Below are 72,089 nucleotides of genomic sequence, written 5' to 3' on the forward strand. Positions count from 1 at the left end.
GCGGTTGAGTTAACCAATGAGGACGGGACCAACACATTGAGAAACGACATGCTGTTGTGTGTGTGTAGCATGATTGCATAACTTGAACGCAATCTTAGGAAGTGTTAGCTAAATCCCTTCTCAACCTGTTCACCGCATACTCATTGTAACTCTCAATTTCATCAACTCTTTTCTCGAACCCATCACATAGGATTTATACTTAAACAAAACTTCAACCAATTTATTTGTTTTTGCCACCGCAAAGGAATCAATTTTACTGATGCATAGTAACTCAGTAGTCCTTGTGTTCGACCCTGGACTTACCAGGAAACTTAGTAAGATTTATACTTGGGTTTTACTAGGAAAACTTGCATATGCAACGCATAACTCAGCACCACAATTCCATACCATTATTGCATCTCATTTACAATGCATCAGGCACTACACACATTCTCATGGCTCGAGAGGTGTTCATACATAGTAGGACCATGTTGTATTGTTTATTAAAGGGATTAGTGGTACTTAAGAAGTGAAATGTAACTATAGGGGCAAAATGGTATATTGGCCTAGCTCTACTTATAAGCATCTGTGAAGGGTTATCATACTCATGATTGGTTATATCCGATGGACACAGAAATATACCTGTGGTAAGAAGAGTTCAGCTGTTGGTCTTTAATGGAATACCTGACAGTTAACGAATGGTTCATAAAGAGTTTAGTTAGTTATTCACATACCGTTGAAGCTTCGAGCCATAGGTTCATAAGGTCCCCTTGATAGCTTGAATACAAGTTGAGAATCAGTTTTTGGGTCAGTTGATGGGCGAAAATTGGAAGTCAATTTTTCTCGACAACCAACTTCCCTTGGACGCATTATTGTGATGCATGTTCCTAAAATATGCATTGATAGCCATGCGTCGATGGTCATGCGTTGGAATGAAAATTGCGTTAACGAATGTATGCGATGACCATGCGTCCTGCCACAAGTTTTCTTGTGTTCATGCCAAGTATAACATGAACGCAAGTTTCTCGGATAATCCGAGGTTGAACACAGGGACTTGTAACTATATGTTTGCGGTGATGTGCATGCGGCGGTATAAATAAAAGAATGAAGAGGATATTGCTACGTTAGTCCTACTCCTACTCCTATCTATCAGACAACACAATGAGAATATACATGAAAGGTAGAAATGCGACAAACCTTGACATGAAATAAATGAATGGGAAAATGGATAAAATGCGGAGATATTTTCATTGCAACCCTTAAGAGTGACCGCAAGGGAACCTTAGTCAACACAAACTAATGCTATCATGCAACACTCATACAATAGTAAACCTCCCCTCGGTGCAAATGCTACGGCTTCTAATGCTAGAACACATGTGATGTATGTGCAGAGGTGTCTATAGGGCCTACACATAAGCCTCTAATTCTTGTCTATGCGATGATACATAAACAAGGCGACCATATATCACCATTCCTATTCCTAGGGTGCATGCGATGCAGTGTTGACAAACAAAGCTTATCTCTAAGTCCCTATCTCTCGCTTATGTCGATCTAATCTCGCTCTCTCGAGTCTAGATTCTAACCTAACTCTCTCGAGTCATTAGGTTCTTTCTTTAGACTCTCTTCAAGTAGCTCTAAAGGGATGTTGGGCACAACATAAGACAAGACAAACGTATGAGCTTGGTTGATGCAAGGTTATTACTATCCTTAGTGAACAATGCATACATTGCTTAATGCGTCCAACCACTTACCCTCTTGGGCAGTTGATTGTTGCTGACTTCACTCATAGACAAGCAATGCATTAGCCCATAGACAGGTGTTGCAACAGCTTCACACTAAGCAAATAAGATTACTCACAAACTTGCACAACGCACACCTCTCGGTAGGTTGCTACATGCTTCATATCCCTAATCCACATAACTAAGTATGCAATACCCAAGCAATCTCACTAAGTGTTGCAATGAAAGTAAAGATGCTAAGCAAGAAGATGGAGATGAAGTCGAAGGAAAAGAGAAATGCATTGAAAACACATTGTATTAATTTCTTAGTTCCAAAATGTTATACGATACAATATGAGAAAAGAAAGGAAAAGAAATGGCCGGCTGAAAGCAAAGATTTGCTTCCAGCGGATGTGCGTTAAGGCTGCTGGTGGTGTCATGGATGGGTGGAGGAGCTGACTCTCTCGAGATCTATCTTCGATCGAAGGCTCTGGTCATCACTCGGAATGGATGAAGAAGATGAAAAACTCTCAGTGTCTTCTCATGCAGTTTGTCTGGATCACAAGGATCCGCTATAGGCGAACCTCAGGCAAAATCCTTGGATAAAATGAATTTGAGCTCATCGGCTTCTATTTATAGAGTTTGGATCATCGACAGCATTAATTGGACTGCTCTGAGTCTGACATTCGGCACGTTAGTCCTTTCTGAACCTCTGCCACCCACGGCGTGGTAGGTGAAATATCAGTATCCGCTTTGGATTTTCTCGAGGTAGATGCGTTAATGCGTTCATTCCACCAACTTTAAGTTGGTCCCATTAGAATGCGTTGTCGCATAGCCGCAGTCATTCAATGGCCGCATTCACTTAACATTGCAACTCTACATAATGACCACAATCGCTTGATGAGTGCAACTCCCATGCGATGGATGCATACGGCTAATTACCGCAACATCCATGCGTTGATCGATGCGTTTGCCTTGCGATGAAGTGTTTTTCTACACGCGGTCGTCTATGCGATGGTCCGATTTCTGCGTTTGCGTTCATTTCCTGCATTGGCTACAAAAATAGAACATTGAACGCATAATTAATGCAAAGTAATGGGTTAGCTGAGATTCGATATGCTGCTCGACACAAACTCTTTTTCTTATGAATTCCTAGCATGATCGACGCATATTCTGTCTAACAACCTTCATAATTCTAAGCAAAAGGCCTAAGATGACATGCATATCTACATGTCATCATCAGTTTAAAATGTTCAAATTGACAAGAGAGAGTTCGACTATATATGATATAATTGAACTGGTCAATTATATTTGATATGATTGACTAAATGTATGAGATATATTAATTTGGCAGAAATTGGATATAAATATGATTTATATCAAGTAGAGGAGAAAACACTATGGTTGATATATGATATCAAACTATAGGTTATGAATATAATATGATTATATTTATTAATTTATTAATTGGAAGGTTATGAGATAATTGCCCACCGTTTTCTCCGAATTCATGCGTTAGTGGGAAGTTTAATTTAGTTTTAGTAACTGAAGAATAAAATGAAAATTCTTTTCATTTTGCAAGAGACAAGCGTAATTGCTCACGGTGTTATAAGTATTCTATCGCTCAATGATTGCAGTGTTTATACGATAGCGTCAACTTACTAAACGATCACACACCCACGTGCCCTTTCTCTAAGAAATTGCGTACCATTTCGTATACGATCGCTTAGCACCTGAGCATAACTAAATGATCGTATAGACGATCACTTAGCTTTTACTACATGATCGTGTAATACACATTAAACGATCAAGCACCCAACTATACGATAATCTTTCCATTCTTCCACTTGCTTGATCTTAGTACACGATAAACTTTCCTCCTCACCTCTACCAATTCTATCAAAGCTCACCCTTTGGATTCTCACTCTAAGAATACTGAGGGACCCGAGTGGTGGTGTCGTCCCTGTTTCCTATTGTTCGAGTGAAGCTGTTCGTGTCAACGACCTGGGTGTTGCTAGATGATTACTTGCTAGTTTAGCGAGAGCGAGAGGTCGTTCGTGGAAAGAGCGAGATTTCAAGTGAAGAAAGTCTTTAACTGGTATGTTCTCTCGGCCTCTTGTTTATTTATCCTTTAAACATGCCAGTAATTTAGCGTTATCAATGCATATTTGTATGTGTGAATGTATATGTGAAAATTTTGTCACAATGAATTGGAAAGATCCGCTTCCGCTCATAAGTACTCTTGTATAAGAGTTCCTTCACATTCAACCATTGCTACCAGGGTAAAATCAAGCATAAATGAACTACGAGGAAACATGCAAGCTTGAATTTAACTAGCAGAGACATGCAATTATGATAGGGTCGTCAGTCCAACACACAAATGCAAATCTAAATTCATCAAGATTAAAAAAAACATAGAATTGAATAACATTACATTTAATTACAGAAAACCCATGAAATAGATATAGGGCTCTTGCTCAAAGAAATTAGATAGAAGTTACCTCTTAATTCATAGACAAATTCAAGATATACATATGATCCATCGATTACAATCCAAAATGAAAAAATAACTTAAAGACACTAAATTCTAAAGGGAAAGGAAGAAGAGTGAACGTTAACTTCAGCCTCGATCAATTTAGCCCCCAAAAATGAGCATATTTTGCCTAGAGATGAAAGGAGGTATTTATAGAAATCATTGGCGCGTTACAACGTTAGGAAGAGCGTTGCAAGCGTCATAATAGGAAACCATATTTTTCTTTTTAATATGGAAATTAAGCAAGGAAATATAACTCTTTTTTAGAGTTATCAACGATGCTTTAAAGGCTTGATGCGTGCTGATTCCCGTCAGTGTCGTGACACATAGCACCCTAACGTCGTGATACTGTTACACACACACACACGCGCGCGCGCACACACACACACACACATATATAGAAGGTTATTTCTTCTCCCTATATCCAATCTAGAATATTTACTCCCTATTTTCTTCTATTTTTCATCCTTTATGTATTCAAAGTCAACCTTATTGATCAACATGTCGAATATGGGCCAAGGTAACTTATTCTAGCTTGAGTTTTAGGATTTTTTTTCTAGTTTTATATAATTCTAAGTCTTTGGATTGAATTTTGTTGCATTTGCTTGATTCAATTCTGTTCTTATAGATTGTGATTATATTATTGGACGTGTTTGGATTTTATGATTGATGCTTTTGATTAACATTTGATACATGACATATGATCTTATGTTGATCACCAAGAAGCGGTAGGTTAGGTTAACTTACAAATCGTATTGTTCTAACCAATCTAGAATCAAATAGAATGAATATTTAATCATGGCGTTTCCTGTTGAATATTCCACCAAATGTTTCCCTAAATCTTAATACAACTAAGACAGATTTGAATTTGCATGCTTCTCATCAATTCTATTTGGACTAGTTAGTTGATTAAGACAAACTAATTGACTTTTCCAATTAGTTTGGTTAGCTGTGAGCAAATACTTAATTCAAGTAATGAGAATTCGATGTTTGAGTGTATTGAATAGGAAAAATTCTATAATAACCAAAGCTACGCTTTATTCACATATTTTTCTAAAACTTTTATTTTGTTGCATTTATTTTATACAATTTAATTTTCTCTTGCAATCAAACCAATTTCAAAACCCCCACCGGTTATCCTTGTCATGGAATAAACATACATAAAGCGGAAGTAAACAGAATCATTAAGCAATCTAATTACACTTAATTTGAGTTACAAGCATGCTTAAAACAGTTTTTCAAGGACAAGGGTTTCAAATGTATACCTTTGTAGAATTCCTCTCAATGCTCGTAAAACTCCACGAATTTGAGCTTTAATTTGAGTAGACCACCAAGAGAATTCTTCTCTACTATTCTCAACCTCGAATTTGAGTGGTGAAACTCTGGATTGAGATGGATTTGGAGTGGGAAGGAGAGGGTTTGAGAGAGTATAAAAAAATTTCAGTTTTTTCAAAAAATTCAGCATCCATCATCTTCAATTTCAAAAATTGAAGTATTTATTTAACATAAACATGCAAACACTAAGTCCTTCATTCAAATGGCATTAACATAGTGGGCTAGGTGTTGGTTTTGGGATTAATCTACTAAAAAGTCTAAAACTTGGAAAAATCCACTAAAACCTATTTTCAAAGTCAATTTAATTTAATTTTAAATTTTAATTAATTTAAACTAAAATTCAATTTCCTTAACTTGAAAAACATTTAATATAAATAAATAATTAATTAAATAATAATTTAATATCAAATATTAAATTAATAAAATACCTAATCCAAACATGAATACTATTCATGTAATCAATATCTAAATTAATATTTAAATATTTTAAACTCTCCAAATACGTTTAATTTTAATAAATTTAAACGTTAATTATATCGAATATAATTGTCCAAACCCTAAATTGAAATTGAACACTTCAATATTCAAATTTTAAATTGAATTTTGAACACTTCAAATTGAAACCCTAAACTGAATTTGAACACTTCAAATTCACTCAATATTCTAGTCCAAGGTTAATCTTTTATGAGCTAGTAGAGAGACCTTATGGACCTACAGATCATAAGCTCCAACGATCTGGGATTAATCGGTTAAACTTTTTAACCCGAATTAATCAATATTTATTAACCATCGAGACACACCACTATAGCTCAATGGTTGTACTCTCCTCACTGTAGATATATTTCTGTCCACTTGATTTAACCATAATTAGTAAGTCGACCCTTAACAGGTTGTTTGTAATAATGGTTGGGTCTTAAACTATTTTACCCCAAAATTACATCTTGCTCCTTAAGTTCCACTGATCCTTTAATGAACAACTGGTTTGTGATTCAATCACTAAACTGAGTCCCTCTCCGGCCTGTGAGAGGGTGGGGCCCCTTGTTCAAGACCTGGAATCAGTACTTAAGGGAACAACCTCTCTACTATCCCTAAATCGGGTAGGAGTGAATTCCATCTTGCACCCTATGTTCCCAACTATCTACCCAGTCTTACACCTGAAATGGGAGGCTTATTGAGCCAACCCTCACCTATACAAATCTAAGGATAATCCTGAATAAACAGGAGTTCATAGTTAGCTTAGAATTTAGGTCGAGTTACCTAGGTCATCAATTTGAAACAGTCAGTCTTAAACAGTAGGCAGAGTTAATAAAGTAAGAGTGACTTATTTTTTGGTCATGGTCTTTATACAAACTCATTGCATAGGACGTCTCCACTCGCATGTCTCTACATAAACAATTTAGGATCACGTCATTTGTACTATCTACAAAGTGGGCCGCGTCCAATAGTGTTACCAGAATAAGGTACCCAACCATATTCACATACTATAGACCGTTTTGGTTATTTACTTGAACTTGATCCATTTTTTATGTCTCCACATAAAGTTCAAGTGTCCATGTAATAGCTAAGGATCTTAGTTTATTGGATTTAGTCTATACAAGTACAATTTACCTTTTCAACAACAATTTTATTGAATAAATGTCAATAGCATCTTTATTGATAATAGAAAATGTTTAACATCACAAACTACGAGTTTTAGGACATACAACCCAATAAACTCCCACTTGGACTAAAACTTCAGTGGATTTACATATATATAGATATACACAATGTTGAGTACTGAGAGAATACAATAAACTAGGGCATCTATATACTCTTAACATTCTCCCACTTGTTCTAGATTTATGAAGCTTGCAGTCTCAATCCTATTAGGTGACCCTTGAACACTTTAGTCGTGAGGGCCTTTATAAAATGATCAGCATGATTATCTTCGAAGGAAATTTTCATGACTATCATGTCTCTTCTGTGTACTATCTCCCTGATGAGATGGTATTTTTGCTCAATGTGCTTTCCTTGTTTGTGGCTCCTAGGTTCCTTTGAGTTAGCAACTGCTCCACAGTTATCAAAATACAAGATGATCAGCAGGTGCATATTTGGAACAACTTTCAAATTAGACAGAAACTTTCTGAGCCATACTGCTTCTTTGGCTACTTCACATGCAGCTACATACTTAGCTCCCATGGTGGAGTCAACAATACAACTTTACTTTATGCTTCTCCACACTATAGCTCCTCCATTCAGAGTGAATATTGACCTTGAAGTTGATTTCCTTGAATCGATATTAGTTTGGAAATCACAATCAGTGTATCCAGTAAGGATTAGATCCTTCATACCATACACAAGCATATAGTCCCTCGTTCTCCAAAAATACTTAAGGATGTTTTTAACGGCAGTCCAATGATCATATCCACGATTGGACTGATATCTGCTGACAATTCCAGCTGTATAGCATATGTTGGGACATGTATATAACATAGCATACATCAAGCTCCCGACTGTTGATGCATAAGGAATTCTTTTTATTTCCTCAACTTCTTGAGGTGTCGTAGGAACTGCTCCTTAGACAAATGAATTCCATGCTTGAAAGGTAACATACCTTTCTTAGAATTTTGCATTTTATATCTAGACAATATCTTGTCAATATAAGATTTGAGACAATACCAATGTCCTGTTCTTGCGATTCCGAACAATTTGGATCCTAAGAACATACTGTACTTCTCCCAAATCCTTCATTTGAAATTCCGTAGCTAGCCATCTTTGAACGTCAATTAGAAATTCTACTTCATTACCTATGAGTTGAATATCACCAATATATAAACCAGAAAAGCTACAGTTTTGTTGACAATCTTCTTGTAAACACAAGGGTTGTCAATATTCTGTTCAAAGCCATAAGATTTGATCGTAGTGTCAAATCTCATATTTCAAGATCGAGATGCTTGTTTTAACCCATAAATGGATCTATTATCTTGCAAACCTTTTGCTCTTGACCCTGTTCAATAAACCCATGTGGTTGAGACATATAGATACTCTCATCAAGATAGCCATTCAAAAAATCTGTCTTGACATCCATTTGCCATATTTTATAATCATAAAAAGCAAACATGGAAATTGGAAAAACCTATAAAATTATGGACAAGAGTAAAAAATAAGTAATGGACAAGAGTATTCTAATAGACTTAATCATGGAAATTGGAGAGAAGGCTTCTTCACAGTCTACCCTCTCTTTTTAAGTAAACCCTTTTGCCACGAGTCTAGCTTTATAGGTTTGTACCTTACCAGCTTGATCTCGTTTTTTTTTCTTGTAGATCCACTTGCAACTAATAGGTTTTACCCCTTCTGGTTGATCTACAAGTTTTCAGACTGAATTGAAGTACATTGACTCCATTTTGAGGTCCATGACTTTTATCCATTGGTTTCTGTCTACATCTTCTATTGTCTGTTTAAAAGTCAATGGATCCTCTAATCCGTCATTAAGTATGATGACTTGAGTTTTTATTAAACCCATGTAACAGTCAAGCTGATAGACAACCCTTCCATTACGTCGAGGCATTCTCAACTCTTGAGAATGATGTGAAGTCCCAGTTTCATCAACAGCTCTTGTTGAAGGACCAACTTGATCAACAACTTTTGTTAATTTATCTGTAGTTTCTCTGGACATCTCACTTAATACTAGATTACTGCGAGGTTGATGATTTTTAATGTAGTATTCCTATAAGAATGTTGGGTTTGTCGATACAAAAACTTTATCTTCCTAAGGATCATAAAAATAACCATTATAGCCTATAAATAGACATATTTTTTTTTAACGACGTTCCAATTTCTTTGGGTTCTGCACCAATATATGTGTTGGGTGCTCCCAAATCCTGAAGTGACGTAAACTACCTTTATGTCCTCTGCATAACTTGTGAGGTGTTTCTAAAACACTTTTCGAGGAAACCATGTTCAAAAAATATACTATAGTCTCTACTGCATGTCCCCAAAAACAACTAGGCAACTGAGCATAACTCATCATAGTACGAACCATGTCCAATAGGGTTCTATTTCTTCTTTCTGCTACACCATTTTGTTTGATGTGCCAGGTGCTGTGAGTTGAGACTGAATTCCATGTTCTATCAAATAGTCCTGGAATTGTAAGTCCATAAACTCACCACCTTGATCTGATTGAAGTGTTTTAATCTTTCTACCTAATTGATTTTCATCCCCTGCCTTATATTCTTTGAACTTTTCAAGTGTTTTGGACTTAGAATGTATTAGGTAAATGTAGTCATATCTTGAATAGTCATTTATAAAGTTGATGAAATATTCATACCCTCTTCTAGCTTTAACATTCATTGGACCGCAAAGGTCTGAATGTACCAGCTCCAAGGATACTTTGGCTCTAAGACCTTTTCCTGTAAAAGATCTTTTGGTCATTTTACCCTTAAGATAAGATTCACATGGAGGTAAAGAGTTATCTTCTAACTGATTTAAAAGTCCACTCTTGACTAATCTCCCAATTCTATTGAGATTATTGTGCCCTAATCTTAAATGCCAAAGATAGGCATTTGGAGAAATCTTACGTTTCTTCTTTTGAGTTTCAACTGTTCTAAACATCTTTATATTTAAAACGACTTTTAACTCAGTTGGTTTAACATGTATAAGTTATTTTCTAAATTTTCAGAACATATTTTAATACCTTTCAAAATAATGAACACTTCATTATTTTCAAAAGAGTTTTTGTAATTTTGTTCAAGCAAACATAAGATAGATATTAATTTCCTTTTCATAGAAGGAATATAATAGACATTTTCAAGTAAAATGTGTTCATCTCTAATAAATAACTTCATATTTCCTACCATTTTAGTTGAAACAACTTTCTCGGTTCCTACCTTAAAAGTTGCTTCGCTTTCTGTAAGTTGTCTCCAGGAACTAATTTCCTGAGCGAAAGCACATATATGATTAGCGGCACTAGAATCTATTATCCAGATCTTTTTATCATGTTCCACTAAGCATGTCTCAATGACAAACAAATTGTATTTACTTTACCGTGCTTTCTTTCTTTCTTCGTCTATCACATTCATGATTTCTTTAGCATAAGCCATGTTCTTAATTTTCTTGGCTAATATATCAGATATATTTGCTAGAATAATGTTTCGGGCCTTTTTATTTGCCTTAATCCATCTGTCATATGCATTCCAACTATTTTGGTATGCAGAAGACTTGGGAGATCGAGGATATTCCTCTGTTAAAACAAGTTTTAAATCATCATTTGCTAGTATATTTGATTTCCATGTTGAATAATCATTACCGTTAAACATATTGGAAGTGAATAATTTAAACAAATTCTAATTAGTAAAATGTTTCTAAATCCAATTCAATTTTAGCAAAAAGAAATAATGTACCCAAAATTCATTATTTATTTGCTACGATACTATAATGAGTCAGAATAAATGCTACCAAGAGGTAGTCAAATACTCTTTCACTAAAGCAGGATATTCTTGACTAAAAACTATCTCCAGAATAACTCTTATTCCTATACTTATTTAGTTACCGTTTTTTGTTAAGAACTTACTAACACTTAGTAATTCTGTAAGTGTAACCTTCCATTTTCAGGCTTCAGAGGCTGACCCTAACGATGCTTCCAAATAGGATAGTCAAGGTTGGGTATTGACTTAAGAAATCTTATCCATTCCTGGAGTTTGAGTTATTCTGAACCCCATGTTACGACCCTCCGAGGGGATAGCTGTTTGTTAAATGACTAGCGTAGGTTGCCTAAAGTCAACAAGCGAACACAACATAGGAATCTCACGGTCCAAACTAATGGAAGAGACCATAGGACATGTTGACATATATCCTTCACCCACTTACTATAAACTATTTCCCTTATTCACCTTACTATTGACCCATGCAAACACTTTCTGAATGGAGGTCACTCCTAGGGTGACACGAATCCGAGCATGAATCTCACCGTGTGAACTCTTAGGGATATGAGAGCTAAGAACAACATATCGTATATGTTATTAATCTCTCACTGAAGTGTTCTAAATGTTTGGGTATATACTTTTACTTAGGCATAATCCGACTAGTAAACACCCTAAGTCTATGTGGTTTATCCAAGTATAATGTTTATATTTGGAACCCTACAATGTCTAGGTGATAAACTAGTTTTAAAACCTCATACCGCTCACGCATGCTCATAAAAACTGGTTAACAACGCTCAATATATCAGCTAAAATCCCCAGGTAGGAGGTATTACGTAAACCGTCAACTTAAGTACCTTCAGTCTTAGATAGGATTATAGACCGATTGAGTTTGTAATTGTGTTTTATAAGATAACGACCTATTTTAACTATTAAAACAAGTTGTTATTAAACCTAAGTGAGCATGCATCTTATCTTTATTATAGGTTTTAAATCTAACTCATTTTATAACCTTTATAAAACCATAGACATGCTATAACAAATTCTTAAGCATTCCATACATTAATATAACAACTATATTAATCTTATGAAACCCTAATCATGCATACTATATACATTATAACCAATTGATAACATATATTAATGCATGGAACATGCTTTCCTCTTGTGGGATTTAAAATCTACATAGCATACAATATTCTCATACATGTTTAATTTAAATATAGCATACATCACATGCATAAAATATTTAAACAACACTGATATGGATCAACTTTGGCATCCTAAGCAAGCAAAAACTAATTTATTACAAAACTAATCTAAAGAAATAGCTTCAAGTTGCCTCTAGACTGTTTGAAGTGACCCAAACCACCGAATCAGCCCTCCAAAGCTTTAAAAGAGGCTGAACCGGTCCAAATTAGGTCGAACAGGACCTCATGCCACCGAATCAGTCGAATTGGACTACTCATGCAAACCAATTCACGGATGCGCACATTTCTAGGTTGGGATGAGCAGTGTCGCAACGCTCCATCCTAGTGTTACAATGCCTCAGGTTCATGAAGAACAACATTGCAACGCTATCTAGGCAGCGTCGCAACGATGCCTGATAGTGGCTTATTCTCCAATTTTTCCAATTGAGCTTGCTTGCTTCAATCTTCAATTACAACCTAGTTTCAATTCTATTGGCTCTAATATAATTACAGACCCTTAATCGAACATTAAGGCTCATCATCCAAGAGCCAATTACAAATTTAACTACTGAATCAAAGAGAATTCTAATGCCAAAATTGAATTAAAAACCATATCAGTCATCAAACATGCAATGCTAGAAATTCACCCACCAAACTCTAATTAACGTTAATTGAGTGCATAATTCATGCTTTGGTACCAATTGATGGAATAAACATGAATAAAGTGGAAGTAAACATAATCATTAAGCACTCTAATTACACTTAATTTGAGTTACAAGCATGCTTAAAACAAGGGTTTCAGATGTATACCTTTGTAGAATTCCTCTCAATGCTTGTAAAACTCCACAAAATTGAGCTTCAAATCTTGAATAGACCACCAAAAGAATTGTTCTCTACTATTCTCGGCCTTGGATTTGAGTGGTGGAACTCTGAATTGAGATGGATTTGGAGTGGAAAGGAGAGGATACGAGAGAGTATAAAATTTTTTCAGATTTTTCAAAAAATTCAGCATCCATCATCTTCAATTTCAGAAATTGAAGTATTTATTTAACATAAACATGCAAGCACTAAGTCCTTCAACCATTTGACATTTCAAATAGCATTAACCTAGTGGCTAGATGTTGATTTTGGGATTAATCCACTAAAAAGTCTAAAACTTGGAAAAATCCACTAAAACCTATTTTCAAACTCAATTTTATTTAATCATCAATTTTAATTAATTTAAACTAAAATTAAATTTCCAAAATTGAATTTTTTTAATTGAAAAAGATTTAATTTAAATAATTAATTAAACAAATTTAATTAATGAAAGAGTAAACTGACATGCAGCAGAAAATTAGAATCAATAAGCACTCTAATTACACTTAATTTGAGTTCAAAACATGCTTTGTAAAAAATTTTTAAGGAAAAGGGTTTGATGAAGTACAACCTTTGATGAATTTCTTCAATTTCAGCTTCCCTCCACGAATTAGATCTTCAAATCAGCTATGGACCACTATAGAGACCTTATCTACTATTCTCTAACTCAGATTGAGAGGTGGAAGCTCTGAATTGAAGCTGAATTTGATTGAGAGTGAAGAGGGTTTGGACAATTTCTTTTTTAGCAGAGGTTCAACATGTAATCAACTTGCATGAATTGATAATTGAAGTCAAAACTTCAATTTAAACATAAAGACCATGCATTACTGATTAATGATGACGAGAAATTAGAAGTCAATTTTACTCGACAACTAAAATCCCTTGGATGCAATATGTGATGCATGTTCTTAAGATATGCGTTGATAGTCATGCGTCGATGGTCATGCGTTGGAATGAATATGTGCCAACAAATGTATGCGATGACCATGCGTCCTTTCACAAGTTTTCTTGCGCTCGTGCTAAGTATAACGCGAACACAAGTTTCTCGGGTGATCCGAGGTCGAACACAGGGACTTGTAGCAAAATGAATGCGGCGGTTTAAATAAAAGAATGGAAGGGATGTTGCTAAGTTAACCCTACTCCTACTCCTATTTAACAGATAACACAATGAGAATATGCATGAGAGATAGAGACACGTAAACTCTTGACATGAAATAACTGAATGGGAAAATAGATAAAATGCGGAGATGTTTTCATTGCAATACTTAAGAGTGACCGCAAGGGAAACCTTAGTCAACGCAAGCCATGCGATCATGCAACATACATACAATAGTAAACCACCTCTCGGTGCGAGTGCTACGGCTTCTAATGCTTGAACGCATGCAATATATGCGATAAGTCTACAGGGCCTACACATAAGCCTCTATTCCTATTTATGCGATGACAAAATGATATCCACACAAATATGTGACCACATAATATCATTCCTATTTCTAGGATGTATGCAATGCAGGTTGACAAACAGAGCTTATCTTTAAGTCCCTATCTCTTTTTTATGCATTCTAATGTCGCTCTCTCGAGTCTAGATTCTAACCTAGCTCTCTCAAGTCATTAGGCTCTTTCTTAGACTCTCTCTCAAGTAGCACTAAAGGGGTGCTATGCACAACATAAAACAAGACAATCGCATGAACTTAGTTGATGCAAGATTATTCCTATCTCTAGTGAACAATGCATACATTGCTTAATGCGACCAACCACTTACCTTCCGAGCAGTTGGTTGTTGCTGACTTTACTCATAGACAAGCAATACATTAGCCCATAGACAGGCATTGCTGCAGCTTCACACTAAGCAAATAAGGTTACTCACACACTCACGCAATGCACACCTGTCGATAGGTTGCTACATGCTTCATAACCCTAATCCACATGACTAAGTATGCAATACCCAAGCAATCTCACTAAGTGTTGCAATGAAAATAAAGGTGCTAAGTAGAGAAGATGGAGATAGAGTCAAAGGAAACAGAGACATGCATTGAAAACAAATTGTATTAATTCCTTAATCACAAAATGTCATACAATACAATATAAGAAAAGAAAGGAAAATGAAATGACCAGCTGGAAGCAAAGACTTGCTTCCAGCGGATATGCGTCAAGGCTGCCGGTGGTTCCATGGATGGGTGATGGAGCTGACTCTCTCGAGATCTAGCTCCGGTCGAAGGCTCCAATCTTCACTTGGATGGATGAAAGAGGTGAAGAACTCTCAAGCGTCTTGAATTTCTGCTCATCAGCTTCTATTTATAGAGCTTGGATCGCCGACAGCATTAATGGATTGCTCTGAGTCTGATATTCGGCGTGTTAGTTCTTTTATGAACCTCTGCCGCTAACGGCGTGGTAGGTGAAATGTCAATATCATCTTTTGATTTTCTCAAGGTAGATGTGTTGATGCGTTCATTCCACCAATCTTGTGTTGATCTCATTAGTATGCGTTATTGTGTAGCTGCAATCATTTAATGATCGCATTCACTTAATACCACAACTCTACACGAAGACCCTAATCGCTTGACGAGCGCAATTCCCATGCGATAGACGCATACGACTGATTACCGCAACATCCATGCGTTGATCGACGCATTCAACTTTGCGATGGAGTGTTTCTCCGCATGCGGTCGTCTATGCGGTGGTCCGATTTTCGCGTTTGCGTCCACTTCCTGTATTAGCTACAAAAATAGAACATTGAACGCATAATAACGGGTTAGCCGAGATTCATCATGCTGATCGACGCAAACTCATTTTCTCATGAATTCCTAGCACAATTGTCACATATTCTACTTAACAACCTTCATAATTCCAAGTAAAAGGCCTAAGATGATATGCATTTCTACATGTCATCAATTAACGTAGCTGATGCCACTTCAATCTCCATTGAAATTTAAATGGCATGAGGTGTATTTTGAGTTATCACTTTCAGATATTTTTAATCCAATTTAATCAATTTATTTGATTAATTAATTTCAATTAAACTTGATTTTCATAAATCAATTTTTAATTTTAGTTTTATAATTTTGAATTTCAAAAAATCCAAAATATAATTAATCAAATTACCAATTTTGAATAAATTTCAAAATTGAATAAAATTAGATAATTAATTAAACTAATTTAAATAATTGAATTTAACATCAAATATTAAATATTATATTTCACCTCATTAAATATTTCAATCAATATTGAAATATTTTTGAGCTCTCCAATTTCGTTTAATTTCAATAAAATTAAACGTTTCAATTGCATCAAATATAGTTAATTGAAATCCTAATTGAATTTGAACACTTTAAATTCAAGACCTTAATTTCAAATCTTAACATTTCAAATTCACTCAATTCACTAATTCCAAATAATTTTACGAGCTAGTAGAAGGACCTTATAGACCTATAGATCATAAGTTCCAAGGATTTGAGATTAATTGGCTAAACTTTTGGCTAAACTCTTTAGACCGAATTAATCAATATTCGTTAACTACCGAGACACATCACTATAGCTCAATAGTTGCACTATTCTCATTGTATACATATTTCTGTCCATTTTAACGATAATCAATAAGTCCATCATTCACAGGTCGTTCGGATTTATAGCTAGGTCAAAATTACCGTTTTACCTATGTAAATACGTCTTACTTCTTAAGCTTCCACTGATTCTCTATTGAACAATTTAGTTTATAGTCCAACTTATAAACCATATCCCTCTCGATCATGAGAGGGCGGACCCCATTGTTCAAGACTAGGAATTAGTGCTTAAGAGAACAACCTATTTGCTAAATGTAAGTCGGGTAGGAGTGAATTCCATCTTGTAGAACTATGTCCCTAGCTATCTATCCGGTCTTATCTCCAAAATGGGAGGCTTATTGAGCAGTGTTGTTCGACTACTCTTACCTATGTAGATCAAAGGATAATCCTGAATAAACAGAAGTTCATAGTTAGTTCAGGATTAAGATTGAGTTACCTTAGTCATTGAGTTTAAAATAGTCAGTTTTAACAATAAATGATCGTTATAAAGAAAAGTGACTATTTCGAGGTCCGATCTTATGCAAACATCTTTTTGCATGGATGCCCCTACTCACATGTCTCCACATGAATGATTTTGGGATCACATCATTTGTATCAGTATACAAAATGTGCTGCATCCAATAGTATCACCAAGATGACGTACCCAATCTCATCCATATACTTATAGACCATTTTTGCTATATACTAAAATCGAACCTTGTGTATACAAGAAAATAGTCAACAAAATTGTAGCTTTCCTGGTCCTTTATGTTGATGATATCTTGTTAATTGGGAATGAGACAAGTTTCCTTACTGACGTAAAGAGATGGTTAGCATCACAATTCCAAATGAAAGATTTGAGAAATGCTCAATATGTTCTTGGGATCTAAATTTTTCGGAATCGCAAAAACAGAACCCTAGCACTATCTTAAGCATCTTATATTGACAAGATGTTGTCAAGGTATAATATGCAAAATTCCAAAAAGGGTATGTTATCTTTTAAACATGGAATTCATTTGTCAAAGGAGCAGTGTCCTAAGACGCCTCAAAAAGTTGAGAAAATGAAAAGAATTCCATATGCAGCAACATTTGGGAGTCTGATGTACACTATGTTGTGTACACGTCCTAATATATGCTTTACAGTTGGAATCGTCAGTAGGTTCCAATCCAATCTTGGACTTAGGTTTAGCAGATAGTTTGTTCTCTTAACCGATGATTTCTGGTCTTGAACAATGGGGCCCTGCCCTCTCATGATCGAGAGGGACGTGGTTAAAAGTTGGACTATAAACCAAATTTTTCAATAGAGGATCAATGGGAGCTTAAGGAGCAAAATGTATTTACAGAGGTAAAATGGTAACTTTGACTTAGCTGTAAATACGAACGACTTGTGAAGAACCGACTTACTAATTATGGTTAAAATGGACAGAAATATATCTATAGTGAGAAGAGTGCAACTATTGAGATATAGTGGTGTGTCTTGGTAGTTAATGAATATTGATTAATTCGGTCTAAAGAGTTTAGCCAATTAATCTCAAATCGTTGGAGCTCATGATCTGTAGGTTCATAAGGTCCCTTTACTAGCTTGTAAAATTATCTTGGATTAGTGAAGTGAGTGAATTTGAAATGTTAAGATTCAAAATTAAGGCTTTGAATTTGAAGTGTTCAAATTCAATTAGGGTTTTAATTAAGTGTATTTGATGCAATTGAAACATTTAATTTTGTTAAAATTAAACAAAATTGGAGAGTTAAAAAATATTTAAATATTGATTTCAAAATATTTGATAAGGTGAAATATAATATTTAATATTTGATGTTAAATTAAATTAATTAAATTAGTTTAATTAATTATCCAATTTTATTCAATTTTGAAATTTGTTTAAAATTGGTAATTTGATTAATTAAATTTTGGATTTTTTGAAATTCAAAATTATAAAACTAAAATTAAAAATTTGATTATGAAAATCAAGTTTTAATTGAAATTAATTAATCAAATAAATTGATTAAATTGGATTAAAAGTGGGAAAATCCAAAATTGGATTTCCCACTCAAAATACACCTCGTGCCACTTTATGTTTAAATTGAAGTTTTGACTTCAATTATCAGTTCATGCAAGCTGATTACTTGTTGAACCTCTGCTGAAAAAGAAACTATCTAAACCCTTTTCACACTCAATCAATTTCAGCTTCAATTCAGAGATTCCAGCTCTCAATCTGAGTTAGAGAATAGTAGAGAAGGTCTCTATGGTTGTCCATAGCTGATTTGAAAATCTATTTCGTGGAGAGAAGTAGAAATTGAAGAAATTCATCAAAAGTTGTACTTCATCAAACCATTCTCCTTGAAATTTTGTTTCAAAACATGTTTTGAACTCAAATTAAGTGTAATTAAAGTGTTTATTGATTTTGATTTTTCCACTGCATGTTAGATTACTCTTTCAGCGATGTCGTGCCTTAGCATTGCAATGCTACAAAGAATTTTTTTCATCCGTTGCATCGCAGCGTCACAACGCTAGGGCACAGGGTTGCGATGCTGCAGTACAATCGCCCACTGTACTGCTTCGAACTCCTTCGAAACTTCACCAAATTTTTCCTTGTTTTTTCCAGAACTCGACCAGGAACATCACGAACGACTCCATAACAAATAATAGAGACTCGACCATAAATTAATGCCTAAAAAACATGGACCTTTACAAAACAATTTTGTAAAGAAAGTAATAAATATATACTACCCAATACCGAAACATCCATTAATGCAAACCGCATTCATCATATGAATTATAAAATGCAGAAACCCACAAAATTGTAAAAAAAGATATTATGAAAAATTAAGAAAAATTGGGACCAAAACCAAAGGCTCTGATACCAATTGAAAGAACCTGGTTAAAGGTCCTTGAGCGGAAGTAAATGACCTCAATTTTCTAATTTACAGAATTTAGATTTTATAGAGGAGAACAAAAATTATGCATTTAAAAAACGGAATTTATAGCATGCAAAATTTTTTTAAAAAAATGTAAGAATAAAAATGAGTTTAAAAACCCTTACCTTTGAAGACCGTTCTTCAATGGAGTCCCTCGAACAATACAGACACCACCACAATGACTATCTTGGTATTCTCTGGGATGAGAACCCAGGAGTTGTGGGCTTTGGCTATTTTGGATGAGAGAGATTTTGAGAGAGAGTAGAAGAGAGGAGGAGGAAGGGGATGAAATCTCAGAGAGTTTTTCTGCCTTTCTCTTCAATGTTTTTTCTGTGTCTTGACACCAGAAGAAAAAGAATAAAACTAACTACCCATTATCACACAATGGATAGAAAGAGGAGGAGGGAGTTACAACTCCCTCCCAAAATTGATTTTAAAAAATAACTAATTTATTTAATAAATCATTTAATATGTAAAATATATGATAACTTCTTTATCATGTATTATATATTAAATTATATGTTATATCAAATATAACATATAACCTATAATTTCTGTATTGTATCAAATACAATATAACCTATAGTTTAAATCTCTTCTACCAATGGCTTTTAATATAATTCTCATTTATATTAAGTTTAATTATATGAATCAAATTCATATAAATAATATTTGAATCATATTCAAATATTTATTTCCTCTCAAGTTTACTTTATATTATAATGTATCAAATACATTACATTAATTATATCATATATAATTAATATTAAATTAATTATATTATATATAATTAATTCTCTCACATAATTTTAACAATTCAAATTAATCAAAAAGCTGATTCTCATGTATTCCCATTGAGCTACCAAGGGGACCTCATGGACATGTAGCTTGAAACTCTAATGGTATGTGAATAATTAATTAAACTCTTTTATTATTCATCGGGCACACCACTAAAGACCGACAACTATACTCTTTGCACTGATATATTTCTGTGTCTATTAGATATAACCAATCAATAGTATGATGACCCTTCACAAATTTCTCGTAAGTACAGTTGGACCAAAATTACCGTTTTGCCCTTGTAGTTATATCTAACTCCTTAAGTATCACTGATCCCTCTAATAAACAATAAATCATATCCAACTATGATTAAACTCTTCTCGAACTAGGAGAGGGTGTGACGTCACTTTGTTCAAGCCCCTGAATGAGCCCTTAAAGGAGAAATTTATCTACTTACTTCGACGTTGGAAAAGGAGTGAATTCCTTATTGTGTAGTTGTGTTCCTAACTCCCCAATCAGACGAATTCTCAAAATGGTAGGCTTATTGAGTCGGAAATCTGGCCACTCTCACTCATACAAATCAAAGGATCGCTTCATAGGCAGAAGTTCACAACTCGCTCAGGATTTAGGTCATGTTACCTATGGTCATCCTAGTGAAATGTAAGTCTCTATTATGAATGGCGTTATATAATGAGACTAAACACTTTGTGGTCCAGTCTTATACAAATTCCTTTGTATAGAATATCCTCCCTCACATGTCTCCACATGAACGATCAGGATCAGATCATTTGTAGTACTTTACAACAATTGTAACATCTATAAAGTGGGTTGCCTAGTACAAAATAGGTGTCATTAATTCTATCTTAACCAAGCAAATGAAATTTATAATGCTCAAACAACTACTAAAACTAATATGTAGTTAAAGTGAAAGTAGGAGGTCAATTCTAAGGGAACCTATATTAATTGGCAAAAATAACCTTTGAATTAAAAAAAGATAGCAATTTGAAGGGGGGAAGGGTTGTAAAGAAACTAAAAAAACTAACTAAAATGAAGATGAAAGCAGTTCGTAACTCAATCTTACTACTTTTTTTTTAGAAGAGAATTGTTAGAAAAAGATTATTAGGAAATCTTGTTACTAGGTTTAATCCTATCATTGTTCTCGAACAATTACTTGAAAACTCAACATCCCATAATCCAATAAGAAAAGACCCTTAAAGGCCCATATAGGCAATCAACATGAATCATATCAATTAGCTCTAATCCAAGTAAAAAACACTTCCATATAGCATTTATCATGTTCTTTTCTTAGATTGCTTTAAAGACAAGAGTTATCATGATTATGACATTCAAAAAACACATTAGAGTAAATTTCAAGAACGGTTGAATGGATGTTCTAAATTAAGAAATTCAAGAGTTAAATTTGGAAAAAGTCCTAATTAATACAAGAAAATTTAATTTTTGTAACCTATCTCACCATTATGCAATAGTACCAAGCAAGAATTACATTCAAGAAATCATAGAATCAAAGCGTCAATTATCCTCCATTAATTTTTTATTCAAATTCAGCCCAAGAACATTCAAGAATGTAGAAAGTTCAAGAAAATATACAAAAGAACTCAAGAATTTAAACCTAGAATTAAGATTCCCCAAGAAATACAATTACCTAGCCATAAAATTGGGAAGTCCTGAAAGAAATCCTTAAACAATTGGTGCAATCCATAAATAATTTCACAAAGGAAGACTTGTGAAATTGTAAGAAATCTCTCAATACAAGAACAAATTCGTGAAATTTCTTTGATTTTGGTCTAAGACTCTCTATTTTTCTTGTTCTTCCCTCCGTTGAAAATGAAAGAACAATTTTTATATATGTAGGTGTAGAGTCGCAACATTAAGGCTAACATTGCAACGCTAAATCGTAAAAAAGTCAATAAACATTGGGCGAGGGTCTTGATGTTGAGTTGATGCTGGGTTGCGCAAGGTGCGCGCATGTGTGAACAATCCTGTCAATCTCTAGAGCATTGTAACTCTGGGTGAAGCGTTGCGACGCTGCCCTGTTTTGCAGCAAATGGGTGCATTCTATCCTTTAGCATCGAGCTAGCATCAGGATTAGTTGTGTCAAGAGCATTGCGATGCTCCGAGTATTGCTGAAGTGTGTTGATTTATTCCTTTAAAGGGGAAAAGTGGTAATTTGTCATGGTTCTTTTTCTAAAGTGATTCTTTGGTCTCGTAGGGTCCAAATTCTTCGAAATAACTTAATTTGTGTCGGGAGTGGAATTTACCTATGAAATAGACATTTTTAACAAAGAATTGAAGTATAATGGAGGGAATTAGTACTATTAAGATAGATCTTTATAAAACCTATCACGGGCCATACTCGTAGTGCCAACAAGATAAGGTATCCAATCTTATCCATCTACTATAGACCATTTAGGTTATCACTTAAACATGATCCACTCGTATGTCTTTACATACATGTTTAAGCTATAAGATAACCTTGGATCTTAGTCTATTGGTTTGTGGTTAATGCAACTAATATTGAAATAAAATATCATGTATTTTATTAAATAAATAAGATGTTTGTACATTATAATTACAAACTATAGGACCCTACAAGATTTAGGGCATCAACGCCAATAATACAGACTGCAACTTACATTTTGAATTACGTTCGTTCCAAGAGTGTTATTGGAATACCTTTGAAATTATGGAATGGTCGTAAGGATAGTTTAAGCCATTTCAGGATCTGGGGTTGCACGTCACATGTGCTTGAGGTAAATCTTAAAGAATTGGAATCTCATTCAAAATTGTGCCTATTTGTAGGTTAATCTAAAGGAACGAGAGGTGGTTACTCCTATGATTCTAAGGATAATAACGTGTTTGTGTCGATAAACGCTACATTTTTAGAAGAGGACCACATAAGGGAGCATAAGTCCCGCAGTAAGATCGTATTGAATGAGTTTTCCAATGAAACTAATAAATCTTTAACAAGAGTTGTTAAATAGCCCAACACCTCAACAAAAGTTGTTGAAGTTGGTTCATCTAGTAGTTTAGATCTACCTCAAACATTGAGGGAGCCTCAACGTAGTGGGAGGGTTGCAAACCTGCCTATTCGTTATATAAGTTTAACATAAACCCTAGCTATCATAGTTGATGGAGAAATTAAGGATCCATTGCCTTATAAGAAGGTAATGAAGGATGTTGATAAAGATGAATAGATCAAAGTCATGGATCTCGAAATGGAGTCTATGTACTTCAATTCAGTTTGGGGTCTTATAAATCAACTTGATGGGGTAAAACCTATAGGTTGCAAGTGGATCTACAAGAGAAAATGTGGTGCTGACTGGAAGGTGCAAACCTTCAAGGTTAGACTTGTGGCAAAGGGTTATACCCAAGTCGAGGGAGACAACTATGAGGAGACTTTCTCATCTGTTGCCATGTTGAAGTCTTATCCAGATACTCCTGTTCATTTCCTCATATTATGACTATGAGATTTGACAAATAGATGTCAAGACTGTTTTTCTGAATGACAATCTTGAAGAGACCATTTAATAGAGCAGCCTAAGGGATTCTTCACCTAAGGTTAAGAGCAATTGGTTTACAAGCTCAATCGATACCATTTATGGATTGAAACAAGCTTCTCAATCTTGGAATATAAGGTTTGATACTGTGATCAAATCTTATTGATGGAAAAGTAGGGATGCGCAGTGGAATTGAGGATCGATTTTACTCTAATTGTATAAATTAAACATACAACCCTAAATTAGTTAATTAGGGTTTTTTTAGAAACATTACCTTTGAAGCTCCTGAAACTTGTCTATCTCCACTTGAACACGAACCGGACAAGCACTAGAGCTGACCTACTATTCTCTGAACTCAGAACCGGGTTGTGGGACCCGATGGATGAAGAATCCGAGAGAGAGAAAGAGATGGAAATAGTAGAGTGAAATTTGGGTTGGGTTTGGATTTTTTTCAGCCCTATTTTTAAAAACTCAATTTTGCAAAATGTCCAAAGATTTTTTAAATTCAAAATGACAAGCCCATATTTATAGAAAAGGATCATGCAAAATTGCATGAAATAACTCCATAAAAATCCAACACCTATAATCCACTATCTAAGTGGGTTTAATGTCTCTACTATAAGCCAACACCTAGCCTACTATTTTATTAGTGGAATTGTCCAACAAAAGTTTGGAATTTCCCACTAACTTTAGTCAAAGGGCAAAATAGTCATTTGGTCAAAGTCAAACTTTGACCGAAAAGTCAACATTTTGACTTTTTATGATTTTTTCTGTGTTGACTAATTTTGACCTCCCGAGCATGAATCCGCATTCATTTTCTCAAAATTCAAATCACATTTGAATATAAAGTCAGTCAAAGCTTGACTTTTCAAAGTCAAAAGTCAACTCTTTGACTTTTTACATCTTTGACCATTTCCATTATTTTCGAGCTTTCAAATATGAACGTATTCATATCCTTGATATTTAAATCACATTTAAATATTAAAGTTGTATCTCTAAACTGAAAAACCGAACACTATATCACATATACTTGTCGGTTTCTCTCTCTTCACTTAATTCGAACAATTCGAATTATTCTATCATACTGTTCTAAGTTTATTCCATATGAGCTAGTAAGGGAACCTAAGGGACCTATAGATCATGGGCTTCAACGATCCGAGATTAGCTGGCTAAACTCTTTAGATAGAGCTAATCAACATTCGTTAACTCACAGGTCATTCCACTATAGTATCGTAGTTGCACTCTCCTCACTATAGATATATTTGTGTCTATATGATATAACCATGATTAGTAAGCTGATCCTTAACAGGTTGTTCGTAATCTCGACTGGGTCATAAAAACCGTTTACCCCCGAGACTATATCTTATTCCTTAAGTTCCACTAATCCTCTAATGAACAATTGGTTTAAGGTCCAACCTATAAACCGAACCCGTTTTGGGCCAATGAGAGGGTGAGGCCCCTTGTTCAAGACCTGGATTCAGTACTAAAGGGAACAAACTATCTACTATCCCTATAACGGGTAGGAGTGAATTCCGTCTTACACCCTATGTTCCCAACTATCCACCTGACCTTACCCTTGAAATGGGAGGCTTATTGGGCCAATGATAATGAGTTGCCCTCACCTATGCAGATCTAAGGATAATTCCGAGTGAACAGGAGTTCATAGTTAGCTCAGGATTGAGATTAAGTTACCTAGGTCATCAATTAACGAAATAGTAAGTTTTATACATTAAACGACATTTAGAACGTAAAAAGTGACTATTTCATGGTTCAATCTTATGTAAACTCTTTACATAGGATGCCCCCATTTTCATGTCTTCACATGAACGGTTTAGGATCATATCGTTTATACTAACTACAAAATGGGCCGCATCCATAGTGTCCCCAGAATAAGGCGCCCAACCTTATTCATATACTATAGACCATTTTGGCTATATATTTGAACTTAATCCACATTTATGTCACTACATAAAGTTCAAAACTTAAACTTAATAGCCTCAGAACCTTAGTTTATTGGATTCATGAATATAGAATTTAAATTTACTAAAGATTTTCAATAACAGCTTTATTGAACAAGAATATGGTATAACAAACTACGAGTTTTAGGAAGTAAAATCTAACACTTATGGCTTTAATCATAATGTTGATGAGCCTTGTGTTTACAAGAAAATCATGAATAATCTAGTAGCTTTTTTTGTGTTGTATGTAGATAATATCTTACTCATTGGGAATGATGTAGGTATGCTGACTAAAATTAAGAATTGGCTAGCGACTCGATTCTAAATGAAATATTTGGGAGAGGCACAATTTGTTTTGGGCATTTAGATCTTTAGAGATTGAAAGAGAAAAACGCTAGCTCTGTCTCAGGCATCGTACATTGACAAGATGCTTGTCAAGTTTTCGATGCATAACTCCAAAAGGGGGTTTACTCCCTTACAGACATGAAGTTATTTTGTATAAGGAACAGTATCCTTAGACAGCTCAAGGGGTTAAGGGAATGAGATAGATCCCCTATGCATCGGCCATTGGTAGCCTAATGTATGCGATGTTATGTACTAGACCTGACATTTGCTATGCAGTGGGGATAGTCAGTAGATATCAGTATAATCCAGGATATGATTATTGAAACGCGGTTAAGAATATTATCAAGTATCTTCGGAGAACGAGGGACTACATGCTCGTGTATGGTTCTAAGGATTTGATCCTTATAGGATACACGAACTCTAATTTCCAGACTGATAAGCATTCTAGGAAATCCACATCAGGATCTGTGTTCACTCTTAACGAAAGGGCAATAGTCTGGAGAAGCACCAAGCAGGGGTGCATTGCTGACTCCACTATGGAGGCTGGATACGTAGCGGCTTGTGAAGCTGCTAAGGAAGCTGTGTGGCTCAGGAAGTTCCTGACTGATCTAAAAGTGGTTCCAGACATGTCTAGGACCTTCACCCTTTATTGTGATAATAGTGGTGTTGTGGCTAATTTTCGAGAGCCTAGGAGTCACAAGCGCGGGAAGCACATTAAGAAAAAATATCATCTCATTCGAGAGATTGTGCATCGAGGGGACGTGATCATCACGCAGATAGCTTCGGCACATAAGTTGCTGATCTATTTACAAAGGCCTTCAGAGTATGGGAGGGTTAGCTTCGTCACAGATAGCTTTGTCACGGCTAAAGTGTTTGAGGGTCATCTGCAGAGTATGGGTCAACGAGACATGCCACATTTAGTCTATGGCAAGTGGGAGATTTTGTACTAGGCGCATATTATGCCCTAATTTACCGTTTTGTGTACTTTTATATCAGTGCAACTTTTATGATGTACACTCCACTAGCTTTTGGACAAGTGGGAGATAAAATTCTCTCTTCAACAGAACCTAATTCTCCCAAGAAAATTTCCTTCCTCTTAAATTATCTCCCTCTTCCGAAAAGAACACAGAGCCCACACCTCCTGTGATTCTCATCCCTTACAGAGAATACAGAGGTTTACCTCTTGGTGGTGTCCCTTTCGTTTGCTGTGATTTTTGGAAGATCGGTGGTTTGAAGTGATCGTGACCTTATGGGAGGATTTTCGTGAAGAAGGTTTTGGCTTCAAGGGTATATCATTTCTAACCTTAATTCCTTCTAAATGCATACTGTAAAATTTGTGAATTGCATAACTTTTCCTCTATATTTTTATTTATGTGAAACTTGGGAATTTGGAACGATCCGAACTTCTGCAATGGACCTCACGGTTCCTTCAATTGGTATCAGAGCAGAGGTTTTTTGTCCCAATTTTAATTTTCCAGAACTAAAATTTCAGTTTAATGTTGGGTTTGCATTCTATCTTTTTATTCATGTCGATGAATGGATGAATGTATGTGGTCTGCAATTCATGGATAATTTCGGGATTGGTCTATATTTTTTATTGCTTTAAATTACAACGTGGTTTGTAAAGCCCTAGTGTTTTAATGCTACTAAATATCTTATATTTTATTACAATTACAAAATTTCAATGGGGATTATTGTTACTAAATATAGAATAAAATATCTCATATTTTATTAAATAAATAAATTGTTTGTACATTACAATTACAAACTGCAGGACCCACGAGATTTAGGGCATCAACCCCAACAATCTCTCACTTGTCCTAAATCTAGTGGAGTGTACATCATAAAAGTCATACTAATATAAAAGTATACAAAACAGTAAACTAGGGCATAATATCGACCCAATACAAAAATTGTTGATTGCATGTTAAATCCTAGGAGACTGTTGAGACTCGAGAAACGAACCATGCAAAGTGAGTGAACATATATTTTTTGTGATTGTGTGTTTTCTTCTACCTTACTTGAGGACGATCAAAAATTAAGTTGGAGGGTGATGATAGCGTTTAAAATGTGCTATCATATTCCACTTAATTCAAGATTGTTTCTAGATTTTACATTTTATTTGATTGTTTTATAGGTTTTGAGCACCTAGAGGGTAGAAAGGGGCATTAGTGAAAAAATGGAGCTAAAACGGGCCAAAACAAAGTTTAACTGCATCAATCGGGAAAGAGAAGGCAAAATTACACTTCTGCCCTTGGAGTAAGCGCAGCAGCGCCCAACACTATGCTACGACCGACGTTGCAAGGCTGCGAGCCTTGGTTTTGTTCAGGATGCATAGCGTTGCGACACTCCAAAGGCTTGACGCGTGCTGATTCTCGTCAGCATTATGGCACTCTGACACTTATATATATATATATATATAACAGATTTTAGGTTACTTCTCTCCCAGATCTGATCCCAGTCGATTTGTAGAGCATTTTCTTCCTGTTTTCTTCTGTTTTTCCATCTTTTATGTACTTAAACTCAACCTCATTGATCAACATGTTGATTAGGGTTAAGGTAACTTATTTTAGCTTGGGTTTTAGGATTTTTCTTAATTTCACATACTTGTGAGTCATCAAACCGAATGTTGTTGCATTTGCTTGATTCCATTATATTTTTATAGATCATGGTTATATTATCGGACGCTTATGGCTTTTATGATTGATGCTTCTGATTAATATTTGATATGTGACATATAATCTTATGTTGATCACTAAGAAGTGATATGTTAGGTTAGCTTGTTCTAACCAATCTATGATTGAATCGAATGAGTATCTAATCATGGCTTTTCCTGTTGAATATTCCACCTAATGTTTCTTAGATCTTAATGCAACTAAGACAAATTTGAATTTGCATGCTTCTCATCAATTGTATTTGGACTATTTAATTGATTAGGACGAACGAATTGATTTTTTAAATTAGTTTAGTTTGGTGTGAGCAAATACTTAATTCAAGAATGAGAATTCGATGATCGATATATTAAATAGGGACAATTCCATAATAACCCAAACTAAGCTTTATTCACATATTTTCTCAAATTTTTATTTTATTGCATTTAGTTCATGCAATTTAATTTTATTTTGCAATCAAACCAATTTCAAAACCCCCATCGGTTACCCTTGGACTATTTATAGTTCAATTGAGAGATTCAAAGGTTCCCTGAGTTCGACCCATTACTGCTCTAATACTACTGAATTAGAGTAAAAAATAGAACAATTATTTGATTTGATAAATTTGATAGGAAGGATTCGACACTCTTTTTGGTCTGATCAAATTCAATTTGTTTGAATTGAAAACCTCGACAACTTTTGGTTCGTAAGATTATAATAGTTTTTGTGGTGAGGTGTAAACTATTTTTGTTTGGGTGGGAAATAGTAAACACCATAGCAAAAAAGAAAATAGAGGATGAGTGAAAAATAGTAGATACTGGAGCAAATATGGTTTTGAAATAGTATTTACTATACTTAATTATAGGTTATAAAATAGTTGTACACACCATTATTATATTTAATATCCAAACATGGAGTGAACTATAATAAAATAACTCACTCCACCAACTTCCACTTGGTGCCTCAAATGGCACCTTAGTTTTGATAAATTTCCAATCACTATTAAAATGGAACTTCAATGGTTGTGATGATTGAAAAACTTAACTTTAGATTAGTTGAGATCGACAATCCTAACGTAGGGGTGTACACCAAACCGACCCGACTGATCAAAACGATCAAATTAAGGTCGGTCGTTTGGTTTTCGATTTTTCTAATTTTTTTTTTGTTTTTGTTTTTTTTTAAATAAGTATAAAAGCAAGCCCATTAACACCAACCTAAGCCCAAGCATACTATTTTAATATTGATTTATTATTATTTTTTATGTTGCCTAATTTTCAAACCCATTACATGATCTATTTAAATTTTTCATAAAAAAATGATTGATTTTAAATTAAAAAAAATTGCTAATTTTATTAACCTAACACTAACACATTATCAATTCATCTTTTCTTTTCATTACCTTGGCACCTCTAAAAAAAAAGGACCAAACTGACCGATGGTCGAACGAATTTCACTCTTTTTTGGTCGGTTTTTGGTGCTGGTTATCTCCCAAAATTGACACCGACCGACCAATGTACACCCTACCTAACGCTGTATTTCGGCCCGTGGAGAAAAGCAAAGACATACATTCTAAATATCAAATATAAAATCACACGAGTTCTTTTAATTGTCAATCAAGCTATCAGTTACATAACTTGCTTTGTTACAGTTAAATTGAAATTTGCGCACAACAAAACCATGAATCTAAAGAGGAAAAAGAGGTAAAAGCTAGTGAGAAATTTATTTACCATAGCAAAAGATTAGAAAACTTTTATTTCAAACAACCTGTTCAAATTTTATTTAGGACTCCAAAAATATCTACAGAATTTCAAAGTAAGATATGTACATCAGCATATCAGCACTTATATTCACATCGTTGGACTTTTTTCTACAAAATGGTCAAAGAATTTACAAACGAAAAATGCAGAGCAATCGAACTCATTGTAGAATGAACAAAAAATCTCCAGTCATCAGAACCACAAGCCTTAGTTAAAGCTTTCATCATATCCTTTCTACAAATAATGTAATAATCAAATGCAACTAAAATTCCCAGAACAGAACTCTTAATTCTCGAAAGCAAAAGACATTTGGATATGCACAAAATCAAGAAAGTAAACATAATTTAAATAACCAAACAATTTCAAATCCACTATGTAACCAATTCCGATCATCATCTACATTTGTCCTGTCCTGCATCTTTCATTCAACCAAGAAAGAATATCATTTCGAACAATTTCTACATTCTCATCAGTTTCCCCATACAACATTGAATGCATCATTCCCTCATAAATCTTGATCGTCTTGTCCTCACTCTTCGCCTCTTCATATAAAGTCTTGCTCACATTCGGATCTGTAACAACATCCGCATTTCCATGGAGGACGATGAATGGCAGACTCACATCCTTCAGCCTTTGGCTCAAATACTCTGTTACTCTAAGAAGCTCCACCACCGTTCCCAATCTGGGTTTTCCCCTATACCTCATCGGATTCATCTCCGCCACAATTTTCTTCTCTTCTACCTTGACGGATTTATCCAACAGATCCGCCGTCGGAACAATCGCCAAAGTGGGAAAAATTTTTGCAACCGCCGTAAGAAATTGAGGAATCGGCCAATGGGGTTTCACATTATCAGAGATTTTGCACATGGGTGCGACGAGAACGGCACCATCAAACGCTTTCGGATCAGCGAAATGAATCAGCAAGCAAATTGCACCGCCCATTGACTCGCCGTAGAGAAAAGAAGGTAGACCTTGAAATTGGGGGTCGAGTTTGAGGAAATTGAAGAAGGAGAGACAATCGTGAACGACGGAGTCGACATTGGGAACGAAGGCTTTGAGGCCTTGAGATTTGCCATGACCTTCGAGGTCAAGAGCAAAACAAGCGAAACCCATCTGAGCGAGGAAGATGGAAGTGGCTTGGAAGGTCCAGCTGATGTTGTTGCCATAGCCATGGACCATGAAGATGAGAGCTCGAGGAGGGGTGGGAGGAAGAGGAAGCCATGAACGAGTGAAGAGCTTGAGGCCGCGAGGGGAAGTGTAGAAGGATTTGGAGGCTTTGATTCGTTGAGATGCGAAATAATCTTCCTCAGGGATGTTGCCCCAATAATTGAGGAAGAATTTGGGATGTTCTTGTTCTTGTTGGTTCATCTCTGAAAAGGAATTTGGGTTTAGGGTTGCGATTGGAAGCCGGAATTGAACGGAAAAACGGATTAACCGCACCCCGTTTTCAGGGCCAGTCTCCGCCGCTCACGACACTAATTCTAAAGTCTAAACTGCCGTGTAGAGACCGTGAAAGTGAAGTAATTGAATGAAATTTTCATTTTTCAATACGGACCAGAAAATTCGTAAAATATCAGTTGCTGACTTAAAAGTTAATTAATAATATCTATTTTCTTTTGTTTATATGAAGGGCTCGTTTGTTTTAACCGAAATTGCCATGCAATTTCATATAGAGATTTTAGATCTTTACATGTGAAACATGATTTTACTTTTTAAAAGTCAGAATATTATCCTATAAAAAACTTAAAAACTCATTGGATGCTTTAATACCCTCCATATTTGTAGGGAATGGATAGAGTCTAATTAATTAATAAATCAATTTTAATTTAATAATAATAATTTATTATATATAAATATATTATTTAGATTTAATAAATTTAAGTTTATACATTTGCCATTGATAATTTATCTTATCTTAAGTATTTCATATTCAATTTTCTGTATTAATTATTAATATTCTAATTAATTTATATTTATTTAATTTTTTATTAATTAAATAAAATAATTTAAATAATTTCTAATATAAAAATATTCATTTAAAGATATTTTAATTGATTAAATAATTAATTAATATAATAATATATTAAATAGTTAAATTTAATTATGACTATATTATTTGTTCTCTTACATGTGATTAAATAATTATTAATTTTGATTTCTATATACAAAATTGGTAAATCAAACACATTTATATAACCTAACATTAATTATCCTGCATATTCAAACTGTAACACCCTGAATTTTTCATGTAACTTTCATTATTTTACTTTGAATTGTTTGTGCGTTATTTTGTTAAGTAAAGCTAAAACTGAATGTGGGAGGTAAAATAAGTAATTTAAATGATATTTATAGAGATTTAGAGTTTTGAAATTTATTCGAGGGAAATTGGATAATTAAATTTGGAATTTAAAATTTAATTAACTTGCTAAATTAATTTCAAATTAATTATTTTAAATTAATTGGAGAAGATTTGGAAAAAAATGAGTTAATTAATAAAAGAATTAAAACTTGAAAAGAAATTGATTCTCGAGATCGAAAAGGCAAATAAATATTTATTGGGGATTAGGGTTTTGTGAAGAAAAATAAATTAATATATAGATCCTTATTAGTGGCCACGGTTAGGGTGCAAAAGTAAAAGAAAAAATCTTTTAAAATATAAAAAAATATTTAAAAATATTTACAATTTACCGTAAAAGTTCGAAAAGTTCAAAAAAATATTTTTGTAGTTTTGAAACTTTTTATTATCAAAATTTAAATATTTTTGAGAATTTTCTATTTATAAGAATTTTCTAAAAAAATATCAAAGAAAGAAATTTTCCTTTCTTCTTCTTCCTTCGTGCGTCGCCGAACACCCCCCGTCTTCTTTTGCTTCGCATGAAGTAGCCCAACACCGCTCAACTTCTGCTCACACAACCCCTAAATCGGCCAACTGTCGCTTGCTCGCTGTTGCAACCCACCGTCTGCTGTTCGCCTTTAGACCAGTGATCGCACGACATCGATGCCATCGTTCGCGTTGGTCTATCGGTGTCGCTCGACTCAGTCAACACCTAGTCTTGGTTCAGTCACCAGTTCGGTCAGCCGCAGCTCCAGTTCGCCGACCTCTCAGATCCGATGGGTTGTCGGTGTCGTTGGGGACTTTCGCCAGATTCTTGGTATTTGGGAAAGAATGGGTGTTTTATGAGGTTGGTGATTACTCATTAAATGTTTCGCCTAAAATCAATTTACCCACATTATTTTGAATGTTAGGATGGTATTTTAGGATGATATTAATATTGTTATTTTTAAAATATTGCTGTTTTGAAACTTATTAGAGAAATATTGTTGTTTTGGGATTTCGAGGCTAGAAGAGTTGAGGATTCGACTAATGTAGAGGTCGAACGTTGAGAACTCAACAAACAGAGAAAAACATGGAATTAGGGTTGTCGAGGGTTGAAGTTTCGACATACACCTCGACAAGGAAAGAAAAATCTCGCTAATTTTGTGATGAGGATCTCGCTCTAGAAGGGAATCTCACTAATTTTGTATATTAGGTTGTCGAAAGTTGAAGTTCTGGCATACATAAGTCGAAACTTCAACCCTTGATAAGGAAGATAAGTGGGTGAAGCAGATTGTAAGAGAGAGCGAGATTGTAGGAGAGAGCGAGATTGAAAGTGAGATTGTAGGAGAGAGCGAGATGGAAAGCGAGATTGTAGGAGAGAGCGAGATTGTGGGAGAGAGCGGGATTGAAAGCGAGACTGTAGGAGAGAGCGAGATTGAGAGAGCGAGATTGTAGGAGAGAGCGAGATTGAGAGAGCGAGAGCGGGATTGAGTCTACCACATGGATTAAACGGCCAACCAGTCAGCTGACATGGTCTGCCACATGGAAATCGTCTTCACTCTATTTACTTTCCATAAGTCTGAAAAAGTGCATATATATCACCAAGCTGCCCTTGCTCCGATTCTCCTACACGATTCCCTGCATGCATTGACGTTATCCGATTCCCTTGCTCCAATTCCATGCATTCATTGACGCATTCATGCCCCTCTGCCATAGCCTTAATGCCTTTTCAACCACCCTAAACCCGTGAGTCGAGTGTTCAACACTCAACCTACATTCTTTTAAACCACCATCCTCTTCATTTTTCCTCAATCACTCCCTCGATAATTTTTGAAGACTCACTGCCCTTGATTTTGCTCACTTCTCTCCCCTTGATTTGCTCATTGCCCCTTCATAGCTCACTGCCCCTTCACTGCCTTCGAAAATAGGCCTTCGAAATCATCTTGCTCTCCTCCCATTTCCATTTCCATTTCTCTTCTTGTATTTCGTTTAATACAAATTATTCTCACACAACTATACTGGTTCGTTACTTTACTAAATTTTTTATTTTTTAAGAATAATTATAAAATTTATTTTTGTTCTTATATTATTAGTTTTTTTATAGATTCTAGTTTTTTTTTTTTAAATTTTTTGTAATTGTTGTCAGATAATAAATAACAGGAAAAAAGGGCAAACGTTGTCACTTTGAAGGAAAAAAGAGAACTACCGTCGAATCTGTGAGTTGAACTTATGATATTTGAAAAGTTTAGTTTATTCTTATGATATTTGATTTATTTAGTATTAACTTTGATGTTTATAGTGTTAAAATGTTTAGTTTATTGTTATGTTTAAGAAGTTGATATTTATAGTTTAATACAAAATTATTGTGATAGTTAACAAGTTTAGTATAGTTTCAAAAGTTTAATAATTTTAGTTTATTCATATGAAAATTATTGTTGTTATGTTTATTGTGATAAGTTGATATTTTCTAGTATTAACTTAGAAAATATAGATTAAAATAGCTTGAAAAAGTTTAATTTAATTTAATTTTTTATTTTGTATTAAATTTGAAATAATAGTTTTAAAAAGTTTACCTCATTTTAATTTGAAAAGTTTAATTTGTTGTTATTTTTAAAAAGTTATAAAAAGTTTAATTTATTGCTATGTTTAAAAATAGTTATAAAAAGTTTAATTTATTATTATGTTTAAAAAGTTGAGGTTCATAAACTTAAAAAGTTTATGATTATAAACTAAAAAATTTAATATTTTTTAATATACTTCTTATAAAAAGTATAATACAAAAAATTGATTTTTTTTTTATTTAGAAAATAGCAGGCAAATGCTTGGGATTTTTGTTGTTTACAAATGGTAATATGATTGATGGTATTGATGGAATTGAGTATGACCAACCACCAAGTGGGAGTTTTACCATAAATGTGAACAGTGGAATTGTATTTAAACAATTCATTCAAATGATTGGGATGTTACTTAGTGTAGATATGAGAGCAAATCAGATAGAAATAATATATAGACATCCCAATCTAGAACCATCAGGATCAATAAGATATATGTCATTTCTTATTTCGAATGCACAAACTATGAACTTGATGTTCTCAATGGCAATGCCAGTGCCAAATGTAGTGTATTTGTATGTAAATGTAAATATGATAAAGGTGGATCCTGATACATCATTTAACCAGTTTGAAGATCCAACTCAATGTATCGATTCTAATCCGGAGTCAGTTGCATCGCCATGTGATAATGAAGATATGGCGGCTAACAACCTGTACAGAGACTTCAAAACAGAAACGGATGACGAATTTGAAGAGTTGGATTTCGATGGTCGTGAACATGAGATGCTTTCAGATACATTCAATGATTTGGATATGAATGTATTGGATAGCATTCGGGAACATGACCCAATTGTAGCTCCTATGGACGTTGACAATATGTAATTGTATAAAGGAATGATTTGTCAAGACAAGGAAATGCTACAACACGTGGTCAAATATTTTGCTATATAGTATCACGCACCATACGAGGTTGTTGAATCCTACACCGATGATTTGGACAATTCGGTGTAAGAAGTGGGAGGAAGGTTACAAGTGGAGACTTCGTGCAATAAAGAAAAAATTGCATGGCTTGTTCGAGATCACTAAGTATGATGAGCAGCATACATGTTTTTATTTAGAACTAAGTCAAAGTCACGTGCAATTGGATTCATCAATGATTGCACTGGAGTTCTGTGACACCGTAAGAGAAAAACCATTTATCAGTGTGGCACAACTGCAGTCCGACATTAAATCAAATTTAGATATTATGTTCCTTACCATAGGGTATGGGAGGGAAAAAGAAAAGCATTGGCTAAAGTATTCGGTGATTAGGATGAGTCTTACAAATTGTTGCCTAGGTGGTTATATATGGTTAAGCAGACCAATCTCGGAACACGAGTAGAGTGGCGAGTTAAAGAAACGCTTACTGAAGGCCATGTTATCCTAACTTCTGTATTTTGGGCATTTGGTCCTTGTATAGAAGTTTTTAATAAATGTCGGTCGATCATTCAGATAGATGGTACACACTTGTATGGTAAATATAGAGGAAAACTGTTGATTGCTACATCAGTTGACTCGAACGGCCATCTACTTCCACTTGCGTTTGCCGTTGCTGATGAAGAGTTTGCAGACTCATGGGGATGGTTCCTGAAATACCTGAGAGAAATTGTAACACACGAAAAGGTGTGTTTAATTTCAGATCGACATGTTGGTATAATTGTAGCAATGAACAACCCAGCAAATGGTTGGACGGGACCGAAATGTCACCATTGTTTCTGCTTACGACATATCGTCAGCAACTTCAATAAAAAGTATAAATTTAATTCATTGAAAAATTATGTTTATCGTGTCGGGTATCAGTTTCAAATTCGAAAGTTCAACAAAGCAATTGAAGATATCAAAGGAATAAATCGGAGCTGTCTGAGTTTTTTTGACAACATTAGTTTAGAGCAATGGACTCAAGCACATGATGGAGGATTCAGATATGGGTGGATGACGACAAATCTATCAGAGTGCATAAATGGAGTCCTCAAAGGAGCTCGAATGTTGCCTATAAATGCTCTTGCTCAGATAACATTCTTCAAATGCGTGAACTATTTCGAGAAAAGAAGAGAAGAAATAAGGGATGCATTGGAGCGTCAAGATAAATACATCCGGTAATATTATTTATTTATATATATATATATATATATATATATATTACTACTAATTTATTTCAAACATATTTTATAATACTAAGTGGAGTAAAAATCCAGGTATGCACACGACAAAATAAATAAATGGGCTGCACGATCTAGTAAACATGAAGTACAATCATACGATCGGTATGAAGGTGTGTTTCATGTGAAGACCGGACGTCATAGTCTCAATGCCAAAGGAGGAAACGTTCAAATATTGAGGCTAAACAGGTCTGAGCGGTACTGTTCATGTAAAGTGGCAAGCATTCGACATTCCATGCTCGAATTTTATGGCCGTTTGCTCACATTTTAACATGAACTACGAAGATTTTATTGAGGATTACTACAAATTGTCAACATATGCTGAATGTTACTCTCCTCAATTTCAACCTGTACCGCATGAAGATTACTGGATCACGCACCTTAATATGCCCGTCTTACATCCTGATCCATCGTTGTTGAGAAAACCTGGTAGACCGAAAAGTTCACGTTATCACAACGAGATGGATTGGACAGAACCAGCCACTCGACAACGATGTGGATTTTGTAACCAGTTAGGACATAATCAAAGGAAGTGTCCTTCGTTACTAAGACGGGCTCCAGATAGTTAGGGATTGAAAAATAAATAATTTTGTTATTATATATTCATTTTAGTGTATATTCAATTTTTTAATTATAATTTATTGTATATTCAATTTTTTTTTATAATAATCTATTGTATATTCAAATTTTTTTTTTTATTGTAATCAATAAAGTTTTACATTATTCTTTACTCTCACACTTTTCTCTACTATTCAATTATAGTCAATTTTAATATATATATATTTTTTCAGATCATGGCTTTAAACCCAAGACCTGTTGATCCCGATGTTTTGTATGACCAGTCCATTCATCGATCATATGTTGTATGGCGAGATCGTACTACTGGAGAAATATCTTGTAGACGTCGAGAGGCAGTTCTCCAATGCACTATCTCGCTCCACCCTCGAATACTACCGCTACTGTGCAAGGATTCTATGGGGTTGCCAGATTAGGATTTATTCAGTTGGACTGGCATCTGATCACAGCCTTAGTTGAGAGATGGAGGCCCGAGATGCATACATTCCATATGTCTATTGGAGAATGCACTATCACTCTACAAGACATAGAAGTTTTGTTGGGGTTACCTGTTGACGGTGAGCCGGTCACCGGAGTGATGTACGATGACTGGTTAGAAGTTTGTCAACTGTACCTCGGTGCGACCCCACCTGCCGACAAGATTAAAGGATCGAGGTTAAATTTAATATGATTAGGAACACAATTTCGTGAGCTCACAGATGATGCAGACGAGGAAACCGTCATAAGATATGCGTGAGCATATATACTACAAATGATGGGTGGAAGTCTGTTTTCAGATAAATCAAGTCATTTTATTCACTTGATGCTCCTGCCACTGTTAGCTAACCTCAATGATGTAGGGCAGTATTCATGGGGTGGAGTATGCTTGGCATGGTTGTATAGAGAACTATGTAAAGCAACACGACCTGAGGTTCGAGAGATAGCTGGGCCTCTCATACTTTTGCAACTATGGGCTTGGGAGCGATTTCCAACAATGGCTCCACAGCTACATCATGTTAATGACGCTCAGTTAGTTGGACAAGCCTACGGTTCTCGGTATGTTGTTTTAATTCAATTTAATTTTTATATCACTGATCTAGTTAATTTAAATTCTAAATTATCAATTTAAAAATTTAGGTGGAGAGACAAATTTTGTGTGACTAGGACAGCTACACATGTAGTCAACCAGTATAGATAAATGTTTGATCTGCTTCAACCTAAACAGGTACATTACACTAAACCTAATTGATTATTTTATTCACATTTTTATTGTATTTGTCTTTAATATTCTCTAATATAATATTTTGTATTTCAGGTTATTTGGGAGTCGTACAAAATTATTGTGCATACTTTGCCTAATTTTTGTACGAATGGTCAAAACATATGGCGGACGATGAGTCCTCTCATATGTTTTCACATTGGTGAGTGGCATCTTCCTGACAGGGTGATGAAACAATTCGGTTTTCAGCAGGATATCCCATCGCCTTGTAATACTGAACCCCTACTGCATGATATTGACCTAAGAACTGGAGATTGGTCCGAAAAAGTTGTACATTTGGTAGTGCGATGACACTATCGTGCAAGGTTTATTGCAGTGGGGGTTTCTCTTGAACAATTTGACACAGATGTCACTCCAGAATATATTCATTGGTATAATAATATCACAAGGCACTACGTCACTCGTCTAGGAGCAGCTGTGGGTCATCTGGTAAATGAATGAATATTATCTATTTTTTTAATTTAAATTTATTTTAAATATTGTCTAATTGTTTTATAATTCACAGAGATCGAACAACAGTAGACTCCGTGAGGTTGCAAATGATCCGAACCAGGTTCTTGCTATATGTAGTGACAACCAAAGCTATATGGAGGAAATTCATTATATGTACGATATACCTATTGTTCCTCCACCAGCTCCTAAACGTAGAGGACCTGTTCAAGAAGAGGATGAGTTTGATGAGGTTGCACATAATGTGGAAGAGTTGCCTCCTATGACGCAGACGCAGAGTCAAACTGATTATGTTAGCCCGATGATGATGATGCTAGCATTTGGTTTAGAACATTATGACTCAGAGGCTGGTCCTTCGTCTTCATACGTGCATGGACATGGTCGGGGTCGTGGAGAGCATAATGAATATTTATATTATGAAGCACCTGCAGAGGTACCAGAGCAACATCAAGAAGAACCCGAGCAACCTCAAGTTCGAAGTCGACGACGACAACCAGCTCGAAATCGACGACGTCCGCCTTGTGGGACACATTGATTTTTGTAATTATTTTTATATAAATGAGATATTTAATTTACATTTTTTTTATTTTTATGAGTTATTATTATTTTTAATTTATTCTTTTTAGAGTTTAAATAAAATAATAAATATTTTTAGATTTTTTTTTTTATAAAATGGAAAATTTTTAAAAAAGAAGAAGAAAGGATTAGAAAGAAGGTGGAATGTGTAATAATTAAAAAGGAAAAAAAAGAGAAATTTGTACGGTATTCTCACTCTCTATCAAAATCTCGCTTTCGCTCTCGCTTTCGCTCTCGCTTTCGCTTTCGCTCTCGCTCGCTCACGCTCACGATCACGCTCGCACTCTTTCTCACGCTCTCGCTCAAACTCTTGCTCTCTCAAACTCTCGCTGTCTCTCATAATCTCGCTCTCGAATTTGATTAGCTTGTTAGCTCGTTAGCGACAAAATGAAGGAGATTCATTAGCTCGTTATTTAGTTAGACTTGCTGAGATGACAGAATCCGTTTGAAAACAACAATATTTTCCTAAAAAAAAAGGAAGGTCTAGGTCGAATTTTCAACCCTTGACTTATTTAAAACAACAATATTTTTACAAATAGTTTGAAAACAACAATATTTTCATAAATAGTTTTTAAAAGTACAATATCCTTTTAATTTTTCCGTTTGGAATTGCTGTCCAGTAGCTTTATGGATCAATTTTTGGATTTTGGGTTCTTTTTGGCTGAGTAATTGGACCTTGGAACTATTTTGGAAACATTATTGGTTGATGTAAATTGGGTGATTGAGAATTTTAGCTTTAATATTTAATTCTAAGTTTGGTTTATGATATAGGACTCGATTCGTGATCTTATTGGACAAATAAGCGATAAGCTTGCTTGAACTTATTTGGGCTAGAACTTGAGGTTTGTGTCTTACTACTGGATTGAATGGATTTCTTTCAATCCAGTCATCCCAACCAAATGATGATGATAAGACTATGTGTTATAGAATGTTATAGACTGTTTGGTATGAATCTATGATGTATTGACGGTGGGCGTTCTAGTATTTTCATGAGATATCTTGTTGTGAATTTGGAACAAGACATTATGTTGGAAATCTGCCCTTTGAATGTGATAAATGCTTTTATGTGACTGTAATTATGATATACGATTTATTGGTTGATTGACGCATGCATAAGTAGACGGTAATTGTTAGTCTTTTTATCGAGCGTTATACTCTTTATGACTATTTTGTGTTCCTTCGGGTTCACACCTTGACTGTTTAGTGTTCCTTCGAGTATACACCCATGACTTATATGAGCTCCCTCAAGATCGTACCTATGGCTGATATGTGTACCTTCGGGATACATGCCTATGACTGATATGTGTTCCTTCGGGTTCACATTTATGATTGATTTGTGACCCTTCAAGATGTTTACCTAGAAGGCCTAGTAGTAGGTCACTTACTAAGTATTTCATACTCACCCTTTCTTATTTTATGTTTTCTTTTTCAGGTAAGGATAGAAATAGGTCGGCGAGTGAAAAGCGGGACCTATGGTAGTGCTATATGGGACAAGAGAAATGCTTCCGCTCAGTCAATGTTTTTTTAAAATTATTTGAAAGTTTGAACTAGATCTTGTTGTCAAATAGAAAATTTTATTGTTTTGTTTGTTTTTCTTGGAAATGTTTTTAGGGGACCTTAAACAAAAAATTTCATTTATTTGTTTATTTATTGGTTTAACGAATTGATTTGAGGTTATTGTCCTATTTTAGTGAATTATATTTTAAATGGTAAAAAAACTTTGGATGTGAATGTGCAATAGTAGGGTAACGGTCCTTGTTAGAATCCTTGGATGGTTGGGTCGTTACAGTTGGTTTTAGAGCTAAGTTTTAAGTTCTATAGACTGACTTACTATATAAGTCTAGGTTATGTGTTCCTTATGGCCATTTACAGATCCCTTATCCTTGCCAAGTATGTTTCTTATTAAGATGTTCTAAAATTTTATGTGAATGATCTTGCCTATTTTCTTTAAAGGTAATATTAGAATGTTTTTTGACTGAGAGTTAAAAGAGGTAGACTATGATGTTAGGAAATGCTGCCACGTCAAAGTGCAAAAAAGAGTGGACGTGGAGGAAGAACCGCTGGAAGGAGTGGTCGTCAACCACTCGTTGAAAATGTTGCTGAGAATGAGGGGAAAACATTGGTTCACTTGCCCTTGAAGGAAATCACCCAGGATGATCTTACTACAATGATGGCTCAACTGGAAGAAAGATTTAGGAATATAGTGGATGAGGTGTTAGCCCAATGGGCACCACCTTAAGAGGTTCCTACTCAATAAGTCCCTGTTCCACAAAAGTATTTGTAGGACCTATCCATTAAAGCCAAGCATTTGAGGGATTTCAGAAAGTATAATCTCCGAACATTTAATGGTTCACTGAAATATCCTACCAAAGTTGAGTTGTGGCTATCTTCTATAGAGACAATCTTCCGTTACATCAAGTGCCCAGATGATCAAAAGATACAATATGTTGTTTCTTACTTATTGATAATGCTGTAATCTGGTGGCAGTCTGCTGAAAGGATGATAAATGTCGAGGCTGGATCAATAACCTTGGAGCAATTCAAGGAATGCTTCTACACAAAGTATTTCTCTACTAGCCTAAAGAATGCTAAACAATAAGAGTTCCTAGATCTGAAATAAGGTCATTTCATGGTCGAGAAGTATGACCAAAAGTTTGTCAAGCTGTCTTGTTTTGCATTTGAATTGGTCGCCATGGAGTCTAAGAGAGCAAAAAGATTTATCTAGGGTTCGAAGGATGAGATACTGAAGGGATTGAATCTTGTGCGAACGCATATGAACATCGTATGATTCAATTTTCAATTTTATTTTAAAACAAAAAATATAGAGAATAGCAATGAATTTGTAATTTATAGGATAAACATTCATAATACAACATGCATAAAGAGGAGATGGAGAGAATTCAGAAACTTACCCTTGTACAATAAACGTCTTCATGAATTCATTCTTTCCGACGGCCACAAACCAATGTCACGAAATCTAACCCCAATGGAACGAGATCTCCTTTGAACTCCAGGCTTCCTTGTTATTCTCTAGGATGAGAATTGAAGCAGAGTTGTGGGCTCGCTTTTTGTTCAATTTTAAGAGAAGGGGTTTGTTGAGAGAAAAAGAAAATGAATTTCACAGAGATGCAAACGTGAAGCTGGATGGAGGAGAAGATGAAACTGACAACTTCTCTGTGATATTTTTCACGATAAGAGGTTGAGAGATACAAGGGGAGAGGAGGAGTTATAAAACTAGCTCTCCCTCTCAAAATTCATTTAAAATAAAAATATATTAATTTTGAATTTTAAATAATTTATATATAATAAAACTTTATTATGTGTAAATAACCAACCAACCATATGTTATATCATATATAACATATAGTCTATAGTTTATATTATATCACATATAATACAACCTATAGTTTATTAATCTCTCAATTAATATGAATCACATTCATATTAATTTTGACCTATAGTTTTTATATGAAGCACATTCATATAAACTATATTAATCATATTCAAATATTTATTTCTCTCATTAAAACTTTATTTTATAATGTATCATAAAACATTATATTAATTATATTTTATATAATTAATTTGGATATTCAAATCAATCTAAAATTAATTCGATTCTCAATAATCCTAAAGCTAACGAGGGGACCTTATGGACCTATAGATTGAAGCTCCAATAATACATGATTAATTAATTAAACTCTTTAATTAAATTAATCAACTTTCATTAACTGTCGGTCACTCCACTTCGCACTATAACTATATTTCTGTGTCCATTGGATATAACAAAAAAAAAATGCGTTGACTTTCACAAATTGCTCGTAAGTACAACTAGATCAAAATTACTGTTTTGCCCCTATAGTTACATCTAACTCCTTAATTACCACCGATCCCTCTAATGAACAATTAGTTATAGTCCAACTATAATCAAACCCCTTTAGAGCCAGGAGAAGGTGTGGCATCACATTGTTCAAGCTTCGGGATCAGTCCTTAAAGGAGATATTTCTCTACTTACCCTAACAGAAGGGAATGAGTGAATTCCTTCTTGTGTAGCTATGTTCCCAGCTCCCTAATTAGACGAATCCCCAAAATGGTAGACTTATTGAGTCAGTGAATCTGACCATTCTTACCCATATAGATCAAAAGAGCACCTTCATAGGCAGGAGTTTGTTGGATTTAAAGTCCTAAATCTCATATATCTTGTAGTTTTTAAAAACAAATTATATATTTAATAAAATAAGAGGTATTTTATTAACATTCAAACTACATTAATTCGATCTAATGAACTAAGATACAAGGTTATGTGATGTCACTTGAATAGTATGTGGTAGACATATAAGTGGTTTATGTTCAAGTTATAACCTAAAAAGTATGCAATATAAAATTGGGTGCCTTATCTTGGTAATACTACGGATATGTTCCACTTTGTAATTGTTATATGAGCCATATTGTTCATGTGGAGACATGTGAGTGGGGTATTCTGTATAAAGAGTTTATAAAAGACGAGATTGCAAAATGATTGGTTTCTCTTTATAACACTAGTACTTGAAGAAATCAACATTTCACTAGGATGACCATAGGTGACTTAATCTTAATCTTGAGTCAGTTGTGAACTTTTGTCTATGAAGGAAATCCTTTGATTTATATGGTTGAGAGTGACCAAGTTAGCCGACTCAACAAGGTTACCATTTTGGGGATTTGTCCGAGTAGGGAGATGGGAATATACCTATACAAGAAGGAATTCGCCCCTTAGCGATTATAGGCAAAGCAAATAAATTTTTTCTTTAAAAGTTGATTCCGGATCTTGAACAATGAGGTCTCAACCTTTTACTGGCCTGAGAGGTGTTAGTTTATAAACTGTTTATTCATCAGAGGAATCAGTGATACTAAAGGAGTTAGATGTAACTACATGGGTAAAACAGTATTTTGACCAAATTGTAGTTATCAACAATTTGTGAAGGATCGACTTACTGTTACTTAGTTATATTCATGGGCATAGAAATATTTCTACAATGCAAATAGTGTAGCTATTGGTCTTTAGTGGAGTGATTGGTAGCTAATGAATATTGATTAATTTTATTAAAGAGTTTAATTAATTAATCTCATATCAGGAGCTTCTAATCTGCGGGTCCATAAGGTCCCCCTGTTAGCTCGCTAAGGATAGTAATGAGAAATGATTTGAATTGTTCAAATTACTAAAAAGAATTTTATATTAATATGATTAATATATAGTATATTCTGATACATTATAGAATATGGTTAATTATAGAATGATCTATAATCCAAAATACATAAGAGAGATGTACTTGAATGAAATTCAAATATTAAATTCATATGAATTAGATTCATATGGAACAGAATTAGAGAGATGTATTTGAATGAGGTTCAAATATCAGATTTATATAAATTGGATTCATAAAGAAATGTATCCAAATAAATATGTGATACTTATATGTTAATTAATTAACCCTATTTAAATATAATTTATTGTATAGTTGTTTAATTGATTAATTAAATTAATTAATCAATTAACAAATGATGAAAAATGGTGGCTAATATAAATATGTGATATTTAATTAACTGTATATTAAATATGATTTAATATATAGTTATTTAATTTATATGTTAATTGATTAGTTAATAATTAATTAATCAATTAACAAATGATGAAAAATAGGAAAACCTTGGAGAAGGGGATACCTTCTCCCTATAAATACATCATTATAATCCATTTAAGGTAAAAGTTTTTCATTTTGTGAAAAGAAAATCTTGTTGGGGTTGATGCCTTAAATCTCGTAGGATCTTATAGTTTGTAAACCTTGTTTGAACAAACTGTTATGCGATTAATAATATTTGATATTTTATTCACTTTGTCTATGAAATATGTGATATTTTAGTTGCATTAACCACAAACTAATGAACTAACATCCAAGATCATTATTGTAACTTATGAAGGAACTCTTAAACAAGAGTATCCATGAGCGGGGTCAGATCTTTCCGATTTCATTGTGACCGAATTATCACACACACATTCTAACAAACAGATATACATTGTAACACTAATTATAGGCATGCTTTAACAATTAAAATACAAAAAGATTGAGTAAACGTACTAATTGAAGACAATCTTCACTCGAACTCAGTCCAGCGGAAGCGACTCCTCTACAGTTCTTATCGCCCAGCAATCAGTTGCCTAACAGCACCATGATCGTCTACACGAATGGCAACGCACGAACAAGTAGCAACCGGGGACGACACCGCCACTCGAAGCCCTTGGTATTCTTGGAGTGAGAATCCAAAGAGTAGACTTTGATGGAATTGGTAGAGGAAGGAGGAAAGGACGATCGTGTAGAATGAACAAGAAATGGGAGATAGTAGATGACTATCGTATAGTCGGGTGCTTTTCATTTAGAGAAAGTTACACGATCGTGTAGGTTTTACTAAGCGATCGTCTAGCAAATAGTAAGCGATCGTTTAGGCCTGCTCGGCGCGCTAAGCGATCGTTTAGAAAAGGTAAGCGATCGTTTAGAAATCGCGTGCGATCGTTTAGTGCGCGGGTGTGCGATCGTTTAGGACGATGGGAACTATCGTATAGGCTCTCAACGCGAAGTGATTGTGAAGTTTTCACACCATGAGCGAATTTTTGAACTCTTTACAAAATGAAAACAATTTTCATTTTATTCTTCAGTTACAATAACCAAAATTGATCTTCCACTTTTGCACGATTCAGTAGAAATTCTCAGTCAATTATCATATAACTGCCTAATTAATTAATTAATGAATATAATCATATTATATTCTTAACCTATTGTTTGATATCACATATCTACTATAGTAATTTCTCTTCAACTTGATATAAATCATATTTATATCTAATTTCCTCCAAAATAATGTATCTCATACATTTAGTCAATTATATCATATATAATTAACAGTTCAATTATATCATATATAATCGAACCTCCTTCTGTCAATTTGAACATTTCAAATTGACCTAAAAATTGATTCTCGACTTTATCCAAGCTACCAAGGGGACCTTATGGACCTGTGGCTTGAAGCCCAATGGTACGTGAATAGCTGACTAAACTCTTTAGCCACGAGATCCACCATCCGTTAACTGCCAGGCATTCCACTAAAGACCGACAGTTGAACTCTTCTTACCACAAATATATTTTAGTGTCCATTGGATATGACCAATCATGAGTACGATGACCCTTCACAGATGCTCGTAAGTACAGATGGGCCAATTTACCGTTTTTCCCCTGTAGTTACATCTCACTCCTTAAGTACCACTGATTCCTCTAATGAACAATACAATATACTCCAACTATGTGTGAACACCTCTTGGGCCAAGAGAATGTGTGTGGCGCCACATCGTTCAAGCCCCAGAATCAGTCCTTAAGAGAGCTATCTATCTACTTACCCTTGTTTTTGGGAAGGAGTGAATTCCATCTTGTGTAGCTGAGTTCCTAACTCCCAAATCAGACGAATCCCCAAAATGGTAGGTTTGAGTGGGCGACTTGGCCACTCGCACCCATGCAAATCCAATGATCTCCCTTAATGGCAGAAGTTCCCAACTCACTCAGGATTGAGGTCATGTTACCTATGGTCATCCTAGTGAAGTGAAGTCTCTATCATGAACGGTGTTATATAACAAGACGTTAACACTTTATGGTCAGGTCTTATACAAACTCTTTGTAGAGGACGCCCTTGCTCGCATGTCTCCTACACGAATGATCAGGATCAGACCATCTGTGACAAGTCACAACATTTATTACCATTCCACAAAGCGAGCCGCATCCTTAGCGTTACCAGGATAAGTTTTCTCTCCTATATCCATATACTATAGACCATTTTGGTTATCACTTAAGACATGATCCACTTGTATGTCACCACATACATGCTTAAGTTATATACTGATAACCAGGGATTTTAGGTTTATTGGTTTGTGGTAAAGCAAATAAAACAAAAAACTGAGCAAAATCAAGAAGTGAAGTAAAATATCATATATTATACATCACAAGCATTCGTACAAACTGTTTACAAACAGGACATGAGACTTTAGGGCATCAACCCCAACAATCTCCCACTTGTCCTAAAGCAAAGTGGGGTGTACAAAAACTAGTACAAAACAATAAACTAGGGCATAAAAGCCCAGTACAAGAAAATCTCCCACTTGCCTTAGTGCAGTCGTGGGCAATCCTGTAGACCCATGCTCTGAAGGTGTCCCTCAAACACCATAGCCGTGAGAGCCTTCGTAAACAGTTCAGCAACATTGTGCTCCGAAGTGACGTTCGTGACGATCACTTCCTCTTGATGCACTATCTCGCTGATAAGATGATACTTCGGCTCTATGTGTTTGCCGCGCCTATGACTACTAGGCTCCTTGGAGTTCGCCACTGCCCCACTATTATCACAATAGAGGGTAATGGGCCTAGACATATCTGGAACAACTTCTAGTTCAATCAAGAACTTCCTGAGCTAGACGACTTCTTTAGCAGCTTCGCAAGCCGCTATGTACTCTGCCTCCATAGTGGAGTCGGCGATGTGCTGGGTTTTATGTCCTAAAACTCGTGTTATGTAAACAATGGAACTTATTCTGACAATTCAATAAAGGTGTTATTGAATAGATCTATTACTTGAATAGAAATCCAATAAACCTAAAAGTCTCTTGACTATTGGATGAATACTTGAGCTTTAGGTGGATCAAGTTCGAGTAAATAGTCAAAATGATCGATAGTATATCGATAAGGTTGGGTACCTTATTCTGGTAACACTATTGGATGCGGCATGCTCTGTAGTTGTTACAAGGAGTTGTAAAGTGCTACAAACGAAGTGATCCTAATTCGTTCTGTTGGACATGAGGAGTGAGGGTGTCCTTGTGCAAAAGGGTTTGTATAAGATCGTACCACGAAATGAGTCACTCTTACTTTATAATGTTGTTTACTATTTAAGACTAACTATTTCAAAGCGATGACCTAGGTAATTTGACCTTAATCCTGAGCTAACTACGAACTCCTGTTTATTCGGGATTACCCTTAGATTTGCATAGGTGAGGGTTGGCTCAATAGCGCCGGCTCAATAAGACTGCCATTTCAGGGGTAAGACTAGATAGATAGCTGGAGACATAGGGTGCAAGAGGAAATTCACTCCTACCCGCTTTAGGGATAGTAGAGAGGTTGTTTCCTTAAGTGCTGATTTTGGGTCTTGAACAAGGGGCCCCGCCCTCTCATTAGCCCGAGAGGGACTTGGTTTTGTTGATTGGATCACAAAACAATTGTTCATTAGGGGACAGTGGGGACTTAAGGAACTAGAGGTAATTTCGGGGGTGAAACAGAGATTTGACCTATCCGTTATTACGAACAACCTGTGAAGGGTTGACTTACTAATCATGGTTATATCGAGTGGACATAATATATCTACAGTGAGGGGAGTTCAACTATGGGCTTTAGTGGAGTGACCCATTAGTTAACAAATGGGGGTTAGATCAGTCTAATGAATTTAGTCGATTAATCTCGGATCGTTGGAGCCTATGATCTGTAGGTCCACGAGGTCCCCCTATTAGCTCGGAAATGGATTAGCTCTAGAGTAGCGTGATAAGTTAATTTAAAACGTTCAAATTAGAATCAAAGGAAATTGGAGAAAATATATTTAAATATGATTTAAATATATGAAGATGAATTTATGTAAAAATTAATTTAATATTGGATATTAAATTAATTATAATTATTTAAATGGTTTAAATAATTATTTATTAATTCTATTAAAAAATTAATTCGTGAAATTAAATTGTAAAATTAATAAATTTTGATTTTAGAAATAAAATATGATTTTAAAATCAAAATAGATTTTGGAAATAGAAAAATTACACAAAAATGAAAAATGGGTTTTTTATGTTCATCTTCAAAGCAGCTCACAATGAAACCCACCTCTTCCTTCATTTACTCCAAGCACGAGCTGCATCCCATGTAACAAATCTCTTTGCATGATAGTCTGCAATATATTGAAGAGATTGGAGTGACGTGAAGGTGAGGCAATCGAATGAATTTTTCTGAAAAAATTGTATGAAGAAGATGTTCTTCATTTTGGGTTGTTGCAGTGAGCTATCTCCAAATTCCCTTTGATTTCAGCTTATCTTGAGTCCCATAACTCAATCTAAAGCATACAGTAGGGAAGATCTTGTGGTGGTCTACACCAAGATTTGGAGGATTTTGCAGCTGGAAATAAAGATTTAATGGTTCGGCCAAGGTATGTTCTTGAAACCCATTAAAATCTGTTTTTAGCATGTTTCTTTTAAGCCAAAATTAATGAATTAGAGTGCTTATGAATCCTGTTCTATTCCGCTGCGTGCTGCTACCGATCCATTACGATGCGCCCCTACTTAGTGCTTCGCCATACTACAGCTTCTTCGTTAAGAGTAAAGACTGACCCTGAAGTGGACTTGCGAGAATCTCTATCAGTCTGAAAGTCAGAATCTGTGTATCCAGTAAGGATCAAATCCCTAGATCCATACACAGCATGTAGTCCCTCTTCTCTGAAGATACTTAAGGATATTCTTCACTGCGGTCCAATGACCCTAGCTTGGGTTAGACTGATACCTACTGACTATGCCCACAGTGTAGCAGATGTCTTGTCTAATATAGAGCATTGCGTACATCAAACTATCAACGAAAAATGCATATCAGACTTGTCTCATCTCCTCAACCTTTTGAGGCGTCTTAGGAAACATGTCTTTAGACAAAGTGACTTCATGCCTGAACAACAGTAGGCCCCTCCTGGAGTTCTGCATCGAGTACTTGAGCAACATCTTGTCAATGTACGATTTCTGAGACAATGCTAGCACTTTGTTCTTACGATCCTGAAAAATCTGTATACTTAGAATAAACTGAGCCTCTCCCAAATCTTTCATTTGGAATTGGGTCGCTAGCCAGTTCTTAACTGAAGTCAGTAGACCTACATCATTCCTAATGAGTAGGATATCGTCTACGTACAACACTAAGAAGACTACTAAAGCATTGATGATCTTCTTGTAAACACAAGGCTCATCAATATTTTGGTCAAAGCCATACGACTTGATCGCAGTATCAAACCGTATGTTCCAAGATCGAGACGTCTGTTTTAGTCCATAAATGGACCGATTCAGTTGGCTGATTTACCAGATCCCATACTGAGTTGAAGTACATCGACTCCATCTTAAGATCCATGGCCTCGACCCATTCATCCCGATCAACATCCTCCATTGCCTTCTTATAAGACAACGAATCCTCAACGTTAACATCTGCTACCATAACAAGGATTTCCGTAAAACCCAAATAGCGAACGGGTGGGTTCGCAACCCTCCCACTACGTCGAGGTTCCCACAACTCTTGAGGTGGAACTGACCTACTGGATGAACTTCCATAAACACTCTTGCTGATGTAGCACGTTCTTCAACAACTCTTGTTGAAGTTTCAGTAATTTCATTGGAAAGCTCATGCAACATGACTTTGCTTCGTGGACTGTGCTCCCTTATATGATTCTCCTTCAGAAAAGTAGCGTTTGTTGAAACAAACACCCTATTTTTTGTCGGATCATAAAAATAACCCTCTCGTGTACCTTTGGGGTAGCCTACAAAGAGGCATAACCTCGACTGTGGTTACAACTTCTTGGGATTAGCCTTAAGCACATGTGCAGGGCAACCCTAAATGCAAAAGTGATGTAAACTAGCTTTACGCCCATTCCACAACTCCAGAGGTGTTCTGGCAACACTCTTGGAGGGAACACAGTTGAGTATGTATACTGCAGTCTCCACTGCGAAACCCCAAAACGATGGTGGTAAGGAAGCGTAACTCATCATCGAGCGAACCATGTCTAACAAGGTCCTATTTCTCCTTTTCACTATTCTGTTTTTCTGAGGTGTATCCAGCGCTGAGAGTTGGGAAACGATTCCATGTTCTATCAAATAGTCCTGGAATGTCGAGCCCAAAAACTCTCTACCTCGATCCGATCAAAGTGTTTTAATCCGTCTATCCAATCCATTTTCAAATTCAACCTTGAACTCTTTGAACTTTTCAAAGGATTTAGACTTCCGTTGCAGAAGATAAACATACTCGTACCTGGAGTGAACATCAGTAAAACTGATAAAATACTCATAGCCACCTCAGGCTCGCACATTCATAGGACCACAAAGGTTAGAATGTACTAACTTAAGAGGCTCCTTGGCTCTATAACCTTTTCCACTAAAAGGTCGTTTAGTCATTTTACCTTTAAGGCAAGATTCACACACAGGTAATGAATTTTCTTCTAACTCACATAGAAATCCATTCTTCACCAATCTCTCAATCCTATTGAGATTGATGTGCCCTAAGCGAAGATGTCAAAGTTGGGCATTTTCTTTTGGAGAAATTCGTCGATGTTTTGATTAAGTTACGATAGTTCTGAACAATTCAGTATTATGGAGGGAATTAATGGCTAACGACCTTAGCACATATAAATTTGATTCTAGATTTGTCGTGCAAATAAAAACACCATTTTTATGAATAAACGCTTTATCCACATTGAACGAGATAGTATATTTACATTGCAATAAACACTTTACAAAAATAAGGTTCCTCTTTAGTTCAGGAACAATATATACATCATGTAAAACAAGAAACCTATTCTGTAAAGCTAACTGGAGTCCTCCCACTACCACAGTTGAGATGACGTGCCCGGTGCCTACTCACATCGTCATCTCACCAGCCTCTAGCTGTCACCAAGTTCTAATCCCTTGAAAAGAAGAACAAATATGGTTAGTGGCGCCTGAATCAATTATCCAGGTAGAATCATCATTCTCCACTAAAAAAGTTTCAAGCACAAGTAAATCATATTTACCTTTATCGGCCTTGGCTGCTTTCTTCTCTTTCAGATACCGAGGATAGTTCCTCTTCCAGTGTCCATCTTGGTTGTAGTGGAAATACTTTTCCTTAGCAACTTGTGGAAGCCTACTTGGGGCGACAGGCGGCGGGTTAGCAGGTCCCTTCCCTTTTCCCTTACCACCCTTCTTCTTTTTCCCCTTTGCAGAGTCAGAAGTAGAAGGTGCAGAATTTGTTCCAGAGGTCAAACCTCTATGGAACGTACTGGAGGATGAAGCAACATTTGCCTCACCCTTCTGCCTCTCCTTACTTTTTGTAAAGATTGGTATGTTTGCAACTCGTTGAGGAGAGTTGTAAGGTTATATTTCACTTTGTTAAGAATCACATTGCTAACAAAGTGCAGGAAGCTCTCTGACAAAGAATGTAGGATTATGCTAACCTGGCTGCCCTCATCGATGGTAGACCCATTCAACTCCGCCACATTAAAGTGAACCATCATGTTTAGCACATGTTCACGAACAGAGGTGCCTTCTTCCATTTTGGAGTTGAATATGTATTAAGAGCCTCATGCATAAGCTGTTTAGACAGTTGTCCAAACATCCCCCGCAGGGACTCCATGATTTTTGGCCAAGACTCATGTTTTTTGGCCAAGACTTCAAAAAGACTTGCCAAGATGTAGGCTCGGGCCTTCTCATTCACCCTTGTCCATTGCTCGTATGCCTCCCGAACATTTCGAGCGACATTCGGAGCTGGAATAGAAGGACAAACCTCCGTGAGAGCGAACACGAGATCCTCGATGATCAACATCGTCATGATCATGTGTTTCCATGTTGCGAAATTATCGCCAGTAAGTTTTTCGATGCTTAACAATGCTAACATGGCTATTGCCATTTTGAAAATGTTGTTGAAAATATGAACAAAACTTTATTAAAATTTGCTAAACCACTTTTAAACCAATCAGTTTTGAAAAATAATTTCAAGTACCCTAAGTTATAGACTTCTATTTTTGCGATGATGCCCCAATGAGGCAGGACAAACGCCACTGGTGGGGTGATCAGTTGCCTCTTCGTTGGGATGAGACATTCTCAACCATTAGGCATAACCAACTCTTAGAACTGAACCTAATAACCCCATTTTTCGGTCCAGAATCGTTATCCTTTAACTATTCCGTGTAAGTGTAACCCCTCACTTTCGGTGCCAGAGTTCCGCCTTAATGAGCCCACCATAGGGAAGAAGCAGATTAGGACAAGAGACTAAGTTACCTTATCCTTTTTTATGAGATCAAATAAAGAAACACGCAAAACTACCATCCTTTAGGGGGACACTCCCAGGGTGCCTCGAGGCGATGTGCAGTAACTTTATTCAACCTAACGAGGGAGACCGAGGGATATGCTGTCGAACTTCCCGCTCCCACTTATTATGAACATTCTCTTCATCCACCTTGATATTGACTTACCCAAACACCATCCGTTAGGGGGACACGCCAAAGGTGCCGCGAGGCCGAGGGTAGATCTCACGGTGTGGACTATTTAGGAGAAACGTGAAAGGTGTAAGTGAAACATCTCATGCCCCAAATACCTCCCACTGAATGTTCTACCTAGGGATTCATTAACCTAGACAACCTGGCTACTGATTTTAGTCTAAGTCGTCTTTTTAAACTCTGCTCATAAACAACATTTGTCTATGAAATATGAACAAGTTCAAGTAGTCACATTTAAACACTTTAATGGACTTTCCTCAACTTGCATGCATGCATCAAATCTATCTAATTCACCTTTCCAGGTAAGTTCCCAGGCAGGGGTGTTATGTTTTTGTCAACTTAAATACCCCAGCCTAGACTGAACATGCCTTAGACAAAAGGTCTCTTATAGATATATATGCTACACTTTAACCTTTTATTAGCCAATTTAATCCTATTAAACTGATTAAAAGATTAGAGCCTTAGGGTTGCTAATCATATTAGAACTGTGATCTTAGTTCTATGTGATCCAAGTTTTAAACACTTTAAAACCATGAATTAAACCTAAGTGAGCATGCATGTCTTTCTTATTTCTTTTAGTTCTAATTCCTCTTTAACTTTTAAAAAGAAACAACTAAAAACATTGCGCACAACGAGACATTTATAATATTTATAAAATAACCTACATGTCATGCTTCATGCAATTTCCGATCATTACAACCAAGCAAACATGCTATCATTCACCTTTATACTATAACAATTATAATATAAAGATGATGCATGTCAATGCTTTTTATGCATGCATAAATATAACTCTTATATTATATGATGCATGAGCATGCTCTTACATAATTAAATCATGCTTCTCTAAATTATAACAATTACAATAAAGAGATGATGCATGGCCATTGCATAACCTAAGGTGGGATTTACTATATGTGCATACCATATGACATATAAAAAACATATATCGCATGTAATAAGTAAAGGATTAATGGACCGGGATGAGCCTTTTCAGAAAATCGAAATGAAATAACCCTATCTATTACATTTTTCATCGAGCAAACTGGTTCACAGGCGAATTAGGTCTTAAACCGTCAGGAAGCTCTATCGTGTAGTAAACAAAGTAGGTAGACGATCGTTGAACGTGCACTAGACGATAGAAGCATAATTAAACGATCGCGTAGACGATGACTAGGCTGCAAAGCCTGATCGTCTATGCAATCGCGTAGCGCAACGACAAGTAAACGATTTACCTTGCGTTACTAAGCGATCGTTTAGTCAGTTACTAAGCGATGAAGCTTGCTGACCTAAACGAACGTCTATGCGATCGCGTAGCGTGACGACAGGTAAACAATTTACCTCGTGTTACTAAGCGATCATTTAGTCAGGTATTAAGTGATGAAGCTTGCTGACCTAAACGATCGTCTAGTGCGCACGCTTTAAATGATATGCGAGCATTTCATCATCTACACGATGCGTGCAACCAGGTAAATGATTTACCTTGCGATGCTAATTGATCGTTTAGTCAGTTACTAAGCGACAAAGCTTGTTGATCTAAACGATCGTCTAGTGCGTGCACGTTAAGCGATCTGCGAGAATCTCATCTTCTACACAATGCGATACTTAGTGGTCGCGTACCCGATTGTCAAAACGATATGATCAACTCTTGATCGCATACCCCATCGTTTAACCGATGCGTTCAACAGTGATCGTGTACTCCTTCATCTTTATAATGCGATCAACAGCGATCACGTAGAACATCTTCTGCACGATGCCATCAACCCTAGATTGCCTCCTTCTTCAAAGAACTGCAACGCTTGCCCAGATCACGTACCACTCTTATGCAACGCTTGCACAGATCTGCTTCTTCGAACGACTCAACTTCAAACAAACTTTGAATACAGACTCGATAACGATTATTAATGCCCAAAAACGTAGGGGCCTTTACAAACAACCGCAAATGTAAAAGGATCTAAATCAGGCTAATCATCCCGAAAACATACATTAATTTGCACATTCAGAGAAAATTTAACAATTAAATCAGTGTAGAAATGCACCCACTAAGAACGTAAATGTCATTTCATTGCAATCGATGAAATCAGAGTATCAGAACCTGACTCTGATACCAATTGAAGGATCTCTTACCGAAGAGTTCCATGAGCGCGTTCGGATCGCTCCAATCTCACAGTGACCGAAATACAACATTATACATTCATACGAACAGTTATGCAAACAAACACTAATTATCAACATGCTATGAACAACAAAATAACAAGGGAAAAAGTGCTATATCAGTTGAAGATGTTCTTCAAACTTTAGCACTTAAAGCAGCGGAAAACTTCCACGCGATTTACTAACACCCAGTGGAAGCGTCGACTACAGCAGCACGAACAACCGCGAACACGAACACTGTGGGGACGACACCAACAGTAAAGAGCCCCAGGTATTCTCGAGTGAGAACCCAAAGTGTGGTCTTTGGTGAATTTGGTAGAGGAAGGAGGAAACACGAATCGTGTAGGTGATAAGCAAGTGGGAGGGAAAAAGACGCTATCGCATAGCAGAATGCTTATCATTTAGGAGAAGCTACACGACCGTGTAGATTTTACTGAACGATCGTTTAGGGAAAGGTATACGATCGTTTAGCAAAATCAACACACTATACAATCGTTTATGCAAGCTATGCGATCGTGTAGGCGACAGTGTGCGATTGTTTAGGCACGAGGTGGACGATTGTTTAGGCAAAGAGGACTATCGTATAGGCTCTCGTTTTACGTAAGTGATCGTTTAGATGTTCACCAATGCGCGCTTGATTTCTTTTGGACGATTCATCAAAATGAAATCTATTTTCATTTTAATTCATCGGTTACAATAACCGACGCTGCCCCACTAACCCACGTCTGAACGTAAAATTTGATTAATTATCATATAATTAATCAACTAATTAATTAATAAATATAATCATATTATATTTTTAACATATAGTTTGATATCACATATCTACTATAGTATTTTATCCTCTACTTGATATAAATCATATGTATATTTAATTTCCTCCAAAATAATGTATCTCATACATTTAACCAATTATAACATATATAATTAACCAGTCCAATTATATCATATATAATCGAACTTTCTCTTGTCAATTTGAACATTTCAAATTAACCCAAATACTAGTTCTCGAATTTATCCAAGCTGCCTAGGGGACCTAATGAACCTGTGGCTCGAAGCTCCAACGGTCCGTGAATAGCTGACTAAACTCTTTAGCCACGAGATCCATCATCCGTTAACTGTCAGGTATTCCACTAAAGATTAACAGCTGAACTCTTCTTACCACAGATATATTTCTGTGTCCATTGAATATAACCAATCATGAGTACGATGACCCTTCACAGATGCTCGTAAGTACAGCTGGGCCAAATTACCGTTATACCCATGTAGTTACATCTCATTCCTTAAGTACCACTAATTCCTCTAATGAACAATACAACATAGTCCAAATATGTGTGAACACCTTTCAAGCCAAGCAAAGGTGTGTGGCGCCACATCGTTCAAGCCCTAGAATCAGCCTTTAAGGGATCTATCTATCTACTTACCCTTGCCTCAGGGAAGAAGTGAATTCCATTTTGTGAAGCTGAGTTCCGAGCTCCCAAATCAGACGAATCCCCAAAATGGTAGGTTTGAGTCGGCGACCTGGCCACTAGCACCTATACAAATCAAAAGACCGCCCTCAATGGCAGGAGTTCCCAACTTACTCAGGATTATGGTCATGTTACCTATGGTCATCCAAGTGAAGTGAAGTCTCTGTCATGAACGGTGTTATATAACGAGACATTAACATTTTGTGGTCAGGTTTTATACAAACTTCTTGTATAGGATGCCCCCGCTCGCATGTCCCAACATGAATGATCAAGATCAGACCATCTGTGATAAGTCACAACACTTGTGACTATTCTACAAAGCGGGCTGCATCCATAGCATTGCTAGGATAAGGTTTCTCTTCTATATATATATATACTACAGACCATTTTGGTTATCACTCAAGACATGATCCACTTGTATGTCACCACATACATGCTTGAGTCACATACAGATAACCAGGGATTTTATGTTTATTGGTTTGTGGTAAAGCAAATAAAACAAGTAACTGAGCAAAAATACAAGATGTGAAGCAAATATCATATAGTAATAACACAAGCATTCGTACAAACTGTTTACAAACTATAGGACATGAGCATTTAGGGCATCAACCCCAACAAACGCATAGGCATGCGTCGGAGGGATTTCAACGCAAGAAAGATTCATTGATTCAGGCTATTTATGTCAAATCACCACTTGCAAGCATGGGCATCTGCAACTGGCGGTGTCTAAAAAGTATTTGAGTGTCAGGTGGCTGACCAAGGTATGGAATTTAATGCTACCCCATCATCAAGCTGATGAAGAACAAACAACGCCTATAAATAGAAGAAATCCCACCAGATGAGAGATCTTAGCTGAATTTGTATAATTCTGAAATTTAGAGACTTAGAGCTGTGCTGCTGTGGCAAGAAGAACACAAGGAGGAAGAGAACCACCCCCACCGTCGATCAAGGAGTGGAGAAAGCTTAGCTTGAGAGAGAATTTTCTTCCATTTCTTCTACAAGTTGGTTGTACACAAATTTGAATTGAGCCAAAGAGGACATGAGATTGTACTCTGCAGCTTGACTTCTTTCATTTCATCTGAATTATAATTCTCTTCATCTCAATTGATTGAGTATTGATCTTGTAAAGACAATCAATTTCTTTATGAATTCACATATTTGATCTACTACACTTCACCATTATTTATTTCTTGCTTTACGTTAAATGCATCTATAACTTCATGCAAAATCCATTTCTAAATGCCTAAGCCAACTGAATCACTTGGTAAAAGCTACTTTAGCTTGAATTATTCGAGAGAATAAGCAAGCAAGCATTAAGTTAGAAACATGTGGTACATCTAGAGATAGACGCACTAGTGTTTTATTGCATTCTGTGACTAACGCAGACATCCTAGAGATAGGGAATTGTATGACATTCGTATTGAGAAGTGTTGAATAGAAAGTAAGCAGAAATCTAACGCATAAATGGAGATAAACAAGTCATTTCATCTGTATCACATTCTTGTACGTGTACATTTCACTTAGATCGGCGCTTATACCCTGCATTAGACACCATTTTCACACGACCCCCTGTTTTCTACTTGACCTTTTTGTATCTTCTTGCGAGCACATAACAAACTTTGTGTAGATAACTCAGTCCGCATTCGCTTAGGATACTTCTACATTAGCTACAATGCAAGCTCTGCGTTAGCTTTAATCTGAATCTCTGAGTTCGACCCTGGACTTACTAGGAACCTGAGTTTCATTTATACTTGGATCTGATTCAAGAAAACTTGAACGCATAAAGAGGAGTGTCACACTTCACTTCATACATCACTAACGCATCACTAACGCATCAACGCATCACTCACATTTGCACTTATTTTTCCAATTATCTTACACATGAAGAAATCGATCTAATCATCACCATAGGTTAAGGTAAAAACTATTCAGACAGCAAATCCGGCAACAAAAAATGGCGGACGAGCAAGAAAATCATAACTTAGCTAAACAGCTAGCCCACACTACTCAAAATCCTATCATAATGGCAAACAGTAGTACGCGTCCCATGCGGGAGTATGCGTCTCCTGTGTTGTATGATTTCTCACCAGGGATCATATATCCAACGCTAGATGGGACAAGATTTGAGATGAAATCTGTGATGTTACAAATGCTTCAAATAGCTGGCCAGTTTCGGGGTTCTCAGGGAGAAGACCCTTACGCCTACATGAAACGTTTCTTGGAGACGTGCAACTCATTTGTGATTCTTGGGATCACTTCAGAAGCTATCAGGCTATCTTTATTCCCATATTCTTTGCGTGATGACATAAGGAAATTGGTAAGTTCTTTGGAGCCTGGGGAGATCATGACCTGGGAAAAGTTGGTGGAGAAATCCATGCAGAAATATTTCCCACCCACCACGAACGCAAGGAGGCGGAAAGAAATAATAAACTTCGAGCAGGAAGAATTTGAAACCTTAAGTGCTGCATGGGAGCGCTTTAAAGGACTAGTCAAGAATTTCCCCAATCACAGACTACCGTTAACTATCCAGATGGAAACCTTTTATGGCGGATTAAACAGAGCATGTTAAATGGCAGCCGACGCAGCTGCAGCTGGCGGTATCATGGATAAATCTTATAATGAAGCTAAGGAAATACTGGACCGCATCGTCAAGCATAATATGGAATGGGTAGATGACACTTATGATGCAAGAGTAGATAGGAGGAGACGATCTCAGAATGTGAACTCTATTGATTCTAACGCAATAGCCACGCCCTCTACACAAGTGGATACTGATGCTTTGAATTATGTGGTGGAAATATGGATGATATGCGTTGGTGGATTTGTGTTGTGCACTCATGTTTCCCCAGTGGAATTCAAGTGTAAATTCCTCTGAGTTTCCTAGTAAATCCAGGGTCAAACACAGGGACTTGTGAAAATAGTTTGCGTTGATGATTTTTATGTAGACTTGCAGTAACCAGTTAAATAAATAAATCGTTGGGTTTTTTGTTTGCGTTGATGAAAAATAAATAACAAATACGGCAGATTTTGAAAAGAGTTTGTAAATGGGAAATGCGATGAATATGCAGTGAACGGGTTGAGAAGGGTTCGGTTAATGATAACTTGTAGAAATACAAGTTATTTATATTGTTTTATTTAGATATTGCGGCAAAAAGAAAGGAAAGTTGCGTCGATAGTATACAAATTGGCTAAGAAATACGAAAATTACGAAATGTCGTAAATACACCCACTAACACCATTGCGATGGTAGAATAGAATGTCTCAGTTTCTGTTTGCAGGAAATAAGTGACCGCATGCGTTCATGGCTCGAAGACAACATGAAGAACGCATCTACATCACATTGCACCCATCAATCAAGAACGAAAAGATGATTAACGCAATGACGGCGCATGCGACAATCGATCTTGAGCTTAGCGATCAATGAAATTTCAACCGCATGCGATAATAAAAAACCACACCGCATGCGGCGATTGATCGAAGATGTGAAGAGCAACGCATTTGCGGAGGATTCTGACAAGTGTACAACTTTTAGTTATGCATTTCTGATGGATTCATTGCGTAACAGAAGGAATTTTCCATTCTGCCATTTCAGGAACTACCATAACTATACAGTGGGGACCACAAATTCAAAGAGCCAAGGTCTCGCCTATAAATAGCTTCTTCAAATTCATAGGCAGATATACATGTATACATAGAGACATGCATATACTGATTCTAAGAGAGAGGCTGGTCTGAAGCGACTGTCCATAGTAGATCCGGGAGAACGATGAGACAAGGCCGAGAGGTGAGTCTCCGAGCAGAGAATTCGTCCAATTCCTGTAGTTGAAGCTCTATGTAAAGGTCAATTCTACCGGGAAAGCAAGCCTGAGAGGGAAGCTTTCTTCTCCACCACTTCCACACGCCGACAAGCACAATCTTCGATCGGGATCTGTGTCAAGACGTTGACACTCTTTTCGTATTTATTTCTATCCTCTATTTCATCTTTGTATTCATCTTCTGCAATCTTTCATTCACAATATGTATCAAATGCTTAATTTTAGAATTAAATGTTATCTTTGTCACCATTATTATCTCTCTGTCTCTTTCCATACATTCATAATCCATTTTCTCCATGATGTGTTCTTAATCTCCGGGGTAAATAGTGAGAATTAAACGAGTGAGTTGAATTGTGTTAAGGAATTAATTAAGTTTGCTAAAGCATGCTCGATGACATTTTCACCTGTGAGAGCAGAAGTGAAGATGCTATTCCGCCTATCGAGAGAAGGCTAGAAGAATGTGTTAACTAAAGTGAGAAGTATTTCCAGAGATGGAAACGACCTTGCGTTCATCATGTTCATCCCTGTTTCACCATAGAGATATGGGAACGCGGCTGATCACCGAGAGGTGTACGCCAAGGGAAAGTGGAACCTTAGTTACGTCCTTAATGCAATTGACAAACTTGCGATGTTTTTACTCTTTACTCTTTCTCTTTCTGCTTTATTAATAAGACTTTCCATTACATACATCGATTCATTTGTACAACTTCACAGTCAGTTCTCGACCTCAGTATTGTGTATCATGTATCTTGTATCATGTATCATATTGGTTAGGATTTTACTTTGTTAATGCATTTTTACTTTAATCGCAATTTATATTTCTGTATAAACCAACATTCTTTATTCATTGTTAAAACCGATCGCATGTATCACATTAGTATCGCATTAACGACAACAATCCCCGTGTTTGACCTCGGATCATTCTGAGAAACTTGCGTTGGAATTATACTTGGTTTCAACGCAAGGAAACTTATGACACGTACTACTACATCGCATACTACGAGCATATTATTATCAAAGCATATACTTAGAATGTAGTATCGTATAAAAATCTCATTATCGCAAAACACTTGAGCACATATTTAGCACATCACATTTCATTCACGAACCATGCGTTAGAGTTAGATAAAGATAAAAGCAATCAATTTTAAGTCATCAAGTTTATGGCACCGTTGTCGGGGATTGGTAATGGTTAGTGTTAAATACTTTTGTGGTATGTTGCAGGACAGATCTCTATTGTATTGTCTGTTTATCCCAAAGAGCAGGCTGGCGGTTTATGAGTACTAGAATTGATCCAGAAATTCTAAACTGACCCAGAGATCAAGTGTATTTTTCGCGCAGGAACACATCAGAACCAAATTAAGTGCCAGAATTTCAAGACCTACGATTGCGGAGAATGTAAGGTTTGAGATAAGGCCGGTCATGCTTCAAATGATTCAAAATGTGGGACGATTCAAAGGTCTACGAGGAGAAGACCCGCATGCTCATTTGACCAGCTTCGTAGAAATGTGCAACGCATTCTCCATACCTGGTGTGACTCCCGAAGGAATTAGATTGTATCTTTTCCCGTACACACTGCGGGATGAGGCAAGGAGGTGAACAATGTCTTTGATGACATTGCGCAGGCAAGCTTGATCGCCTGCAGAGGTGTAGATTGTGGTAATCGTGAGAAATTTCTTTCAATCCGCATCTCTAAAATCTATGTTTAATTGCTTTCTTTATTGCTTTCCTTTATTGCTCCTTGCATTACGTTATTTATTGCTTCCTTAAACTAGCTTTTATTGCTTTATGAATTTATTGCTTCCTTAAACTAGCTTTTATTGCTTTATGAATTTACTTTTCATTTAATTCAATTGCATTAATTTCTGTGCTTTGTTCAATTTCCTTACTTTTATGCATTAGTTGCGTTGTTCTTAAATTCCCTATGAATGACTAATAAAAAGAAAGTGAATACCGCAAAAGTCCAAGTGACTTGCGTTGTTGATGAAAAAAATAAAATAAAAATTGGTATGCATTGCGATGATGGGTGCATCTTGCGCTGACAAGATACACTTTGCGTCCATCTTACACAAAGGCATTGCGCTGAGGGGTGTGTTGCACGCGTATGTATTTTGCGCCTGTCCTTGGCGAAAATGCACTATGTCGAGGTAGTGTTGCATAAGTAGAAATACAGTGCACTCGTCCTCCAGAAATGCATTGAGTTAAGGGGTGTGTTGCGCTGATACATGCGTTGTTGCCCGTCCTTTGCAAATATACATTTGCGTTAATGGAGGCATGGCGTTAATCATTAACCTTGCACTCGTCTGAATAAAATACAAAGGATAAATTCATTTCATCATTTTTATGTGTAGAAGCTATTTCTTGATTCTTTGAACATGTTCAAACTTTGTATTGCGATATTTGTAATTCTTTGTATACTTGGTTAATTTTAATACAACGGAGTAACTATTCTTTCCGTATGCATTAGCCTCTTACTTATCATCCTTTGTCAATTATTGCGATGTTCTTTATCATTTATTTTGCGTCATTCATTGTGCTGCCATGATGAGTAATATGCATACCCTTAGCAACATTTCTTATACTTTGTACTTTCTGACTAACACTTAGATAATTCATAGCAATAGAACTGCTTTACCTTTTATACTTCAAGAATCTGCTCAAACCTTCTTTTCAAAATTTTGACTAAGTGTTTTGTCTATTCTATCCAAAACAACGCAATGAGGACCTTGCACATCTCTAAATTTGAAGGTGGGGAAGGTCTGAGCAGATGCGATCAAGCGAATGCGGTCATCATTAAAAAAAAATTCATATAAACTCCAATGTCAACGCAAGGGAAAATCCCAACCTGATAAGAGTTAAGTCGTGAAAGAAACCTGCTCGTAGTTGGATGTTCGCATGACACCCGTGGGAGCAAGCCAAAATGAAGGTGGGTTTCCAAGATCGATGCAATATGAAAAAAAAAAGAAAAAAAAAAGAATATAAGAGACAACTTCTTTGACCAGCAAAAGTAAAACTTAGCTGAAAATCAAGAGTTGTAGATGAGATTGACACACAACCGTAGTTGGATGTTCGCATAACACCCGTGGGAGCAAACCAAAACGATGGGTGTAACCATGATCAACAGTCTCTAATAAATGACGCAAACTAGACCACCGCATACAGACGCACCAAATTGTTTTTGCAAGAAGAGGTAAACATTCTTTTCAAAACAAGAAGCGAATTTTTGAGTAGAGATTTGTTGTATAGAAGAATAAAGTAGAGCATGTAAATGAATTATTAAAGGATAAAAGGAAATTGCATTGTTAAATAATGTTGTATAGGTGGAGCATTTGGAGCAACCAATCGACGCAAAGTTAGGATAAGAATTGAGTGAACTTGCCTTAGTCGAAGATATGCTTGAGGACAAGCATATATCTAAATTTAAGTGGAGAAAGGTTCGGCTAACACTCTCTAGAATGCGTTCATGCTTTGCGATCATGCAACATGCATACAATAGTAAACCACCTCTCGGCGTGAATGCTACGGCTTCTAATACTAGAACGCATGCGATATATGTGAAAAGGTGTCTATAGGGCCTACACATAAACCTCTAATTATTGTCTATGCGACGATACACAAACAAGGCGACCACATATCATCATACCTATTCCTAGGATGCATGCGATGCAAGTTGACAACAGAGCTTATTTCTAAGTCCCTATCTCTTGTTTATACAAGCCTAATCTTGCTCTTTCAAGTCCAGATTCTAACCTAGCTCTCTCGAGACATTAGGTTCTTTCTTTAGACTCTCTCTCGAGTAATCTAAAGTGTATTTTTGCACAAAATAAAACAAGAAAATCGCAAGTAATAAACTTCCTAGGTCATGTTAGCTTAGTTCTTCTCAACCCATTCGACTAGCTTAGCTACTCATGCATATTAAGAGAGTGAGCAGATGTAGAAATAGAACTTCCATTAAATAGTTATGAAGATGAAGTACAAAATAACAATGCAAGTTTAATAAAGAGCCTGGTAGCAATTTCTTGCTGCCAGGCGTTTACATTATTTCTACTCGTACTCTAAAGATAATCTCGCTCTCGCGAGAGTCGGCCCGCTCTCTGCTCTTACGCCCCAAGGTTCTCTCTCGAGTTGCCTGGGCGATATTCCGGCACCACCACTCTTCTTTTGCTCCGCCTTAAAATGGAAAGGAAATTATGAACAGAAGCAATTGGTTAACTCGTCAACCGATCAACCTCTTCTTTGAAGAATGCCCTTAGTATTTATAGAGCATCCATGGTGAAACGCGGCTTCTCTCTCCATGTTGTACAGATGGGACAGCTTAGTTACCGACTGATGCGCTGGATAATTGTCGCCGATAAAGCTGAATGTACTTTGTGACCGTTATTGGCTATCAACTTAATTTGGATCCGACTGTCATCAGCCTTTTGTCCCATCGCTCTTAATTATCCTTTCACCCGGATGCGCCCACCTTGTTGCACTGACCCTTCTCGGGCGAATGTTTACGAGCACGATCGATGCAAAGCCTTGCGGTGAAGTTGCGCTCGACTAGTGAATTCCTATGATCGCAATCTTTGCATTGCGTTAACGCATATTTTACACAAAAATATAAAGTTCAACTGTTCTAATGCATTGGATGCATGCGACCGCAATATTATAGAATTTATGCTTAATGGACGCAATTTAACATATTTCATCAACGTAATCCAACATTGTTTAAGAACTTAGCACTATGATAACGTGCATTTCTGTCCATTATCAGATACCATGACAAACCTTTTGCAGAATATATCACTGAGGAACGCATCACACTTGCAAAAGGTAAATCAAGTGGAAACATTCGTATAACCCATGGTTAGCTGTGTGGGTTGTGGAGATCCTCATTCCTACACTGATTTCCCACATAATCTGTAGTCGGTATGCTTTGTTAAAAATAACCCATTCTCAAACACCTATAATCCCGGATGGAGGAACCATCCAAATTTCTCTTGGGGAGACACCAACAGGAGCAACACCAACTAGGGGTAAATCATTAGAATAGGAAAGGACTGTCGCCTGGATTCTAGCCATCGCAGCAACCGCACCAACAATCCTTTAATAGAGAAAGTCATGCGTCGAGTTCAGCTTCTCCACTTGAAGACCTCTTAAAGGAATATATCGCCTAAAACGACGCATTCATAAAAAGCCAAGCGTCATCCATCAGAAATCTGGAGATACAGGTGGGGTAAATTGCTAATGAGCTGAAGAATCGGCCGCTAGGAGTCTTGCCCAGCAATACGAAAACCAGATGAAATAATAACAGAAAAGACCAATGTTATGTGATGACATTGCGAAGTGGCAGACCTCTTGTAGAAGGAACCGTGAACACAAGAACCAAAAATCCTTCAAATGAGCACAACACACGCTCAACGACATTGGAAGATCAAGAAGAATGGATGCCAGAATCCACAAGTCATTCGAACCCAAGCACGTCTAACACAGAAGAACCTACAGTGCAACTGAAAGCACTATTTCCCAGACGTTTGCTGAAGAAGAATGATGAGTAGCAGTTTAAGCGTTTTCTTGAACTTCAGAGGCAACTGCACATTAATATCCCACTTGTAGAAGCCTTAGAAAAAATGCCGAAGTACGTCAAATTCCTGAAGGATATTCTGACAAGAAGAGGAGAATCAGCGAGATAGAAGTAATTGCTTTAACGCGGGAGTGCGATGCGTTAGTTAGCAACAAATTACCCAAGAAACAGAAGGATCTGAGAAGCTTCACAGTCCTGTGCTCAATCAGAGGGCTGGATGTAGGACATGCACTGTGTGATCTGGGAGCAAGCATCAACCTCATGCCACTCTCGATTTTCAAGAAATTAGGAATTGGTGAAGTGATGACGGGAAATTAGAAGTCAAATTATTCAACAACTAAAATCCCGTGGACGCAATATGCAATGCATGTTCTTAAAATATGCGTTGATAGTCATGCGTCGATGGTCATGTATTGGAATGATTATGCGTTAACAAATGTATGCGATGACCATGCGTCCTGTCACAACTTTTCTTGCGTTCACGCCAAGTATAACGCGAACGCAAGTTTCTCAGGTGATCCAAGGTCGAACTCAGAGACTTGTAGCAAAATAAATGCAGTAATGTGCATGTGACAGTTTAAATAAAAGAATGGAAGGGAGGTTTCTAAGTTAACCCTACTCCTACTCCTATCTATCAAACAACGCAATGAGAATATGCATGAGAGGTAGGGACACGACAACTCTGGACATGAAACAGATGAATGGGAAAAATAGATAAAATGCGGAGATGTTTTCATTGCAATACTAAAGAGTGACCGCAAGGGAAACCTTAGTCAACACAAGCCATGCGATCATGCTACACACACTAAAAGCCTAAATGTAGGACGTATGCGATGTGTATGCATAAATGTTGAGATGACTGCATACCACCACATATTCTACTTCCTGGACGCATCCATTATCCTCTCTATAGGGTGCATACGCTGTGTAATAACAAACAGAGGTTTGATGGCGGGAAATTAGAAGTCAATTTTACTCGACAACCAAAATCTCGTGGACGCGTTATGCGATGCATGTTCCTAAGATATGCGTTGATAGTCATGCATCGATGGTCATGCGTTGGAATGAAAAATGCGTTAACAAATGTATGCGATGACCATCGTCCTACCACAAGTTTTCTTGTGTTCATGCCAAGTATAACATGAACGCAAGTTTCTCGGGTAATCCAAGGTTGAACACAGGGACTTGTAGCTATATGTTTGCGGTGATATGCATGCGGTGGTTTAAATAAAAGAATGGAGGGGATGTTGCTAAGTTAATCCTACTCCTATTCCTATCTAACAGACAACACAATGAGAATATGCATGAAAGTTAGAGATACGAAAAACCTTAACATGAAATAAATGTATGGGAAAATAGATAAAATGTGGAGATGTTTTCATTGCAACCCTTAAGAGTGACTACGAGGGCAACGCTAGTCAACGCAAGCCAATGCGCTCATGCTACACTCATGCACGACAAGTCATTTTCCAATGGAAATGCGGTGATCCTAAGTCTAGGACGCATGTGTTGAATGCAAAGTGTCCATAGAGCTTATTCCTAAGTCTCTACTCTTTTCCTATGCGATGATTCAAAATGCACACAACGCTGCGGTGACTGCACTCAATCGTATCCTATCTCTAGGATGCATGTGATGGGCTAATAGAAAACAGTGCTTATTCCTAAGCTTCTATCTCTTGTATTATGTGTTCGAATCTGACTCTCCTGAGCCTAGATTCTAACCTGACCTTCCCAAGCCTAGATCCTATCCTTAGACTACCCTCCCGAGTATCCCTAATGGACGAATGAAGCATACATAATAGAAAACAATTGCACGAACTTGGTTGATGCAAGATCGTTACTATCCCTAGTGAACAAAGCAAACCTTGCTTAATGCGTTCAACCACTTACCCTCCCGGGCAGTTGGTTGTTGCTGACTTCACTCATAGACAGGCAATGCGTTAGCCTATAGATAGGCATTGCAGCAACTTCACACTAAGCAAATAAGGTTTTCTCACACACTCACGCAACGCACACCTCTCGGTGGGTTGCTACATGCTTCATATCCCTAATCCACATGACTAAGTATGCAATACCCAAGTAATCCCACTAAGTGTTGCGATGAAAGTAAAGATGCTAAGCAAAGAAGATGGAGATGGAGTCGAAGGAACAGAGAAATGCATTGAAAAAAGATTGTATTAATTCCTTAATTCTAAAATGTCATACAATACAATGTAAGAGAAGAAAGGGAAATGGAATTACCGGTTGGAATCAAAGGTGTGCTTCCAGCGGATGTGCGTCAAGGATACCAGTGGTGCCATGGATGGGTGGAGAAGCTGACTCTCTCGAGATCTAGCTCCGGTTGAAGGCTTCGGTCGTCACTCGGAATGGAGGAAGAAGATGAAGAACTCTCAGCCATCTTCTCACGCAGTTTGTCTGGATCACGAGGAAAATCCCTGTATGGAGGGATAATCTTCGGATGATTTGAATTTCAGCTCGTCGGCTTCTATTTATAGAGCTTGGGTCGTCGACAGCATTAATTGGACTACTCTGAGTTTACCATTCGGCACGTTAGTCCTTTTCTGAACCTCTGCCACCAACGGCATGGTAGGTGACATGTCAACATCATCTTTTGAATTTTCTCGAGGTAGATGCGTTGATGCGTTCATTCCACCTACCTTGCGTTGATCCCATTAGTTTGCGTTGTTGCGTAGCAGCAATCATTCAATGGCCGCATTCGCTTAATACCACAACTCTACATGATGACCGCAATCTTCTGATGAGCGCAATTCCCATGCGATGAACGCATGTGGCTGATCACCACAACACCCATGCATTGATCTAATGCGTTTGCCTTGCGGTGGAGTGTTTCTCTACATGCGGTCGTCTATGCGGTGGTCTGGTTTCTGTGTTTGCGTTCATTTCCTGCATTAGCTGCAAAAATAGAAATTGAATGCACAATTAACGCAAAATAATGGGTTAGTTGAGATTCGACATGCTAATCGACGCAAGCTCATTTTCTCGTGAATTACTATCATGATTGGCGCATATTCTGCCTAACAACCTTCATAATTCTAAGTAAAAGGCCTAAGATGACATGCATTTCTGCATGTCATCAAGCTTATTCCTAAGTCTCCATTCTTGCTTGTGTAAACCTAATCGAGCCCTTTCAAGCATCGATTCTAACCTAGCTCTCTCAAGTCATTAGGTTCTTTCTTTAGACTCTCTCTCGAGCAGCTCTAAAGGTGTGATGGGCACATACATAAGATAAGGTAACCACCTGAACTTGGCTGACCTAAGATTATTCCTATCTCTAGTGAACAATGCATAGATTGCTTAATGCGACCAACCACTTACCCTCTCGGGCAGTTAGTTGTTGCTGACTTTACTCATAGACAAGCATTGCGTCCGCTTATAGGCAGGCATACTACAGCTTCACATTAAGTAAATAAGGTTTTCTCACACACTCATGCAATGCACACCTCTCGGTGGTTTGCTACATGCTCCATATCTCTAATCCACATGACTAAGTATGCGATACTCTAGCAACCTCACTAAGTTTTGCAATGAAAGTAAAAATGCTAAGCAAAGAAGATGGAGATGGAGTTGAAGGAGACAGAGAAATGCATTGAAAATAAATTGTATTAATTCCTTAATCACAAAATGTCATACAATACAATATAAGAAAATAAAGGAAAATTAAATGACCGGTTAGAAGCAAAAACTTACTTCTAGCGGATGTGCGTCAAGGCTGTCGGTGGTGCCATGGATGGGCGGTGGAGCTAACTCTCTCGAGATCTAGCTCCGGTTGAAGGCTTCAGTCGTCACTCGGAATGGATGAAGGAGGTGAAGAATTCTCAAGTGTCTTCTCATGCATTTTGTCTGGATCACAAGGATCCGCCCTAGGCGAACCTCAGGCGAAAACCTTGGATAACTTGAATTTCTGCTCATCGGCTTCTATTTATAGAGCTTGGATTATCAACAGCATTAATGGACTGCTCTGAGTCTGACATTCAGCGCGTTAGTCCTTTTTGGAACCTCTACCGCTAATGGCATGGTAGATGAAATGTCAACATCATCTTTGGATTTACTGAAGGTAGATGCGTTGATGCATTCATTCCACCAACCTTGCGTTGATCCCATTAGTATGTGTTATCGCATAGCCGCAATCATTCAGTGACCGCATTCGCTAAATACCGCAACTCTACACGATGACTGCAATCGCTTGACGAGCACAACTCTTATGCGATGGACGCATATGGCTGATTACCTCAACATCCATGCGTTGATCGACGCGTTCTCCTTTGCGATGGAGAGTTTCTCCGCATGCGGTCATCTATGCGGTGGTCTGGTTTCTGCGTTTGTGTCCACTTCCTGCATTAGCTACAAAAATAGAA

At 36.4% G+C, this 72,089-nt stretch overlaps 1 protein-coding gene, 1 long non-coding RNA gene and 1 other non-coding gene across 3 annotated transcripts; 1 reads left to right on the plus strand and 2 right to left on the minus strand.

The window, feature by feature from the left end:
- Nucleotides 1-30,641: 30,641 nt before the first annotated feature.
- On the minus strand, nt 30,642-32,089 carry LOC120083224 (alpha/beta-Hydrolases superfamily protein). Its single transcript, XM_039038885.2, has one exon. The coding sequence runs from the start codon at nt 31,836-31,838 to the stop codon at nt 30,867-30,869; it is 972 nt and encodes a 323-aa protein (XP_038894813.1). The 5' UTR covers nt 31,839-32,089; the 3' UTR covers nt 30,642-30,866.
- A 5,500-nt stretch (nt 32,090-37,589) lies between these two features.
- On the plus strand, nt 37,590-40,404 carry LOC150034733 (uncharacterized). Its single transcript, XR_016531488.1, has 4 exons — nt 37,590-39,148; nt 39,230-39,317; nt 39,408-39,800; nt 39,877-40,404. It is a non-coding gene; the product is annotated as an uncharacterized LOC150034733 (long non-coding RNA).
- A 20,338-nt stretch (nt 40,405-60,742) lies between these two features.
- Nucleotides 60,743-60,846, minus strand: LOC120084267 (small nucleolar RNA R71). Its single transcript, XR_005483632.1, has one exon. It is a non-coding gene; the product is annotated as a small nucleolar RNA R71 (small nucleolar RNA).
- Between the last annotated feature and the right edge of the window lie 11,243 nt (nt 60,847-72,089).

This window comes from Benincasa hispida, chromosome 8, assembly GCF_027475165.1.
Source record: "Benincasa hispida cultivar pf3 chromosome 8, pf3_genome.v1.1, whole genome shotgun sequence".
Lineage (NCBI taxonomy): Eukaryota > Viridiplantae > Streptophyta > Magnoliopsida > Cucurbitales > Cucurbitaceae > Benincasa > Benincasa hispida.

Excerpts from the sequence above, each read along its gene's own strand:
- LOC120083224 (XM_039038885.2), bottom strand. The coding sequence starts at position 31,838 with ATGAACCAACAAGAACAAGAACATCCCAAATTCTTCCTCAATTATTGG.